Source organism: Pinus tabuliformis, chromosome 9, assembly GCF_031772625.1.
Source record: "Pinus tabuliformis cultivar Carrire ecotype Pingquan chromosome 9, CPIR1, whole genome shotgun sequence".
In the NCBI taxonomy this organism is placed as follows: domain Eukaryota; kingdom Viridiplantae; phylum Streptophyta; class Pinopsida; order Pinales; family Pinaceae; genus Pinus; species Pinus tabuliformis.
Window position 1 is genome coordinate 1,813,750,544 of NC_142307.1, and position 72,089 is coordinate 1,813,822,632.

General features: G+C 36.3%; 1 protein-coding gene and 1 pseudogene across 1 annotated transcript; both read right to left on the bottom strand.

The window, feature by feature from the left end:
- Nucleotides 1-7,988: 7,988 nt before the first annotated feature.
- LOC149156023 (protein DMR6-LIKE OXYGENASE 2-like) lies at nt 7,989-26,494 on the bottom strand. Its single transcript, XM_089444608.1, has 5 exons — nt 26,484-26,494; nt 26,190-26,384; nt 8,735-8,989; nt 8,305-8,626; nt 7,989-8,207 (listed from the first exon to the last, which is right to left on the bottom strand). Exons 1-5 carry the CDS (start codon nt 26,492-26,494, stop codon nt 7,989-7,991), a joined length of 1,002 nt encoding a protein of 333 aa, XP_089300734.1.
- Nucleotides 19,064-23,051, bottom strand: LOC149156024 (cytochrome P450 709B2-like; annotated as a pseudogene).
- Nucleotides 26,495-72,089: the final 45,595 nt, after the last annotated feature.

The window sequence follows — 72,089 nt, forward strand, 5'->3', positions numbered from 1 at the left end:
GGGAAGTGTCAAATTTGAGGAAAGTCTCTTGCATGCACCTCAATTTCCACATGCAGACACCTTTTATCTACCTCATGTCCGAGATGATGACTCAGTACACTTAGATGCAGATATAGAGCATGCAGATGTAGAGACAAAGTCTTCATATACAAATCCAATGCATGCATATGATGATCCACATCCAAGCCCAGATCGAGCTTCCAGTAGTAAATCAAATTCCCCTGTCATAAATCAAAGAACAAGGAGTTTATGTGAGATATATGCACAAGACCACCGAGCTGCTAGAAATGGTCTTGTGGGGGATAATTTTGATCTGCAGAGGACTAGCTCAGAGTTTATTGAGCCTCCTCTTGTCCTCACTGCCACTTAACCATCGCCATCATAACATTGTCATTTGGTTCAGTCTTCTGATCCACAGTCTTATGCTATGGCTGCTGGGCATCCATCTTGGGAGTCCACCATGGAGGAGGAGTATAACTCCCTCCTCGAGAACCAGAACTGGGATCTGGTCCCCCTTCCTTCAGGAAGGAAACTTGTCCGATGCAAATGGGTCTATAGGACCAAGAGTGTTGCAGATGGGAAAATCACCAGACGAAAAGCAAGGCTAGTAGCCAAAGGCTTCCAACAAGTGCATGGCATTGATTATGATGAGACCTTTGCTCAAGTAGCAAAGATGGATTCCATACGCCTTACATTTGCCATTGCGGCTTCCCAGGGGTGGGAAGTACATCAGATGGATGTGAGGAATGCATTTCTTCATGGAGACCTATCTGAGGAGATATACATGGACCAGCCACATGGTTTCATTCAGGATTCATATTTGGTTTGTAGACTGAAGAAATCTCTCTACGGCCTTAAGCAGGCCTCGAGAGCTTGGTATGAAAAGATGGATTCTTTTCTCTTATCAGAAAACTTTGAAAGATGTAAGTCTGATCTGAATGTTTACATGGTCAGGACAGATGATTCTCTTCTTATCTTAGTTTTGTATGTGGATGATCTCCTAATCACCGGTAGCTCAGCTTCAGCCATTGCTACAGTTAAGAGGGCCTTGCATGATAAGTTCTTGATGACGGACATGGGTCCATTACACTTCTTTCTTGGTCTTGAGATCAGCCAAGATGCCACACGCATCAAAATCTCTCAGGCTAAGTATGCACGGGATCTCCTCGAGAGATTTCACATGAATGATCACAAGCTAGCACTGACTTATTTTCTGTCTGGGGTCTGCTTTGAGGATGGAGGTGACACTCCATTAGTTGATAGCACTCTCTACTGACAGCTAGTGGGGAGCTTATTGTACCTCTCCCACCACTCCAGACCAAATCTCTCATATGCAGTAGGGTCACTTTCTAGATACATGCAGAAGCTGCATGAGCTACACTGGAATGCTACCAAGCCCATCGTCCGATATGTGCAGGGCACCATCACCTTTGGGATTCACTATGCAACAGGCACTGCGTTGAGTCTCCTTGGATTCACAGATTCTGATTGGGTGGGAGAAAACATTGATCGCAAATCCACCTCCGGATATTCACTCAGTCTAGGATCTGGCCCTATCTATTGGTCGAGCAAGAAGTAGGCTGCTATTGCTCTCTCTTCAACTAAGGCCGAGTACAGAGGAGTAGTCAACATCACCATTCAGGCTTTGTGGCTACAACACTTCCTCACTGAGTTGGGCATCTAGTTCCACCATCCCATTGTCATCTAGTGTGACAACCAAAGCACTCTCAAATTTTGTAGGGATCCAATACAGCGGCAGTGAATGAAGCACATAGAGATCCATATGCACTACATCTGAGACTTAGTACATGATCGGGTCATTGATTTGTAGTTCTTTCCTTCAGCAAAACAGACTGCAGACATCTTCACCAAGACATTCACTGAGCAAAAGCTTCGCTCTCTGCGTGATCGTCTTGGAGTGAAGGACACAGTTGCTTACAAACTGTCTTTTCTTCCTCTTTTCTTTTGATTACATTGTATCTTGAGGGGGAGTTTTTCCCACGAGGTTTTCCCTCTTTCCTTAATTTTAGTACAAGTTGCACTGTATTTCGGGTGACCTTTGGCCTTAGTTGCTAGGGCCCATTTTCTATTTTTCCCTATAGTGGTGTTCAGGGGGGGTGTTGGAACTACTACACACCTACATCCGGACTCCTAGTTAGAGCATGGGACTACATGCAAGATTCGTTTTGCATGATTTACTCCTTGATTTGCTCCTTTAACTTTGCAACTAGTTAGTTCTTCTACATGATTTAGTTCTGATTTGCTCCTTCTGTCACTTCGCAATTGGCTAGTTCTCTCCGGAACTTGTTGTAGGTGTTGAGTTTTCTCATTAATCACCACTATGGTGCATTACCTTGGGATTTTCACCCAGTAATGCTATATCATGAGCATTGTAACCTATTTTCTAATGAATCATTCTTTTGTTTTTTCGATTTTCTTTTAGTGTTTTTTCTCTGCAAAGCTGTGTGTTCAACCTTTACTAGCTAGATTCATCTGTACAGGTTTTCTAACACATTTACACATATGTTGGTTATCAAATTTCTAATTTCTTGGTAGTTTTCCTGAGAATTTAACTCTGAGCATTCTCATGATTTCATGGTGCAAAATAGTAGTAATAATAACTATTGTTTTTCTAGGCCTATTCTTAATTACAATCAACAAAGAAATTATAGTTCACAGAACAATTACAGCCCACACAGTAACTTAACGGGGACCTTAGTGTCCACATACAATTTCATTTCTGCAACCAGTAGCCTTAATGTCCACATAAAATTTCATTTCTGCAACCAATAGCCTTGTTTCCTCTGTGACTTTTCTCATAACGTATAATACTGGTAAGCCTATTACATAGAGTAAATTTTTTTTTCAAGGAACAAGAAATAAAATAGAATCCATATAATCGTGTATTAGATAATTATCTGCTACACCACCCTTCGAATGAGAAGTTGGCTATTACGTTCAACCTTCTCCCCTTGATCTCCTCAATTCTTTCAGAACAACTTCTAAGGTAGCAGTCTTGAATTCTCTGGAGGCCCCATTTCCAACCTAGAATTACTTTCCTTCCACCAGGGAAGGTTGTTCACTGAATTCTTTCTCACTAAATCAAGTTCAGCTCAAGGAATACCTTGTTGTTCACTGAATTCTTTCTCACTAAATCAAGTTCAGCTCAAGGAATACCTTCTAGCAACCTGTGCCTTTTTCACCCCACTTCTTTTTCCCCTAGAAAAAAAGAAAACAAAGAGAAGAGATAACTGCAAAGAAAAGAGATAACTGCTCCTAACTGATAACTCTCTAGTAAAAAAACAAATTCTCTAACCTTCAATAAAAACAATGTATTTTTTAGTAACTCAAATAACTTATTTACCATTACAACTAATATAAGTAACTAATTACTGGCAATTTAATTTGTCCACAACAGTGAAATAGTTTACAAATACTTTAACACCTAGAGATGTCACACTCTAAGGATCTAAAATATTTATACGTTTTAATTGAATTCTCTTTGTATCTGTCCGCAAAACTTAACATTTAAAAAAAAAAAAAATATTACTCTTTAGTCATTACAAGTCTTTCGGCATTACAAATCTTTCTAATCGTTTCATATATATATATATAACCAAAAGATTATAAGCGTGACCGCTCTCCAGGTTTGTGTGCTTTATGCCCATTGCTCATGAAAAAATGTAAATTAAAACAGGAATCATGAACGTGGCAACCAAGGTTGAACAATGTCTTCCAGAAATGCATGTTTTTTTATGTCAACTAATATTACCTCTTAAGATTCATATTTAAATAATATATTTATTAAAATATATCTATTAAATAATAATTATTTTTAAATTTTGTAATTAAGTGCATAAGTTTATTTTACAGTTTAGGCTAAAGACAATGTGTAAGTATGTTTGTCTTTTTTAAATAAAAATATAATATTCTCTAAATAGAATACAATGTCGACTATAATTAAAAAAGAAAATATTTTATTCATATTTAATTAACCATCCATATGAATATATGATTTCATATAAAGTAATTAGAAGTGAAAACATTATATGTGAGTAAGATGTTTAAACCTTATACTTTTAAAAAATATTTTAAGAGGTGATATCAACTTCATATATATCTATAAAAAAAAAAATTAATTAATATTGACCTGTACTTAAAAATATATTAATAACAAAAAAACCAGTTTATAAATGACTCAATGCACATGTTATGTAATCTCTATAACATTCAAAGATACAATTTCAGAAATAAAAAAAAATAAACATTTCTTTTTGCATTCTAAAATAAGTTTACACATGAAGAAATTTGATCTCTTTACGTTCATATTAGATCTTTAGTTAAGATCAATCTATGCTGGTAGTTTCTCAAATACAAGTTCACGTGAGGATTGTCAAGTTTGAGAGAAAATGTTTTCATAGGTTAGTTTTAAGTGCATATGAGTTTTTCTTATCAAATACTTCCATTACTCTTTTTTTTAATTGTAAATTTTAGTTGGATGGTTTAGAATAAACTAGTAAAATAAATAATAATAATAATAATATATTCTTTCCCTATATATTAAATGAATAAATAAAATTTCTCAAATAATTTATTTTGATTTTTAAATCTATATTTAATTTATATTTAAATTTTCATATTTCTAAGTATGATTATAAATTTATTGTCAAAAAATTTTGATAGAAAAAATGAAACATTTAAATAAAGTGAGTTTTTTTTCTTATTTAACCTAAATATGATTTATGATTTTTTTTTATTTATATAATTAGAAATAAATTTTAAATATAAATAAATATTAAAAACATTTACATCTTTTGTATTTAATTTGTATTAGACTTTAGAAATTAAGTTTTGATAATAATGTTAATGTTTATGATATTAATTTTAATATTAATATTAATGTTGATAGGGTAGTAATAGTATACATTATTAATAATGTTTTATGTTTTCAAATTAAATTTTATTGCAATTTTATTAATTATTAGTAATATTTAAATATTAATATTAATATTAATACTTATAAATAATACTAAAATTTGATTTATAGTAATATTAAAAACAATATTACTAATAAAACTATTTATATAATATTAATGAGGTTCATACCAATAATATTATTAATATCATTAATATTAATCACATTTAATTAATTATATTTATATTTTTAATAACAATATCATATTTAATATAAACATTAACATCGTTAATAACATTAATTTAATAATGGTCAATTATAGTTAACTATAATTTATCATTGTCATTCATTGTTACTAATGGCCTACCATGTTCACCTACTATCATTTTCATTAAGACTTTATCAACTAGGATCAATCCTCATAAACCATGGTTAACCATCATCAACTATAATTAACAGTGATTAATCCTCTTCATGCATTTTCAACCATAGTCAACATTAGTCAAATTTAATTAACCTTACTCAAACATATTTTGACCATACTCAACCATAGTAACTGTAGTTAATCATATTCAACCATATTCAACCACAATCAACCATATTCTAACTACTATCATCCTTAGTTACCAATAGTCAACAATCACACACTATAAACAACATGAGGAATCATTCTCATGGAGGATCAAACATGGTCAAACCATTTTCAATAATGGTCTCCATGGTCAACAAGGTTAATAATGGTCACCCATATTCTAACCACTATCATCCTTAGTTAGCAATAGTCAACAATTGTACACTATAGACAACCTAAGAAATCGTTCTCAAGGAGGATCAAACATGGTCAAACCATTTTCAATAATGGTCTCCATGGCCAACAAGGTTAATAATGGTCACCCATAGGAAACATGGTTGAACATGATCAACTATAGTCAACATGGGTAACATTGTTAAACATGTTTCACCATAGTCATCCATATTAAACACTAGCAACTTTGGTCAACCATGTATACCAATAGTCAACCATATATTCAGTGTATTCAACCATGTTTGAGCAACTCAACTATGGTCAAACAAACTCATCTCTAGTCATACAAGCTCAAACATTATAAACATAGTCAAACATTATAAAAAATTGTCACTCATTATCACCCACAATCAACCATACACAACCTCAGTTAGCCATTGTGAGCCATAGTTAACCATTGTCAACCTTAAAGTTAACCATGATAAACCATAGTCAACCTAAAACAACCCATGTTCTACCCACTGTTAGTGGCCAACCATTATCAACCATGGTTACAATGGTTAAAAATGGTCAACAAAGGTCTCTATGGTTGAATATGGTCAACCATATCCATAAATTGTCAACATCTCTAATTATTATCTATCATAGAAAAGTATAGTCAACCATGGCCAATTATGTCAAACCATATTAATTCATGGTAAACCTAGTATAATTTATCAAACCATGTTCACCCATGGTCAACATGGTCAAACCATGGTTATCATGCTCAACCATAGTGAGTCATGGCCAACCATCCTCAACCATGATCAAACATGGACAACCATGGTCAACTATGTTCAACAATTTTCAATCATAATGTATCATATTAAAGTATAGGTTGAAGTGGACTAGCATGGTCATCCATAGTCAACTATAGGTTTACCATAGTAAACCCTCCTCCAACATAATAAATGTTTGACCATAAGTTGAAAACATTTAGCTATAATAAGAGATAGTCAACCGTTGTATACTAATCTTTCCCATGCATATCTACTATCAACTAGCACAACCACATTAGTAAATTGTACTTGATATATGTTGATTGGTGGCATTTTCCATCTTTTATATGCTAATTGGCATACCAAAATAACATTAATCTAAATATATCAACTACATTTGGTAATGTGATTGTGCTAGTTATATTTATAATAGATTTTAAAATATTTTCTAAATTTATTTAAAAAAAAAAATCAAATGTCTAATTTAACTTATGTTCGTTAATTTATTGAAATTTTTAAAAGTCTAAAACCAAATTGAGCTTTAAGATGTTGACATGAGTTACTTGAAATTAAAAAAGCTATAAAAAAATTAGTTTGAAAAATATTACATGAGCCAAGGTTTATTCATGAATAGGAATATGTAGGAAACATGTTCTTGTGGCAGTTGGGAAATTTTAATTTCCAACCCACTGTGTTTTGGGAATTCCTGTTTGTGTTGAATATACGCAAACATAAATATTTATGTTATACATTTAAATTACGAACCTTAATCCTGCAGCAGCCTTCCTTTTCATTCCACATGCATGGAAGAAGAACAAACGCATAACCAGTGAATTTAACTATTTCACACCGGGGAAGGATACCAAAACACAACTATGTAATTTTCTATTGTCATTCTACGTAGCATAGAACAAAGAGACAAATACCCGTTGGCCAGTGATATATGTCAGTAGGGAAATCATTTGTGGTGAAGATAACATTCAAAGTAATATTTATGTTAGGCATTTAATATATGAAGCTAAATCTTCCAATGCCCTTACCCTTTTTATTTCATATCCATGGAATAAATACAAACTGATATAGCCAGTGAATTTAACCATTTCCCCACTACTTGGTCAAGTAGTAAGCATTTCGTAGTAGACTTATGAATGTTCAGGTATAGTGGACGAGTTCCAAGTACTTCGTAGTAGAGTCATGAATGTTCAGGTATAGTGTATAGATGTTATTGGATTTGAGAATTGTATAATTAATATATGGAATTGATTTTATAGGGTTGATTTGAGAAATTTTTATTTAAAACTTACGTCTATATATACATTCAAAATATATTTAAAATCACAATTTTTTTTTCAAAATTATATATCTAAAACTTACCAAACAAAAAAAACAAAACTATATTATTTTACAACAGATACTTAAATCTCACCAATTCATTCATATATATATCAGTTGTACACTAACAGCAAAGCGGGGCTATATATATATATATTTCCATCTAAATATAACTTCAAATTATGAAAGCATACATATCAAACGTTTATTGCTTTACAGAAGGCTGCTTAACTAATGTCTAGCACGTACATGGAGGTGGGTATTCTTCGTAAGTGAATTTCCGGTAACGAGCAGGACTATCGGGGTTGATCAATGAAGAGAAGGGTTCTATCACTGCATCATTAGAAGGGGAGTAGAACATTGGAATAGACATACGTGATACAGAGGAATTCACTAGAGCGCGGTGGATTGTGCTTTTGTATAATCCATTGCTCAAAACCAGAAAAAAAGAGAGGAACTGTATCATCACACAATTAAACAGCTTGCTATCTGAATATATACTGTGATTGTTCTTTAGTGGCTACACTGATCATGGATTTCATCCAGTGCTTTACCTGTAATTGGTCTCCAATATTGATTACGAAGGAATCTGCAATGGGTTGAACAGCAATCCAATTTCCGTTGTTAAGCACTTGCAAGCCGGATTCTTGATCCTGGAGAAGAACCGTGAGAGCGGTGGCATCTGTGTGACTCGGTAAGCCATAGGTGAGCTCTGGGTTCGGGCAGCGAGGGTAGTATTTTATTGCCATATGTTGGCCGTGTTTTCCAAGAGCTATATTCAGAAAGTCGGGCTCCAGTCCCAGGCTCTCTGATATGACATCTAGCAAACGTAAAGTCATTGCCCTAACCTCCATGCAGTATTTGCTAGCAACTTCTCTGCATTCACGCCAAACACAGGACTACTATTCTTAACTATATACCAGATGCAACGAATGGAATGTAAATTTTCAAGGATTACGAAAATGGAAGCTTTCTTATATCCACCTGTAAGCGGAAGGTTTTGTAGGCCAATAGTCAATATAATCTTCCAAAGGATAACAATGGTGTCTCAGGTAGTTCCTCCAATTAAAAACCGTCTCTTTCCTAATGTGAAAGCTACTCGACAAGCGTACAACGCGTGAAGGGTCTTCGGAATACAAATCTGCTCTATATTCCGGAGGCATTGTGAAGAATTCTTGGGCAACTTCCAGCATTCTCTGGATCACCCTCTCGTGCACTCCATGATTTACGATCTGAAAACACATTGGAAAGTAATGCCAGCGGTATCAAACCTATGCAAACATTGGACTAACTTAGGTTTTCAGTTGTCAATTTGATTTCTCAAAATTATCAGAGTATGCTCCCTCTGGAAAAACCTAACATGACCTGAATTGGTTTTGCCATGACCTCAATTATAAGTTATCGAAGGAGGCTTTAGAGTGAAACAATTAATCTCTGATGTAATTTTTTCCCATATGCAGGAGGAACCGAACTTGATCTAATACTCTGGTACTAGATATGTTTAGAGCACAGATTTTTACATTGATGGATAAGTAAATGACACCGCGACAAATTTATATGGAGTTGCTTGGACACACATTTTGATGCAGGAGAATCCAGCTAGGGCATCATGACCGGGTGTTGATCTCCGCCAAGGTAGAAAGTTGTATTAGCAAATTGGTTTATTTATGTTTAGTTTGTCAAAGTAGGATGTAGGACTTTGTTTTCTTTTTAATCTCATTATTAGTTAAGAATAGTTTGGACTGTTAAGGTCATTAACTTGTCTATCCTTAATCAACAGTAGATTAGTCCCTTGGACACAAATTTTGATGCAGAAGAATCCAGCTAGGGCACCATGACCAGGTGTTGGTCTCTGCCAAGGTGGAAAGTTGTATTAGCAAATTGGTTTCTTTATGTTCAATTTGTCAAGGTAGGATGTAGGACTTTGTTTTCATTTTAATCTCAGTATTAGTTAAGAACAGTTTGGACTGTTAAGGTCATCATCTTTAATCAACAATAGATTAATAACTGCTCTGTCATTGTAAAGGAAAAAGACAAATATGTCTATTGTAAAATCTTGCAGTACAAGCAGAACCGAATACATGCATAGTTATGTAACTAATTAGAATTACAACTAAAAAAAAGTAACTACACAGTTCAGGTAACTGTGAACAGAGGATATAAATGTAAATGAGAAAATCATTAAAAAGTTTCAGCATTTAGCATACAAGCATTCATAATAAAGGAACAGAAAATTTTATTCCAATCCATCTGTATAATCCTAACATTTTCTTTATTGCTTCCTAATTCACCAAACAACCCGAGTGTTTGACACAGTACGTGTAGACTAGCTTGTTTATTTTCATTTCCTAAAGAAACAGAGTTCAGACACCGAAGATTGTAACAAATTTCCAGAATGAGGGTTTGTAACCCATGAAGAGAAATCAACATTGAATGTACAAGAACAAACACAAGCAATTTGGGCAAATTACACATATATGCATAGTCATAGAAGTTGCATATCATTTTCTCAATTTCGAATCCATCCACCTGAACAAATACGAGAGTGACTACAATACTTTCGGGCCATTGAATAAATTACAAATATAACCATGAGATAACAAGCACAGTTCGAGGGCGTTCAAGCCAGAACGAGAGGAACAACAGTCAACAATTACCATTAAGACAGAGGTAATTCATAACCAACGTTTTCCCTGAAATTTCTTTTCAATTATAACATGAAAATGTCTGAATATACATAGCAGAGCTCGAATATAACCTACAAACAGTCACAAAATTGACGGCCAACAAACCCTAGATGAGGGTTTTGGGAAACGGCTCCTATTTTGCACAAATTCACAGACAAAAAGCACAGAGGCTAAGAGAGTCTACATTAAAAACAAACCAGGACGCTGGATTATGACCGAAAGACATCAACGACAAGCATTGAGGAAACCAGACCCTCTAACTTATAGGCCCTAACTCTAAAACCAAAAAAAAATTGGTGACGGTGATAGAGCCTACCAAGCACGAGCCGAAGTGACTACTCCAAGCACGCCCAACTGCAAACCCATAACCTGCAAAAGAACCAAGACTAGACTGTGAGTAAACTGTCGACAACAGGAGAAAAAAGAAGTGCATGAATGTATATAAGGAACGGATACATTTCCTTACCTTAAGGGTTCACAACGTGAATAGAGTACAGGCCATTGAGCCACGAATTCTAGATATCGACTGAGACAAGGGAGCAATGACATTAGAAGCAGAACAATAGAGAGAGCAAAGTGAATCATGGACAGATGAGTTTACCTGTAGTGAAGCCGAAGACAGGAGAGCGTTGTTGTTTTGCAACCTGGATGCATGCCAAAACCACTGAGATTTACCAGCAAGACGACCTGATACCAGAACAGAGATTGTGGAGCAAAGACAAGTTTAATAGTTGTAGAAGAATCACAAGCAAATACTTACACAGGTGATAGAACCCTCATTATTTGCATAACAAGCCAAGCCCATAAGGTGAATGCAAGAGTTAAACGTTCAGACAAAGTAACCCTAACCGGAGCGCCCAACAACTACAGCGTAGCTGCATGCATAGGTAGCATAAACCTTGCCAGAGAAAACCCTCGACAACAAGAAGCAAAGAGCGGAAATAACTGAGCGATAGTGGTTGGGAAGGTTTTGGCATGAACGAGGAGTGGGAAACACAACCCAAGGCACAGTACAGCATAACAACTATTCTCGTAATCGCCACCACATCAGGTTCAAGAAATATCCGAGGTCAAGTCATTAACTATAACCTAATCCATAGTTTAATCATTATTTACATCATTTAATTAGTTATTAACCTAAACAGTGTTGGGTTGGTCCCACCATAGTGGTATCAGAGCAAGGTATTGGAATTGGCTGAAGAAATGGAGGTTGGAAGGAGAGGTCGTGGAAGGGGTGTTCGGAGGATAGCAGAGGAAGGACTGAGAGAGGAGATCAAGATTCTTTTTGCTTGTTTGGAGGTAGTTGAAGCTGGGAGAAGAAGGAATCCAGAGATAGGCGATGATAGCAAAGAGGAAGCTGAAGCGACAATAGATGGATCAGATGGAGAGGGCCTGAAAATGAGACTGTTGAGATCGGTCTTAATGGTAAACAATAAACCCAAACCAAAACTCCCAAATTATGACGGCAGCTTATCCGCAGATATTCTATTGGACTGGATAGCGAGCTAGATAAGTATTTTGAATGTGACGAGGTCAGTGAAGACCGCAGAGTTAAGTTCATTGCGACAAAGTTTAAGGGACACGTAGCCTTATGGTGTGATATTTTCCAAACAGAGAGAAGGAGATTGAACAAACTGCCGATCAAACACTGGTCAAGGATGGTGGCCAGGTTGAAAGGCAGATTTTTGCCTAAAGATTATTAGATTGCACTACACAGGCAAGTGCAGAATCTGAAACAGAAAGGAATGACAGTAAGGGAGTACACTGAAGAGTTTTATTGAGTGAACTTAAGGGCCGGTTATACAAAGGATACCCTAGAGAAGACAGCCAGGTATGTAAATGGTTTAAGGCTAGAAATTTTAGATGAAATTAGTATTCTTTCTCCAAAGAACATTGAAGAAGCATATCAGAGTGCTATGAAAGCTGAAGAGAAAATTACTAGAAAGAAAAATGCCAGGAGAGGATGAGGAACAGGCAGAGGAAGAGGCCAGTCCTATGGCAGAGGGCGAACTGCTAGCAGTAATGAGGAAGGTAGCAGTTCTAAAGCTTCCAGATCGGTAGAAAAAGGTGACAATACGAGAGGTGGTAGGCCATATCACCGAGGTAGGGGAAATGGCTGAGGAAGAGGAGCGGGTTACCAATGTTACAGGTGTCATAAGTGGGGACACATATCATTTGAGTGTCCTAAAGCAGACCTAGATGGACAGAGGGGAGCGTATGTTACACAACTAGAAGTAGAGGCACCCGCCCAAGAAGCAGAAAATGCTCCAGAAATAGGGGAAGCCCTGGTTTTGAACAAGGTGTTGTTAAACCCATCCAAAGAAACCACCGAAAAAACTCAGCAAAAAGCTTTGTTTCAGACGGTTTGTAAGTCACACGGTAAGCACTATAAGTTCATTGTTGATAGCGGTAGTATAGATAACTTGGTGGCCACAGAGATGGTGGAAAAGTTAGGATTAAAGCGGTTGAAACATGCCACCCCTTACAAATTTTCATGGCTGCAAAAAGGCCATCAGTTGTTGGTAGATGAGCAATGCAAAGTGGAGTTTCAAATAGGCAGATATAAGAATAAGGTCATTTGTGACATAATGTTAATGGATGTATGTCACATACTGCTAGGCAGGCCATGGCAGTATGACAGGAAAGTGGTACATAACGGGAAGACAAACTATTATAAGTTTGTCAAGGATGAGATCAAGCACACACTTGTGCCCATCAAGGGGGAAGAAACAATAGGGACAAGTGAGACAAGAGCATTGTTGGTAAGTGGAAAATAGTTTCTGAAACAAGTTGAGGATAGTGAGGTGAGCTATCTAGTTGTAGGAAGAGCAAAGACTGTACTGCTATATGCAGAGGTGTCAGATTTATCCACAGAAATTCAGCAGATGTTGCAGGAGTTTATCGATATAGTGGTGGATGACTTGCCAGATAAACTACTCCCCAAAAGAAGCATAAGTCACCATATTGACTTCATACCTGGAGCAAGTTTGCCGAATAAGGTAGCACATTGGATGAGCCCCAAAGACAATGAGGAGATTAGAAAGAAGGTGCAGGAACTGCTAGACAAAGGATTAATAAGGGAGAGTTTGAGCCCTTGCACAGTTCCAACAGTTCTCTCTCCCAATAAAGGAGGAGAATGGCAGATGTGCACAAACTCGAGGGCCATCAACAAAATCACCATCCGGTACAGGTTTCCACTACCACGGATGGAAGACATGATAGCTTGCTTAAGTGGGGCAGCATATCTTTCTAAGATAGATTTGAAGAGTGGGTATCACTAGATTCGAATTCGAGAGGGGGGTGAGTGGAAGATAGCCTTTAAGACTAATGAGGGACTATATGAATGGCTGGTTATGTTATTCAGACTCAGTAATGTACCTAGTCCATTTATGAGGTTAATGAATGAAATGTTGAAAGAATACATTGGAAAATTTGTGATAGTGTACCTAGACGACATATTAATTTTCAGCAAGACAAGGGAGGAGCACCTTCGACATGTTCGGAAAGCGTTGGAAAAATTGTTGCAGAATAAGCTGCTGATAAATCTGAAAAAGTGTACTTTTCTGCAAAAAGAGATGATTTATTTGGGCTTTGTAATAGCAGAAAACAAGCTGAAGATGGATCCAGAGAATATTTCAATGATAGTTAATTGGACATCCCTGAAAAGCTTATTTGAGGTACGTAGTTTTCATGGGTTGGCGAGTTTTTATCGGAAATTCATAAGAAATTTTAGTGAAATCTGTGCACCTATGTTGGACACTATTAAAAAGGCCAATCATAATTTTCGTTGGACTGATGTAGCAAAGAGGAGTTTTCAACTACTAAAGAACAAGATCACAGAGAGACCGATCCTGAGACTGCCAGATTTTAAAAATATATTTCAAGTTTGCTGTGATGCTAGCGTTACGACTATTGGAGCTATACTCAACCAGGAGGATAAACCCGTTTTATTTTTCAGTGAGAAGTTAAATGAAAGCAAGCAGAAATATTCGTCTTATGACAAGGAGTTCTATGCTGTCATCCAAGCACTGAAGCATTGGAGACACTACTTGCTGGGAAATGAATTTGTGTTGTTTTCGGATAATTTTGCACTGTAGTATGTGATGCAACAGCACAAGATGAATCACAAATATATCAAGTGGGTGAAATATTTGCATATTTTTACCTTTGTGTTGAAACACATCAGCGGGCAGGCCAACAAGGTGGCGAATGCGTTGAGTAGGAGGGCCTTACTTTTGCAGGAGAGTATTGTACAAGTGTTGCGTTTCGAGCACTTGAAAGATTTATATCAGTCTCACATAGATTTTAATGAGGCCTACGAGGCATGTCGAAATCCCCTGGTGAGAGATAATAATCCATGGTTGGACTACAACTTGCAAGACTGTTGTTTCGAGGAGGAAAGCTATGCATTCCTGACTGCTCGATGAGAGAGAATATTATTCGGAAGAAGCACAGTGGAGGTCTAGCTGAACATTTCGACATAGACAAGACACTCGAGCAGCTTAGCCATTTTTATTTTTGGCCAAGAATGCGAGGGATGTATAGCGATTCGTGATCAGATGTAAAGTGTGCCAGTTAGCGAAGGGTCACAGTCAAAACACGGGATTGTATACACCATTTCCCGTTCCAAGCAGACCATGGGACTCAGTCAGCTTGGACTTCATCTTGGTTCTACCAAGGACACAACGGGGTTATGACTCGGTAATGGTAGTAGTTGACAAGTTCTCAAAGATGGTGCATTTCATCCCTTGCAGAAAAACCAGCGATGCCACTCACGTGGCCCACTTGTTCTTTACAGAGATTGTCAGGCTACATGGTTTGCCTAAGTCTATTCTTTCTGACAAGGACGTGAAGTTCACAGGGAACTTTTGGCACACCCTGTGGAAGAAGATGGGCACACAGTTGAGTTACAGTTCTTCTTATCACCCGCAAACCGACAGACAAATAGTGGTGGTAAACAGAAGTTTGGGAAACCTACTACGAAGCTTGATTGGTGAGAATTCGAGGATGTAGGATTGAGTGCTTGCCCAGGTAGAGTTCACTTATAATGACTCGCCCAATCGTAACACGAGTTGCAGTCCTTTTCAAATCTTGTATGGCATGCATCCTCGTGGAGTGCATGAGTTGCGAGATCTCGGACAGCAAGAAATGTGAAGCGCAGATACGGAAGATTTCGCGAATGTGATGAGATATTTGCATGAGCAGGTGAAAATTAAATTGCAGTACAACAGCCAAAAGTGTAAACAACAAGCAGATTTGAAAAGAAGGGAAGTGCAACTCAACGTGGGAGATGAAGTCCTCACACATTTGCATAAGGAACGCTTCCCTAGCGGTGCATACAACAAGATAAAGTACAAGAAGATAGGTATCTGCAAAGTCCTCCGGAAATTCTCAGCGAATGCGTATGAGATACAGCTACCACCAGGGTTAGGCATTTCATGCATATTTAATGTGGCAGATCTGTTTCCTTACACTGCTGACCTAGAAGAAGAAGACAGAACCACACGGCCTACACAGAATACCCAGGATGGAGGAGAAACTTGGATGAGACAAATGCCTTATGTTCAGCCTCCTGAGATCAAGAGAATCCTCGACACTAAGGTGGCCAAACGAACTCGACAGATGGAGTATCTGTAATACCCGGTCAAGTGGAAGAACCATCATATTGAAGACATTTCGTGGCTTGATTCCAAGTAAATTGAGCAAGTGGGTTCTTCAGTCGAGAAGCTCATGGACCAGAGTCATGATTTGTTTTCACCTGTGGAGCTTGATGCAGGAGCATCCAGCTAGCGCACCATGACCGAGTGTCGGTCTCCGCCAAGGTGGAAAGTTGTATTAGAAAATTGGTTTCTTTATGCTCAGTTTGTCAAAGTAGGATGTAGGTCTTTGTTTTCCTTTTAGTCTCAGTATTAGTTAAGAACAGTTTGGACAGTTAAGGTCATTAACTTGTTTGTCTTTAACCAACAATAGATTAATAACTGCTCTATCATTTTAAAGGAAAAAGACAAATATTTCTATTGTAAAATCTTGCAATACAAGCAGAACTGAATAAATGCATAGTTATGAAACTAATTAGAATTACAACTGAAAAAAGGTAACTACACAGTTCAGGTAACTATGAACAGAGGATATAAATGTAAATGAGAAAATCATTAAAAAGGTTCAAATTTTAGCATACAAGCATTCATAATAAAGGGGCAGACAATTTTATTCGAATCCATCTATATAATCCTAACATTTTCTTTATTGCTTCCTAATTCACTGAACAGCCAGAGTGTTTGACACAGTACATGCAGACTAGCTTGTTTATTTTCCTTTCCTAAAGAAACAGAGTTCAAACAGCCGAGACTATAGCGAATTTCTAGAACGAGGGTTCGTAACCCATGAAGCGAAATCAACATTGAATGCACAGGAACAAACACAAGCAATTCGGGAAAATTACACATATAGCATAGTCATACAAGTTGCATATCATTTTCTCAATTTTGAATCCGTCCACCTGAACAAATACGAGAGTGACTACAGTACTTTCGGGCCATTGAAGAAATTATGAATATAACCATGAGATAACAAGCACATTTCGAGGGCTTTCAAGCCAGAACAATAGGAACAACAGTCAATAATTACCATTAAGACAGAGGTAATTCAAAACCAATGTTTTCCTTGAAATTTCCTTTCAATTATAACATGAAAATGTCTGAATATACATAGCAGAGCTCGAATATAACCTACGAAGAGTCACAAAACCGACGGCCAACAAACCTTAGACAAGGGTTTTGGGAAATGGCTCCTATTTTGCACAGATTTAGAGATTACAAACATAGAGCCTAAGAGAGCCTGCATTAAAAACAAACCAGGACACTAGATTACAACCAAAAGACATCAACAACAAGCATTGAGGAAGCTAGACCCTATAACTTACAAGCCCTAACACTAAAACCAAAAAAGAATTGGTGATGGTGACAGAGCCTACCAAGCAAAAGCCAAAGTGACTACCCCAGGCACGCCCAACTACAAACCCATAACCTGCAAAAGAGCGAAGACCAGACTGTGAGTAAACTGTCGATAACGGGAGAAAAAAGAAGTGCAGGAATGTATATAAGGAAGGGATACATTTCCTTACTTGAAGGGTTCACAGTGTGAATAGAGTACAGGCCATTGAGCCACGAATTCCAGATATCGACTGAGACAAGGGAGCACCGACATTAGAAGTAGAACAATAGAAAGAGCAAAGTGAATCATGGACGGACGAGGTTACCTGTAGTGAAGCCGAAGAAAAGAGAGCGTTGTTGTTTTGCAACCTGGATGCATGCCAAAACCACTGAGATTTACCAGAAAGACAACCTCATACCGGAACAGAGACTGTGGAGCAAAGACAAGTTTAACAGCTGCAGAAGAATCACAAGCAAACACTTACACAAGTGACATAACCCTCATTGTTTACATAACGAGACAAGACCATAAGGTGAATGAAAGAGTTAAATGTTCAGGCAAAGTAACCCTGACCAGCGTGCCCAATAGTTGCAGTGTAGCGACATGCACAGGTAGCATAAACCTTACCAGAGCAAACCCTTGACAACAAGGAGCAAAGAGTAGAAATAACCGAGCAATAGTAGGAGGGAAGGTTTTGACGTGAACAAGGAGCGGGAAAGACAACCCAAGGCACAATACAACATAACAACTATGCTCATAATTGCCACGACATCGGATTCCAGAAATATCCGAGGTCAAGCCATTAACTATAACCTAATGCACAGTTTAATCATTATTTACATCATTTAATTAGTGATTAACCTAAATAGTGTTGGGCTAGTCCCATCACATTTCTGTATCATATTACATTGATGGATAAGTGGGCGAGGCCATCACAAACTTATATGAAGTCCTATGGATATACATATTTATATTATATTTTATATTTTATATTCATATTAAGTAAATATTTTAAGAGAGATTTGATATTCATATTAACTAAACATTTTAAGAGATATTTGCTCTAAGAAAAATTTGATTCGCTTGTATGCTTCGCTCAAAATTAAGATGGCCAAATACTACTTCCTAATAGTACTATTTACATTAAATACAAATTAATTATATTAATTTTTAAAATACTATTATTATTAATATTATTATTATTTATTACAACATGTTTTTCTATAAGAAGTTATGAATCATATTTTTATATAATGAAATATTTCAGTTTAAACTTTTATATATCTATATCTATATATATATATATATATATATATATATATATATATATATATATATATATATCTTTATTCCAGTTTACTAAGTTTCGATTAGTTCAATATGAAAACATTTTTTTGATCTCAAAACTCAAGGAAAAGTTTGCACTTCAAATGATATGATTCTTCTTGGCACTTTTTAGGTCAAGAGTTAAGATGGATATATGTTGGTTTTGAGCAATATACTAATAAAATATTTTAGCTATATTTTCTTTTTCTATTTTCACTCATTTTATATAATAGCAATTGCACCACATGTTGCAATGGGAACCCCGTAAGACAAGAGCCTTGGAAAGAGAGAAGATGGAAGTTAAAATTCTATTCATTTTTTCCAAATTCAAATTTTGCATAACATAGTTATATCATGGATTATAATTTCAGAATGGATTTATATTTAGTCTTAGTGAAATATGTGATGCAGTCTGAAGACAAAAGTGATACCTGGAGTTTAGTTTATTTAGGAATCTCAAAAATAATATGGAAATATATTGAATGGAATACATACTAACTTCATCTTGCTAAGCATTTATGCATCTGGTATATCTGTGCCACAAAAACTGATCACCTCTTTCCTTAACATTTCTTGCCATTCTGGGTTTATTGAGAGTAAGAATATTTTCTAGGTTAATAGAATGGAAGTAGTTTCATCCCCTGCAAAGAAAAATGTCTTTAATTCATCCATGATTCCATCAATATTCATGACCAGAACTTTTTGAGGCCCTCCCAATTATTTCTGGTTGGCCGTCATCATAATTCCAAACAAGTCACTTCCATAGCCAATGTGACCTCTTGTTGTTCTGGGCTCCAAACTACTTTGAATTATATAATTCCGGATTTGTTTAACTCTTCTATCAATCTTACATACATACATGTTCTTTCTTGTAGGAATGTATCTGTCAAAAAGTTAGGAAATATAAGTCGTCGGTCTTTAATTATAACTACTCTAAAGCATTATGTTACTATAGAATGTTTATGGACTATGTATAGCACTCAATAGAACATTATGGATGGATCTATGGATTATGGCACTACCCTCTAAAACCGCAGGTCTTAATGGGCATTTTGGAAAAAGCATAAACAAAATTACAAGTACTAATGAATTTGTAGTGACATTGAAAACTCTATCATTGAAAGAGAACTATAGCGTAATTACTCTCTTCATAGCATGAAGACGGATTGTTCAGCTTTAGCAGTCATTTCTTGCAATTCTATCTGCATTTCAAATACTTATTTACCTTCATTGTATGTACTACCGAACACAGTATGAGATATGGTATCCCTTGTTAATTCTCTAAACTCTTTGTGAACATCAATCTCTTTGCCATTAGAGTCCGACTAAGCCATCATTTCTTTCCAATTCTTGAGCATGAATGAAGTGCAAGAAACCATTTTCTTCACCATTGGCTATCATTGGAAACATGAGCACATAGCTTAAGTCAATTGTATACTTTATAAAGAATCCAAATATCAAGGCCTCCCTAAGAAATCGACAAGCCAATACACATCCAAATCTCAAGGACTCTCTTTAATAAATCATCTAGCTGATATGCAGCATTATTTAACATTGGTATATAAATTCAAAGACGAAAACATTAGTTGATACCAATGTTACACCATGTTTTTGGGACGCGGGGGCAAGGGAGTGGGGATATGCTGGAACGACCTATGCAAAATCTCCCCACCAATTTTTAGGAATTGTCGAGGGACATTGCGGTCATAAAAAATTATAAATACAAAAATATTAATATATGATATATCATTGAAATTTTAATATTTATAATGTAATTGTATTTATCATTATATAATATATAACACTTACATCATGAAGGATAAATGATAAATTGATGAATCATATAACTGAAGTCTGAAACAAATTTAAAATGAAAACCATGATATCATATAATCATACATCATACATGTAGGTTTATAATTGTACGATGTAACTACTAACAATGTACAATGAAAATAAATGTTTAAACCATATTGAAGTTCCAACTATGAATACTGAATATGGAAATAAAAGTCAAGTGTCATAGATCAAAAGTCAATTTTTTATAGAGTTTAAACCCTTCCCGATTCATAAAAATTAGAATTTTTTTATTCCATTAAAAAATTTGCGACTTTTGTCCGGGGAAACCAACCCTCATGACCCCTTTCGCCTAGGAAACAACCCCATTTGGAGGATTTGACCCCAAAAATGAAGGAAACATCCCCTTACAAATTTTTGCACATACCCTACTTTTGGGAGCATGGGAAAATGACCCCCAGTTGTCCCCGAGTCCCTGGAGCATGAGGGAGCTAGGAAACTCGACGCTTAGGTGGGGGGACGCGACCCCATGGAACACTATTTGATACACATCCTTGCCAAATGGCATGGGTAGGAAAATTCACAGCATATAAAATATGATTTAATATGCTAGAGGAAAACACTATTGAAAATAATATATCACATGGTCACAAATAAAATTTTGCCGTGATTAACAAATCAATTTTTTTTTAGTGTTGATGAATTTAATAATTTATTTTAATTTCTTAATCATACTTATCAACTATCATTATTAGACACTCACGATTCTCAGTATGATGAGGTTTGGGAGTTCTGCACCAACTTCATATGTTCAAATTATAAGCATCAATTAACTTGATTCATATATTTACCTCCTTATTAAAGACCCACCATTACATTGTAACTTGACATGGGAGGTATGCACCAGTCTGATAAGGTCAAATTATAAGCACAAATTGATAGTAAGTTCATGCATATATTTAAGGGAATGCTTTTGTTGGTCCATAGAATGCCTATATTCAATAGTCCTAGACATGTAAGGTAGCAATCCTTTCTTAAAATGTCAAAATCTTCAATTTCTTACAAAATTGTTATAGTTGTAATAGATTATCAAGTTTACTATAGTGTGATTGTAGACATTCCAGGAATCCATACCTTAAGTTTATCAATACCGAAGACAGGGCTCATGATCCTTCTATGCTTTACCCATATCAATCCATCTAAAAGAGGAAATCCACGCCCTAACAAAGGAAACACAAATGTCTTGGGGGTCACCCTTCCATAGTGACTGAGTTTATTCGATAAAAATTCCTTGATTTTCTCTTGCTCTAAAATATACAACCATGGATGGGTTCTATACCAACAGAAAAATGTCTCTCCTCAGCAGAACCAATTACCAAATACAAATCAAACATTGATTTCAACTTTGACACCATTGAAATGTATAGCCTTGAATGGAGTCCATACCAATATAAAAATGTCTCTCCTGAGCAGAAACAATTACCAAATACCATTCAAATATTGTTTTCAACCATGACACCATTTAAAAATCCAAACAACTAGCATAAAACATATGTTGTAAATTCATCATTTTATCATTTTGATGCCTACAATATCAATATATGAAAGTAAAACAATCCTTTAAGTAAAAGAGAATGAATGAAAGAGAACCATATATGTGGCACCACTTATGGTAATGTGGTGTGACCCTAGGAACAATGTCATGAGAAACATTTTGCATTGGCTGTGCATGAGCCTCCTTTAGAAGTTGTGTGCATTCTGGCATGCTCCGAGAGAGTATCTCACAAGTTTATTATAGTGTGATTGTAGACATTCTAGGAATCCATACCTTAAGTTTATCAATACCGAAGACAAGGCTCATGATCCTCCTCTTCTTTACCCATATCAATCCATCTAAAAGAGGCAGTCCATGCCGTAACAAAGCCAACACAAATGGCTTGGGGGTCACCGTTCCATACAAATAGAAAAATTTCTCTCCTGACTAGAAACAATTACAAAATACTAATCAGACATTGATTTCAAATTTGACACCATTGAATTGTATACCCTTGAATGGAGTCCATACCAATAGAAAAATGTCTCTTCTAAGCAAAAAAAATTATGAAATACCAATCAAACATTGATTTCAACCTTCACACCATCTAAAAATCCAAACAACCAGTAGAAAACATGTGTTGTAAATTCACCGTTTAAGCAGTTTGATGCCTACAAGATCAACATATGAAAGTAAAACAAGACTTGAAGTAAAAGGGAATGAATGAAAGAGAACCATATATCTAGCACCACTAACGGTAATGTTGTGTGACCCTAGGAACAATGTTAGGAGAAATATTCTGCATTGGTTATGCATGAGCCTCCTTTAGAAGTTGTGTGTATTATGGCACGCTCCCAGAGAGTATCTGGTAAAGTCAACCTCTTATCGTTTGGGCTATATAGACCTTCTGGAATGCATAAGGCCTCCATGTCAAGTCTTGGAAGATTTTGAAAACTATGCTCCCAAACAAAATAACTAAAATGGAAACCAGTGCTTCAACACTCTTTCTGATTAGCTCATCCATATTCAAAACCTCACACAATGCTATAGCACTATAACAGGGCTATATCAAGTTAATTGCCCCATAGTTCTCTACATCAATGAAATTTTCACAAAAATGAGCCAAGACACAAAATCTATAGACGCAATTGGGACCTGAAAATGCAATGAAACTACACTCAACTCTAAAGTGCCATGATCAAAACCCACAATCTGTCTTTAATCAAACCATAAATGGTATCTTCAATAAGTACTTACTGATTTCTCTCATAATTATCATTTTGTGACTTTCTTCTTGCTTTTGATTTTTATTTAAAAATTTATTATTGGGTTTAACTGTGGTCAACACATTGTAATTACGTTCTAATTGCAAAATGCACCAAGAAAAGATTAGACATCCACAATTTTCATGTCAAGGAAGAATGTTGGTGCACATCATCGAATGATAGGTGTAATTGGGCTTATTCAGATCATGAAGAGAAATTTCATGTTTTTAAACTTGATGTTCTTTAAAATTGACCGATGGAGAACTCCCTTAATTACAATAGGATTCTTGTCATTGGCAATGAGGAACTCATGGATGTGCGTATTAGAGATTCACATGTTAAAGCCTCCAACATTCCTTCCCAATTTTCAACAAAGACTGAAGCATTGACCGATGAAGATGAATGGTCTAAACAGAACCCATTAGGTAGTTTATCAAGGCAACATAATGTTGTTGGGACCTGTAAAAAAAATTCAGCACCATAAAAGATTTCTAATAATCATGCAACTCAAATTCTTGTTCATGGTAGAAATGTTCAACACCTTCTAAGTGCAGGAAATGGAACAGATCGAGTAGAGCAAAATAATGATTTGAGGGGACCTTTTGGGCTCATTCCAAAGGAAATTTACATAAGTACAATGATTCTGTAGTTTGTTTTCCTTCAAACAATTTCAATATACTTGAGAAGATCCAGTGAGAATGAGTCAATAAATAATGAAATGGAAAATGACACAGTGCCCAAAAATTCTTTTCCGCAACAGACTAAAGGATACACACCACATGTAGATTTAGAAGTTTCCAAGTTTGACAACAACAAAATTGCTAGTTATTGCAATTGTCTAAACAATTTTTTATTTTGTTACATAAATGTGATAACAATGGTATAATAATTCCCAACAGTTCCAAACCCAATCCATAGATTTGAGTCAAATACTAAATTTTATTTTTAACAGAATGAATTATTCTTTTAGAGGGTTCTAGTAATCCCTGAAACCCTTGTCAAGATCATGGCACTTATGATTTTTTTCGATTTTTTGAAGCAGATCGTTCAACCTTCACAAGATTCAACTTTCATCAATTCGTACGTTGATCTATTGCAGGGGAAACAGAGGGTCTTCGCTTCTTACATGTACTTCAAAGAGTTACACTTATGATTTTCGATCTCAAAGACATTCGACCGACCACTAACACATGCAATCTTCCCTGAATCTGTTTAACTTCTTTCAGTTGCCTTGAGGGAAGTGAAAATCTCTTCATGTAGTTCAGAAAGCCCTAGCTTCATTTTTTGTTGGTCTTATGATACTTCATTTGCATTAGCATGCATTGGTATGATCATTTTCTTAATCCCTTGATCCTTTCATGAATTTCTTTGAAACCAATAATTATTCCTATTAAGTGCCAATGACAAAACAATAGCTAGAATCACAATAGGTTTTCAGAGCAAGTACCTCCGACAAATACTGAAGAGGAACTGTTGGAGTTGTAAGTTCCAAAATGATCCAGATTACAATAAGATGGCTTTCTTCCATAAGCAACAAAAACAGGGAAGACAGGTCATTGAACAAACGCCTGAAACAATTTGGTCTTCATCCCTTACATGCTTGGGCTGGTGTTTTTCTGTGAAGATCCATGGTGACTATGCACTCTGGTGCAGCGACTTAGAAAGGACGGTGACCACCGTTTACTAAACCCTCAAACTGTTTAACCATTTAACAAACTCTCAAACTGTTTAACCATTTAAAAAACCACTCAACTTATGATCAAACGACCAATATTAATCCCATTGTCTAACACCAAAATCAATGGCCCATAAAATTAGATAGTGGCACACCACGGGAGTTCATTTAAGAGGGAATACCTTATGGCGTAAATATATATATATAGTTCACATTAAATTTATTTTTTCTTATGATTCGACACATTTAAAATGCCAATAAATGACGTGTGATATATATCCATAGGATATTCTCTCTTTCATGTATATAAACATTGAATTTTTTTTTGTTATAAATATTTTTTTAAAATGTTATATCAAATCCATATTAAGAATGTAATAAATCAATGGAAAGTGAAAATACAAAAAAGATTAATTAAATTATTTTAATTAAGCTTTTTGGTCTAGTTTTCTTCATAAAGTTATTGAGAACAGAAAATTACAATGTTTTTCGTTATATAAAATTGACATAAAATTCTATTATTTAATATGGACATTGGAATATTTTAATTGTGGCTAATAAAGTATTTTTTTTGTGATTGATATTTTTTATTTTAGATATTATATGTTAATATACAACAAATTCCACATCATATAATATGAATAATATTATTTTTACATGTCATCATCAACTACATATTACATAAAAAGTAAGTTAATTTTTTTTTACTTTCAATTATTTTATCTTTATATTAAGATGGACTAAAATTAAATTAAAATTTTATTTATTATTATTATTTTAATTTAAAAAATATTATTTTTAAATACAAGATTATCTTCTTTTTACAGTAAGCTGTAAAATATCTCTCCACAAAATAATACTTTAGTAAATTTATAAATAAAATAATGGAAAAAAAAAATCCTATAACTAAAAGTTTTAAAATGTTTCAATTGGGTTAGGCATCCTCACAAGTAATATTGGTTACCTGTGAGGTATCTTGGGTTAAGTATATGCGTATTTTTATTAAAAGTGAATACATTTTTCCATATATGATCATTTATGTATAAAATTTATAAAAATTCACAAATCAATTTTATTTAATTTTTATTAATATATAATAAATTGAAAATTCAAATAAATTTATATCATTTTTAACTTTATATATTATTAAAATAAAATTATTAAATTTATCTTAATTAATTATCCAAGATAATAATAGAAATCGAAAGGCAAAGTACCTAGAAATCCGTACTGTTGACAAGCATCCTTGATATTGCGAATCACCCTCTGCCTAGCAGAGACACCGAAATTGTCAAGATCCACCACGGGAATAAAGTCCGGAAAAGCCACCTCGTTTAGCCTCGGAATCTCACTGGGAGGTCTGATGTAACAGTCCGGGATTCCATTGATCTTTGCTGCATATGTTCTCCTCTGTTGTCTGCACTGTTCTAATTGCTTCGCCAACTGTTTCTTCTAATGCCGCAGAAGTCTCCGGATCACGATCTCTACTTCCGAAGGCATAGTATTGGCACCTTACAGCATAGGCATATTTCAGTACCGTTGAAAACTAAGAGAAACCCCTGAAAATCCGAACTAATCGAAATTTGCGCGAAGAAATTTAATCTGCTAGGAGAGAATATGGCCTGAAAAACAAGGACGGAGAGAAAAATGCATAACCTGAATCGGTTGATATTATTGCTCGGGCCTGGGCAGATAAATATACTGGCTACATTTCAATTGTGTCCAAGGCCTGTCGCTTTCTCAATAGAAAATACAGAGTTGTTTAATACAGCGGAAGATTTTTATTAATTCAGCCTTAAGTTTGTACATTTGTACTCAGTCCAAATATATCGCAATATATAGATTCATGGACATAATAACTTGAAGGATATAGATTCTGACTCAGCTATAATTTATTTACATTCAAAAACAATAACTTCTGAAATTATATCCAGTAATTCACATAAATCTAGAATATTTACTGGCAATTAAAAAGACAACTCAACGAACTTATCATATTTCCATTTTTACATTATTCTATTCTAATATTTTCAAATGGGATTATATCCTACGTGGTGAAAAATCTCTGGCCACCTCTATAAAAAATGCTTTCTGGCGAAAGAGCTACGCATCTGCTCTGAGGTCATGTATTACGTAACATAGTGAGATGGCCGCAGATGTCTTCCTTTGCTAAAATCATTTTTCATTGGCCCTATCTTTTAAATTGAAAGTCCTTGTTCATATTAACACCACTCAGTGAAGTATTTAGTCAGTGACAGCCACCGGCAAATGGAATCAATCTAACGTGTTTTTATTTAAAGCTTCTTTTATAATCATGAAGTAATTCGAGCCAAGCATCATGCATAATGTATATACATTAGAATACGTAATTGAAATTTATTAATATAATTGCGGAAGAATATTATATTATGCATCCTAAAGGAGCTTAGTTGACACGAATCCAATAAGAATCCAATAATTAATTTATATATATATATATATATCTATGTCATTTTGTTCGAGATTGTTATTGATTTTCCTATTTTAAAATTATTGGGGTGATTTGGCTGACTTTGAAGATATCATAAAATAATATAAATTATTTAAATAATTATGATATTATTTATTAATATAATATTTTTTAATAAGAAGTGAAAAAATGTAATGTTTAAATTTTTTTTATTCCCTATATATACCAAAATATTTATTTGAAACTTATTAATATACGTGGAATACTATTATATTATGATATTATCTATTAATGTAACACTAAGTAAATATTTTATTAACTTTTACTGCATAGACTTAGTGAATTATGAATTAAGTGAAAATTTTAGTGGAAAAACTTTAATGTTAGAAAGTTTTATTTTGATTTATTTTAAAGAGTTATGACAAGGTTGCATCCATATTATAGTAAGTGAACTCTACTAAATAAAGGTAGTCTTACCATTTAATCGGTTGGTGCACCACATACAGCTTTAGCATGTCTTCAAGTACCTAGTTCACTCATTCAAACTGTCCATCCATTTGAGGGTTATAAACAGTACTGAGTTCTATATGTGTACCTAATTCAGTAAACAGAACTTTCCAAACGGAAAATGTGAATTTCACATCCCTGTCAGATACCGCTTTAGGCACACTATGCAATCTAAAAATTTATCTTTGAAAATATCAACAATCCAAATTCTTTTATAAGTAGATTGCACTGGTATGAAATGTACAAGCTTACTTAATTTATCTACTACAACCATTATACAATCATTTTCCTTCTAGATATAAGTAAACTAGTAATAAAATCAAGTGTAGTAATCTTCCGTTTCCATTTAGAAATGGGTGATGGGTGCACCAATCATGTTGGATTCTGTTAAGTTATGGTATGTTCTATGCTTATAACAGTTTACTTCTTTTTCTTATTATATTCCACAGATTAGCAATCACATGTACATAAAGTAAAGTGCAGATAGAACATTAAACGATCGACAGAAAACAAGCCAAGACAAGAGACACAAGATGTGGTGGCTAGCCAGGGACAAACCCCACAATGTGTGGGGAAACCCTTTGATCAAATCTTCTTTCATCTACGATAATTCAGAAGAGAGAATAGTACAATAAATCGGATTCATATCAGCAGTAGCAAACCCTAGATCAGCAGCATCAGCATTAGCAGCTTCATTATCAACCTAGGGCAGACGATATGTCACAAAACCGACCGTCGAATTGACTTCATTCCACCACCAAAAGTTTCGGCTTCCAGAGGAGGTTTAGATGAACCTACAGCGCAGTTCTGATGAGGAGATATTCTAGGCCACGCAGGTCAATCTTTACTTCTGTAGTTGCAGCTTCAGTTTCAGCAGTTTCCGGCTTCAAAATAGGGTAGTCGATATCGTGCAAACCGTTCATCGGATTGACTTCATTCCACCACCAAACGTTTTGGCTTCTAGAGGAGGTTCAGATGAACCTACAGCGTAGTTCAGATGAGGATATATTCTAGGCCACGCAGGTCAATCTTTACTTCTGCAGTTGCAGCTTCAGTTTCAGCAGTTTCCGGAATCAAACTAGGGCAGTCAATATCTTGCAAACCGTTCGTCGGATTGACTTCATTCCACCACCAGAAGTTGCGGCTTTCAGAGGAGGTTCAGATGAACCTACAACGTAGTTCCAAAGAGGAGATATTCTAGGCCACGCAGGTCAATCTTTACTTCTACAGTTGCAGCTTCAATTTCAGCAGTTTCTGGCTTCAAACTAGGGTAGTCGATATCTTGCAAACCGTTCGTCGGATTGACTTCATTCCACCACCAAAAGTTTCTGCTTCTAGAGGAGGTTCAGATGAACCTACAGCGTAGTTCATATGAGGAGATCTTCTAGGCCACGTAGATCAATCTTTACTTCTGCAGTTACAGCTTCAAATTCAGTAGCTTCCGGCTTCACATGTGTGAGAGAGAGACCCATTTTAGCGCAGTAGAGAAGAGACTCATTTTTGCACAGTAGAGAGAGAGAGAGATGTGATGAGATGAGTGAGTGAAAATGAGGAAAAGTCCTCTTATATTTATACACAACATTGGTTGGTGAATAGATGCGACTGTTGGGCTTCTGAGCCTACATGAGTTGTAGGTCGGCTTGATAATAATTCCATAATCAAAATAAATTCATATCTCCATGAATACTTATCGGAATCGGATGATCTTTATATCGATCCTACAACTCTCGATGAGAGGAATCTAATAAAAATATTATCAGCCATGAATAAGATGACCGACATGAAGTTTTGCCATGGTTGCCAATTTTAACACTCCCTCTTAACCGGGGAGAACTTCATCTGCAGTCTGTCTATCGGTTTTTACTATTCATCCATCAAATCCACTGCCCTGTACAGCTTGACCCGTGCCCTGCTCTACTCTATTCTACTTGTTTTGATTGTCTTGTTCTGCCCTGTACTGATTAGTACTGTTTTTCTCTGTTTTGCTCTGCTCTCGCATTGTTCTGCTATGCTCTGCTTTTGTCTGGATTATGAAGAAGAAGAAATGATCAAGGATGTGTCATACTGACTCAAAGTCAGTCTCATAGTATGTACCACTGGTCCCAGACCAGTCTCAACAAACCCAAAGTCAGTGTCATAGTGAGTACAACTACACTGGTCCTAGACCAGTATCATCCTCCACTGACTCAAAGTCAGTCTCAGAGTGCATACCACTGGTCCTAGACCAGTCTCAGCCGACCCGAAGTCAGCTTCATAGTAAGTATCACTCCTACCACTGGTCTCAGACCAATATCGCAGTCTCAAAGAGTGTACCACTGGTCCCAGACCAGTCTCAACCGACTCGAAGTCAGCGTCATGGTATGTACCACTCTCACTGGTCCCAGACCAGTACTGCACTGACACGAAGTCAGTCGTGGAGTATGTACCACTGGTCCCAGACCAGTCTCAACTGACCCGAAGTCAGTGTCATAGTATGGTACAACTCCTACCATTGGTCCCAAACCAATGTCGCAGTCTCAGAGAGTGTACCACTGGTCCTAGACCAGTCTCAACTGACCCGAAGTCAGTGTCATAGTATGTACCACTCTCACTGGTCCCAGACCAGTACTGCACTGACACGAAGTCAGTCTCGGAGTATGTACCACTGGTCCCAGACCAGTCTCAACCAACCCGAAGTCAGCGTCATAGTATGGTACAACTCCTACCACTGGTCCCAGACCAGTATCATTGATCCGAGATCAATGGAGTTCATCCTAGCGTAGGGAGTATGGTAGATACAACGATGCGTCCATCGGTACTACTATGGTCCCTAACTCCATTTCCCTGCTCATTGATCAGATGAGAGGTACTTCCCATGAGTCCCAAACTGCATGGGTAGGAAGCCTCAACAAGAGAACTAATTAATCCTGTCCTCATAGGAGAACACATCAATCCTGCTATAATTGCCATGGAGAACACATCAATCCAGGCCTCACAGGAGAACTAATCATCTTGCTACACAGCAGAGCAAATCATCCTGTTCCACAAGAGAGCAAATCATCTTGTCCCAGTGCTCACCACCAGGGGGTGGTGAGTCACCCTGTGGTCGTATGTTGTTCCAGTAAGAACCGCAAGCCCTCAGAGCTCCCAGAGCTCAATGTATGCAACATGCAGGACCCTTGTACAAGGGTTTCTTGTTGACTCCAAGTCGTTTGGGAAAATCACAGATTAGATCTTTCCTCGGGGCTTTGACAAGGTGTATCAACCTGTACATCATCTTAATGCGATGGAGCCTCCTTGCTCATCAACTTACCATATCCCAGATGATGTCTATCTACTGGAGCAATTGACAAATACGGGATTCCTCAATAATCGAATCCCACCTCTGGTTGTTATAGAGAATCACAGTGGTATCCAATGTAAATCCAAATAGCTCACTGAAGAGCTTTCACAACCAGACTGCCTCACACGAGGTCATGCTAGCAACAATATATCCTGCTTCAATGGTGCTCAAAGCCACCGACTTCTACTTCCTGCTCATCTAGGATATCGAAGCAGATCCCAAGGTGAAACAACACCCAGAAGTGCTCTTATGGTCCACCACACTGCCTGCCCAATCAACATCAGTATATCCAAGTAGTCTCACATCTCCGGCAGTGTATCTTGATCCATGAGAGATTGTGTCCTAAAGACATCTCAGAAGATTCCTGGCATCAATGCAGTGAGGCTCAACCAAATATGAGCTCACAGTGCTAACTACAAAACATATGTTCGGATGGAGGTTCACCAAGAACATCAATGCAAATGAGTTTTTGAAACTAAGAGGCATTTCCCAACTCTGGTCCGACATCACTACCATATAACTTCTAAAAGTTAAGATCCTCAAGGTAGTCACGAGCTTGCAGTCCATCATACCAAATCTTTCCAATATCTTTACCACATATTTTCCTTGAGATAGGAAAATTTCCCTTGGCTTCTGCCATACTTCAAGTCCTTGGTCCTTCATTTCAAATTCAAAAGCCATCTCCCTCTTACATTTGTGAATGAGAGGGTCTACACCTATTAGAAAGAGTTCATCCACATACAACACAGTATGAAAGGCTTGTCATCTTCAACCTTAAAGTAAAGGTTAGGATCAGCTTCACTCCTATTGAATCCCAGCTTCATCAAGTAGCTATCGATCCTCTCATACCATGCTCAGGGTGCTTGCTTTAGCCCATAGAGAGCCTTCTTCAACCTACATACATGAAATTTTCAATCATAAATCTCAAATCTTTCAGGTTGCTCCACATAGACCTCTTCTTTGATAGAACCATGAAAGAACGTGGTCTTGACATCCATTTGATGTAGGTTCCATTCTTGTGAAGCCACAAGGGCTATGATCAAGTGGATGGTCGTATATCTGGCAACAGGTGCAAATATCATAGTCTATACCTTCCTTCTTGGATAAACCACGAGCAACAAAATGAACCTTATACTTTCCCATACTTCCATTTGCTGCATGCTTTATCTTGTAAATCCATTTTGATGTAACAATTATCTTGTCTAGGGTTTGGGAACTACTTCCCGACATCATTCTCCATAATAGACTCATATTCTATGGTCATAGCATCCTTCCATAGTTAATGCTTGACGACATCTCAGAATGATGAAGGCTCATTTTGTATGATTGTGCTCATGATGGTCAGGTATCCCTGATACCTATTAAGTTTCTTACTTTGACAGAAGGTTCCTCAGGGTGCAGCACGTCCTTCAGCATCATCAAGTATCCCCCTAAGCCATGAAGGCCTCTTCCTAGAAGAGGAAGGCTCATGTGGATGAGAATCAATCAGATCCATGGGTTCTTCTATATCAGGCATTGATTCATCATCATTTTCTTTCAGTTCCTTGGTGTCAGCTTCTTGAGAGCTTCTCAAAGTCGGAAGATTGTTCACCTTGCGGTGAACTTTTCTTCAGGAGTCTTGGAACCCAATGCTTAATGAGCGCATCGATTTTGTACATATACGGCCGTGATTGTAGTTTCAGACCATAGAAACTTCGGAAGTCTTTGATCATGTAGCATGGCCCAGATAGCTTCCATCATCTTATAGTTCTTCCTTCCTACCACACCATTCTACTCAGGAGAATGTGGTATAGTAGTCTCCCTCTTAATGCCAACCTCAGGTATGCCTGAGTGAACGAATTGTAATATATCGGAGGTCTTGCTTTGGCTTGAGGGGAATGGTCCCCTTTTGAGCTTTCCTTCAGCACATCCTGGACATACACCTTCTTTCTCTATTGAGAATTTGGGCATCCCTGTCACCATTTGTCTTACACCGAGTATAGCTTTATAATGAAGGGGGGCAAACCTCTAATGACAAAGTTCGAACTAAAGAGATGTGTCATAAGACATGACACCTAGAAGACTTCCATCGACCTGATATAATGAATCAACACTAAACCCAAGAGTAAAGGCATCTTTAACATTATTTTTCCATATACGTACCTTGCCATCACTGAAGGTTACCTTGTAGCCTTTGTCTTCTGTTGCTGAGATGGACACTAGGTTCTTTTCGAGGTCGGGTGCATTTAATACATCCTAGAATTTCTAGCCTTCTTGAATGCTTGTCCTCTTCCTTGATTCCCAACTCTTCTCTTACCTTTGTTGTTGACTTTGTCATTCCTTTGATTTCCATCAGAGGGATTTCTAGTTGCATCACTGCATACTGTACCATGCTGCACTAATCATGATTATCATCATGCTGCCCATGTCCATGATTTCATCCATCATAATGCTGCTCAAACTAGTGTGCATCATCATCATGTTGTCCTATATGTCCATGATATTGTGTTTCCCTTTATGTCCATGATCTCATTCAGCATGATGCTCATGATCTCATACATAGTGACTTGCTTTATCACAAACGTAACATCATCATTTTCTTCTAGCCTTAGGTCCAGCCGTTCCTTTTGATTTAGTCCCGGAATTATTTCTTTTATTACCATGAGAAGAAAAGGCGACAGGAGGACCTTTAGGCATGGGAATTTCTTGCACTTCTTCCCTTGTTTCTTCTTGAATGCGTCTAGCCATTAATTCCTTGAAACCAGGAATTACATTATAGTTCAGAAGAGTAGTGCTGAACACGTACCATTCAGATGGTAATCGTCCAAGAGTCGTGAGTGCCATTTCCCAGTTCATCGTAGATTTCCTTGGAGGTTTCCAGTTTAGAGATGTAGGTCACCAAGTGCTTGTTGATAGAGTCCTAGATGATCTTCTATTGTTTTGACTTCTCCATTTTTCCATTTGTTCCAGGCAGCAGCGGATGCATTTGATGGAGGCTCAATAATATGGCCTCTTACATGGTCCAGCACTCCTGGATCTTCTAGGGTTAGATCGATAGACATCTTCCATACATGATAATCATCTTTCTCACGAAGCTTGTCTTTGGCAGGAAAGAGTGTTGAGGACCCCATAGTTCTTTTAGGATATCCTTGCCAATCTTCTCTTCGGTGATTTCTCTTGCTCTTGCTCGGGCTTTGTCTTCACCTCAACTCCGATTCCATGTTAAGTTATGGTATGTTCTATCTCATAACAGTTTACTTCTTTTTCTTATTATATTCCACAGATTAGCAATCACATGTACATAAAGTAAAGTGCAGATAGAACATTAAACGATCGATAGAAAACAAGCCAAGACAAGAGACACAAGATGTGGTGGCTAGCCAGGGACAAACACCACAATGTGTGGGGAAACCCTTTGATCAAATACTCTTTTATCTTTAATAATTCAGCAGAGAGAAATAGTACAATAAATCTGATTCATATCAGTAGTATCAAATCCTAGATCAGCAGCATTAGCATTAGCAGCTTCATTATCAAACTAGGCCAGACGATATCTCACAAACCGACCGTCGGATTGACTTCATTCCACCACCAAAAGTTTCGGATTCCAGAGGAGGTTCAAATGAACCTATAATGAAGTTTAGATGAGGGGATCTTCTAGGCCACGTACGCCAATCTTTACTTCTATAGTTGCAACTTCAGTTTCAGCAGTTTCTAGCTTCAAACTAGGGCAGTCGATATCTTGCAAACCATTCGTCGGATTGACTTCATTCCACCACCAAAAGTTTTGGCTTCCAGAGGAGGTTCTGATGAACCTAGAATGCAATTCAGATGAGGAGATCTTCTAGGCCACGCAGGTCAATATTTACTTCTACAGTTGCAGCTTCAGTTTCAGCGGTTTCCGGCTTCAAACTAGGGCAGTCGATATCTTGCAAACCGTTTGTCGGATTGACTTCATTCCACCACCAAAAGCTGTAGATTTCAGAGGAGGTTTAGATGAACCTACAAAGCAATTCCAAAGAGGAGGTATTCTAGGCCACACAGGTCAATCTTTACTTCTGTAGTTGCAGCTTCAATTTCAGCAGTTTCCGGCTTCAAATTAGGGCAGTCAATATCTTGCAAACCATTCATCGGATTGACTTCATTCCACCACCAAAAGTTTTGGCTTATAGAGGAGGTTTAGGTGAACCTACAGTGTAGTTCAGATGAGTAGATCTTCCAGTCCATGTAGGTCAATCTGTACATTCTAATGCACAACATTTACCTATTAGTATTTGAAGCACTTTGCAAGATACTCTGCTACATCCTTTCTCGTACCATGCCATAAATAATACTTTATTAGGGTATTTATTAGGTTTTGATAGCTATGATAAGAAATATAAGGACATTTATCACATCAATCTAGGATTAACTATTTTAATCCTTGTTGGTTACGAACATATAATCTACCCCTATAAATAGATGTATTATCTTCATCAATATCATATCCCAAATAATTTTTTTATTATTGTTTTGTAATTTTTCTTGCTACCACAAAAATTGGCCCTCTCGATCCCTCAGAGCAACATCTTTAATTTTTTCTATAAAATTATTTTTGACTTTACTTAATGAGATTTCATATAAAAAAATCGATTATCTGCTTAAGGCATTTTATTTTTAGTTCTCTCTACAGATTAGATGTTTAATATCAAAATAGAATTCACTTAGAAAGGTAGACCATCATGCTTCTTGTGAATTTAATGGGGATTGTTTAAAATAATTTATTAGAATATTGTGATCACTCATCAATATGAACTTCTTTCCAAGATGATAGCGTTGCCATACCATTAAGGCATGAACCACTGTTGTCAACTCCAAATCATAGGATGAATATTTTTATTTGTGCTATTTCAATTTCTGAGACTCATATGCTACAACTCTTTGTTCTTGCATTAACATTCCTCCAACCCCTTCTTTACAAGTGCTTATGAAAAACACAAATTATTTCTCTGGGTCTACAATCCTTATAATGGGAGCTATGGTAAGTAAATGTTTTAGGTGATCAAAACTACTTTAACGTTCAACTATCCATTGAAAAAAATTCCCCTTCTTTTGTAAAGAGGTAATGGGGTAAGCGACTCTTGAAAATCCTTTAATGAAACAACAATATTACCAACTTAACCCCAAAAAATATCTAATGTTTGTTACATTATTAGGAACACGTAATTCTATTATGGTCTTAATCTTCTTGGGAAACGCAACAATCCCATCATCCATGATTAAATGGCCTAAATATTGAATCTGATCCTTGTAAAATTCACATTTGCTATACTCAGCGTATAGTTGATGCTCAGGTAAGGCTTGCAATACAATTTGCAAATGTTTCTTATTCTCTTGCATACTTCTAGAATGAATAAGGATATCACCGATAAATATTAATACAATTTTATCAACATATTAATGAGAGATGCTTTTCATAAGGCACGTGAATGTTGTTGGCACATTAGTAAACTCAAAAGGTAAAATGACAAACTTGTAGTGCCCGTAGCGAGTTCTAAAATAATTTTATCATACACCTTCTTCCTTAATTCGAATAAGATGATATCAAGAGTGAAAATCAAATTTTGAGAATAGTATAGCCCTGTTTACTTGATCAAACAGGTCGTCTATCCTGGGTATTGGGTATTTAGTCTTAACAATTAATATGTTTAATTCTCTATAATCAATGTAAAGTCACAAGGTACCATCTTTCTTCCTAACAAAGAGTACAAGAGCTCATTAAGGTGACACACTTGGGCAAATATACTTCTTATCCACCAGCTTCTATAGCTAATTTTGTTGCTCAGTCAATTCTAGTACTCTACTGTGGTAGGGTGCTTCGAAGGCCAGAGTGACTCCCTTCCTAACTCCAAGGCTGTAATTGTTTTCAATTTCAGGGGTATTTTGATTCCCTTTGTTTCTTATCTACTCCCTTCCTCATTAGGGAAAGTAATAGTTGTTGTTTTACAATTTACAAGTGACCAATGTTTCTCAAGCCAATCCATGCCCATTAAGATATCATAGGCCCTAAAGGTAATATATTTAAACTTTTTGTTATTGGTTGATATGCAATCACAAAAGGACAATATTCAGCCTTGGATATCACTCTTCTTTTGGCCCCTGTGGTTAATTGCACCATCTAGGGACTTAAATTTTACTGCTTGTAAATGACACAATTCTACTATTTTAAGGCTTGTATAACTCAAACTAGCTCCCCTTCCTGAAGCCACTGAAGCAGTTGAGTCGATTCATTGTTTGATAGAAGTTGGACCAGCTCTTTGATATTCGCAACGACCCACACACCGATCTGTAATAATGCCCACTTCAGCATGAAGGGGGCTCGGAACCAAGGCCAATTAAAAAAAATATGACATGGTTAAATATTTTACCTTCAAGCTAAACCATTATAAGTTGATATTATGCTTAATGATCCTCTAATGCAAAATTAACATTAGGAAAAATCCTTGGTATTTCCCCCACTGTACATGCCTCCTCAATATCTGTTTCCTGTTATGTCCTCTTTCGGTAAGGGGAATTTATAACAGAGTTGGGTTCCCCACATCCTTAACACTACAATGGGGTGCCTTGAAAACTAGTCAACTCAGGTTTATTTGATTATTCTACTATTTTAATTTCATTTTGTAGCTTAGGATTTTGCCATGTCTTTCCTAAACTTTTTATTCTCCTAATTTTTACATGATTTTTTGGAACTTACAAGCTTTCCATCATTAACACACTGATAGTGTTTTTGTCCCTTACTATATGACCACTTTCTAGTACTGTCCCATTATTACTTCATCTATTTATAACAAATTTGTGCTTTATGTACTACCTCCTCCATTGTCTTACCATTTTCAAAATCTAATAGCTCCTCCATACATGTAGGTAGGTTGTTTATAACTATCTACAATTTAATCTCTTATTCACGTATGCGAGGGACATATCTTAACAAACAGGTGAAATTGGCCTCATACCCATCCATTGTTAATTTTCCCAATCGTAGATCATGACATTCCCTTGCCTTGTCATCATAGAAACATTCAGTCAAATATTTTCTTTTGAAGTGTTGTTGAAATATCTCCTAGGTAATTCCTTGTTCAGCCACTGCTTGGACTTCTTTAAGCCCCTCCCACCGTAATTTTTCATCTCCTTCCCATTGATAGATTTCCAAACAAGATTTCAAGTTATTATTACATTCATAAATTTGGAAATACTTAATAATTCTAACTAGCCAAGCTTCAACAACCCCTTCTAATTCACCATCGAAGGTTATGAGTTAGATTTTCTTAAACTCCCCTTAAAATTCCAATATATGTCATTTTATTCCCCTTTGCAATTTGTATCAAGAAGTCTTTCATGAATCTTCATTCTTAGATTATGATCCCGCTCCACCCACTGATTCCTGGGTGTTACTTCCCTTAGGAGGGTTGGATTTCCTTCTTAGGTGGGATTCTTCCCAATTATCATTATCAACAATTGGGGCTGAATTCCTCTAATTTTTTCAGTATTTTAAGATTTTAATAATTCTTTCTTGATCTCTCATCAATTCTTCATTGTTAGCTCTCAATATTTACATTTTTTCTTTTAACTGTTGCATAGTTTCCATCAACATGGCCGTGGTAATTCGAGATTCCTCCCCCAGTTGGGCCCACATCTCTGGGTTTGGTCCTTGTAATGGTATTAAAATTGGTCCAATAAGGATTCCAGTAGATGCTCTAGTCATTCTACCACTATCACTCATCATTTCTCTCTTTGAAGCAGAAAACAAAATTTTGTTATCATCATGGTTACCCAAATTAGGCCACAATGCAGTTACCATGGCCCTGATACCATCTATAACATACCCCAATACCCAAAACAACAAAAACATTTATTTTTTATCTTCTACGTGTAATCCTGACTTATACTAATTACACTATGTCAGAGAATTTTCTATGTTATTTATTTGACTTACTCAACAAATTAAATTCTTTTAATTGTTAAATTATTTTAATGTGAAACAATTGTCAATAGGTTATGAATTTACACTTTAGGATTAAAAATTGACATAACACACTCTGTATTTATATAGAGGGTATTTATTAGAGTGACAAATTATTTGAACTATGGTTTCATATGATATGTTATTTTTATGCTTCCAAACTTATTAACAATCTTCAACCATTGTGTATTTGGAGTATTAATGAGTGAATTCTCAAGAGAATTCATAATCCTCTGCCAACTTCAAATGTGAAAATCACATTGGAAAGAGGATTAATATCTTTCATTAAGGTTTGTTAGGGTTAAATTGATGGTGGAGAGGAGAAATAACAGTTACAGGTTAACCTCCTACCCTTTCCTAGTGCTCGAGTACCTCAATCCTCCCTTTAACACTACCAAATTTTTCTCTACAACTAGGAATTTTTTATAGTCTAGCTGAAAGAGAAACACTTCTTACCATTTTGGTTCTAGTTAGAAGGAATAATTGGTTATATTCTTTTTTTTAAGAAAGAATGTTTAAAGTAATCATTCTAGTCACTTCTTGTTTAATTTTTTGCTTACTGTTTGCAAGGCTTTCCTAGAATTACCTAGGGTTTACTCTGGTCTTACAAAGGCCTTTGAGAGCTCAGCGAGATGCAAGGTCTATAATGATTGGTTCATCTTGAAGGGCATCTTCTTGGTAAAATTCCTTTGACCTACATCAACAAGAAATTTGCTCTCATTTATCTCTTAACGCTAAAGACTTAACCTAATCTTTGAGGGTTTGGCAGGTTGGTGCAAGAAATGGCGGTTAGAGGCTTTACTATCTAAATATCCTCCTAATTCTATCTTTTCATGGTGTATCAATTCTAGTAACGCCATTATTTTAACATTATTCTAAGTTTTCAGTTGCATTGTTAACCTTTCAGGTATTAGCTTGATGTTGATTTGTGTTGTGTGTTTTTTCCAATCACAAGTTCAATGTTACATTCTTCTTTAACTATATACTTCCTTATTTTCATTCTAAGTATCAAAGATCTTTACCCATCAAGGGCTTATGATGCCATCCTTTTCATTATTTGTTTTTTGCTTGCATGAAGTAGGCTAGATATTCTTGTAGTTAAAATATGGCTCCATAGGCTTAGTTTAGTAGGCACAATATTGGTTTTCCATTCAAGGAATCAACTCTATTTTCTAGTTTTAATTATCTATAATGTCACAACGTCGTGGTCGTTTTATAAACGCTCATCAATTTCTTAAGGTTTCTTATCACAGAAAATATACTAAGCTAAACCCTCACAATTAAATTTGTTAAACGCTTGTCCATAGTTGTATCACACTGAATCTGAACACTTTAGTGCATTTTTTTTATTTTTTCAAATACTAGGTTCCCATTGAATCATTTTCCAAAATGGTGTACAAGTTTTTATAGTATATAAAATCATTATTATTTATGATTATGTTATATTCTGAATCAATAGTGAAATATTCAAGTACATTTATTCATCAAGGGAAAATTTTAAGGACGGAAAATTATCTTTATGTTAAAAAACATTGATGAATCTTAGTATTCCCTGCTATGTAAAATCATAAAAAAAAAATGATATATATGTAAAATTGTTGAAATTTAAAATGATTTTATATATAGTCCCTATATAAATTTGGCGATTCTTAAGGTAAAATAATTTTATATTGTAAAATTTGGGCAAATCATGTTTAGAAAAAATGGAAATTAGCGAATCATTTTTTTTTTAAATCATGGAAAATTAGCCCACCTACGAATATTAGCCCCTAAAATTTTACATGTTTATTTCTTCCCAGAGTTTGCTCATTTGTTATTGCAATTGGAACTTTCGAAGGGTTTTCCTCTTGTATGAGGTTCCTTGTATTATTCAAGGTTTCTTTTTAAAAGATGATATTATAAGATGTTGAATTATACCTATGATTGTGTAATGAGCCTCCTGAGACTACCACAAGAATTTAGCCCCTAGGGTCCATAAATTGCAAATTGCCTTCATTTATTGTTTAGTTTCAGTGAGTATCATTAGTCTAGTTAACAAATCATTGCCTACATGGTGATTAACCTAGCAACTACACTCATAATATTAACTACTGAGAAATCTTAAGTTAATGAAATAGTATCATAAGTATCATACTACATTCTCTTTGGATCAGCCCTCTAGTTTAAGCCACAAATTGGAGAAGGAATTGGATTATGGTATATGTCGCACAACTTCTTCAAGGTCTACATGCAACATTATCTTGCATCAATTTCCACTAGCCTGGTCATGAATCCTACTTTGGGCATAGAAAATGGGATTAATGAGTATAATGGTTATGCAACATGCAACAATAGCTAAACTAAATATTTTGGTTAACAATTCTGAGGCATGCATGCCATAGAAAATCATCCCATCATAGTTAAAACATCTTATCATAACTAATTTAGATGCATAAGTTTTTACCCATTATCACCTAACATTAAGGCATGATATGTTCCTCTAGTAAATTCAATGGTGACCATGTTTAAATTCAACAACTATCTCAAATATTCATAAATGAACATACCATAAACTAGTTAGTGCAAGTAAATCTATTACAAATGACCATCCCATGCAAATTCTATGACCAATAAGGTAGCTCTGTGGCCAAATTAATACTAACCACCTAGAATGTCTCTACCACAATCTCTACTTTTTGAGACAATAATGTAACATACATAAATATGAAACCATTTACATGATTACAGGTAACCCACCGACATAAACTATGAAATACGAATAAAGGGTTACTACCTCATAGTTATTCATTATCCAGATAGCACATAAATTAAAGTAACACATATCCATTATCGCATCCAATTCACTTAATATACTCCTCTACTAATTTTGACTTGGGCTTCATTAGTAAGCCATAATTTCCACTTGCAAACATAAAAATTATCTCATGAAAACCATTAACACAGATAATCTATATTGTCACATAGAACTTGTTATGCTCTTAACCTGCAAGACGATACCAGAATATAGAATATGCGAAGAAATATACCTAGAACATAGAATAGTGAGAAACAACAACAAGTATTTTATTATTCAGAAAGAAATGTTCACTTGCCTCTTCGAGGGGGCAACCTCTAATAGAGCAGAGCCTGATTACAAAATAAGACACGATGCTCCTCACAAGGAGTCTCTATCCTTTATATATGACACATACATGCAATACCATGGATCAATACCATGGTTCTTATTAATACCATCTATCTAATACCACGACCCATTTGCAACTAACTGTGGTCCCATCATTAATTGCGGGTTAACCACAAACAATTATTTATATGGGCTTTATTGACTCCTTACTTCACTATAACTATGACTCGATCCAACTACATAAATAAGGGGGTTACGGTGGGACCCTAACATGCCCTCCCCCTTAATAATAGCCTTGTCCTCAAGGCTAAAGCTGCAGAAACTGTTGAAGAATAGTGGCTGGTTCCCAGGTTGCATCTTCCGGAGAGGTGTCTTTCCACTTGACGAGGACTTCCCTGATCATGCGGCCATGCAGGTGCCATTCTCGTGTGTCTAGGACCTGCTCAGGTTGGAGCCAGATTGACCCTTCTTCATCCAATTCAGGTAGACTATTTTGAATTCTGCAATTGTTCCCAGTCACTTTCTTGAGGCATGAGACATGGAAAACTGGATGGATTTTTAAAGTGGGTGGAAAAGCTAGCTTGTAGGCCACTTCTCCAATGCGCTAAAGTACTTGATATGGTCCGTAGAATATTGGAGATAGTTTATGACAACCCTTGTCTTTGAGTGAAGTTTGCTTATATGGTTGTAGCCTCAAAAAAACCTGATCCCCTTCTTGAATTGGTGCTCTGAGCGATGTTGATCTACCTGTTGCTTCATGCAGTTTTGAGCTTGATGAAGATTCTCTCTAAGATGGGCGAGCATTGTTGTGCGGTTTTGTAGGAGTTGATCCACTACTTGTACCTTTGAGCATCCCTTGATATAAGAAGTAGGGGAGGAGGGAGCTGACCATAAACTGCTTCATAGGGAGTCACTTTGGTGGTGGCATGATAGTTGGTGCTATACCACCATTCAGCTAGAGGCAACCACTATACCCATAGATGTTGCTTTTCTGAAGTGAAACACCTAAGGTAGGTTTCCAGACATTTGTTGACGACTTCAATTTGACCATCCATTTGTGGATGATAGGAATTACTGAGTTTGAGTTGGGTGCCTTGTAGCCTGAAGAGTTCCTGTAAAAAATTACTGGTGAAGATCGGGTCATGATTAGACACAATAGAAGTGGGCATGCCATGCAATTTGAAGATCTGATCCATGAAAGATTGAGCGACCAAAGTCGGTGTAAACGGGTGTGGTAGGGTGCAAAAATGTGCATACTTAGAAAGTCGGTCCACAACCACCATGATGACTGAATTGTGTCCTAACTTTGGAAGACCTGTAATGAAATCCATAGAAACCTCTATCCATATAGATGCCGGGATGGGCAATGGTTGTAATGTGCCTGGTGCTTTGACTCTCTCCCCTTTGTGGCGTTGACAGAAATCACATTCCGCTACAAAAGTAAGGATTTCATTTTTCATGCCTGTCTAAAAAAATGATCTTCTAGTGCGAGCATATGTCTTCTGAAAGACTAAATGTCCTGCAATGGAGGATGAGTGCAATTCTACCAAAATGTGGCTTTTGAGGGTGGATGTTGGTGATATTACAACACTATCCTTGTAGCGAAGAATCTCATCCTGCCACGAGTAGCCCTTGGTGGAATTTGGATCCGCCTGCAATTCAGTAATGAGTTGGGAAAGCCAGGGATGTGAAAACCATTCCCTGCGAGCCTCTTCAATCCATTCTGGAATGGGAAGGGAAATTGCGAGCAGGGTACTTTCCTCCTCAAATTGGCGAGATAATGCATCTGCTACACTATTTTCACGCCCTTTCTTGTAAATGATCTGATAATCATATCCCAACATTTTGGTGAGCCATTTATTTTGTTGTGGGGAGGATAGGCATTGCTCCAAAAAATATTTAAGACTGTGATGGTCTGTGTGGATCTGGAAACGTCACCCCAGTAAGTAAGGTCGCCAGGTATCTACTGCATGTAAGATGGTCATCATTTCCTTCTCATAGGTAGATTGTCCTAGATTCCTCCCACTTTGTTGTTTGCTTGTGAAGGCCAAGGGTCAACCTTCTTGCATTAAGACCACCCCAATACCTGTACCCGAAGCATCACATTCAATGACAAAAGATTTGGTGAAATCAGGTGGTGCTAAGACTGGAGTGGAACACATGGCAATTTTGAGAGTTGTAAATTCCTGTTGTGAATCATCATTCCAGAAGAATGAATTTTTCTTAAGGAGTTGAGTGAGGGGCTTCACAATGCGACCATAATTGTGAACAAATTTGTGATAATAGCCTGTGAGACACAAAAATCCTCTCAGGCTCTTCAAGGTCTTAGGTTGAGGCCAATCCTGCATTTCCTGGATCTTTTTTGGGTCCACCTTAACATCTTCACGCCCAAAATGTGGCCCAAATACTCAACTTCTTCCATGCCAAAAGAACATTTGGTCATCTTAATAGATAATTTATGCTTGCGAAGCAGTTGCAAGAGCAAATCTACATGCTGAAGATGTGCAGCCCAAGTGCAACTATAGATGAGGATGTCATCGAAGAAGACAAGGACCAATTTCCTAAGATACGGTTTGAGAAGGTGGTTCATAAGGCTCTGAAAAGTAGATGGGGCATTACAAAGACCGAATGGCATGACCGGGAACTCATAATGACCTTCATGAGTTCTGAAAGCAGTCTTTGGAATGTTGACTTCCTTCATGCGAATTTGGTGGTAGCCTGAGCGAAGATCCAACTTAGTGAAGAATTGAGCCCCATTGAGTTCATCCAGCAAATCATCAACTACCGGGATGGGAAATTTATCTTTGACTGTCAACTTATTGACGGCCCTGAAGTCTAGACACATTCGCCATTCCCCATCTTTCTTGAGCACCATGACCACTGGTGATGAATAAGGACTAATGTTGGGACGAATGACACCTGATTCCAAAAGTTCGTTGATTATTTTTTCTATTTCATTCTTTTGGGTGAACGAATATCTGTATGGGCGCACATTTGGTGGTTGGGCCCCTAGAACCAAGGTGATGCTATGATCATGTTCCCCTCACGAGGGTGGAAGCTCATGACACTTTTCAAAGACTGGAAGATGGTTATTTAAGATCTGTTGCATCTCAGGATGAATCGGCAAAGAATTGGGTTCGACGGCTTGGATGGCATTAAATTGAGCTATAACTCCATGATGGCCCTTTTTAGCAATTTTTCCATCCTATGTGAGCTGATGATAGAGGGAGCTCCTGCTTGGAGTCCACGAAGGGTATGTGTGGAGTTGCTCTACTTAAAGCTCATATATAACTCCTGGAAATCGATTGTGATTGTCCCAAGAGTGCGAAGCCATTCATCACTAAGGACAATGTCGCACCCTCCCATGTGTATGGAAAACATGTTGGTTTTCAACTGATAATACCCCATTTGAAGTTTGACATTTTCACAGCAACCTTCACATTTCATTGTTCCCCCATCCCCAATTTGGACTTGGAAGTTATAAATTGCTCAAACAAAACAATGCACTGCTTCCGCGACTTTTTGATGGATCAAATTATGTGTACTTCCACTATCAATTAAGACTACTACTGGGCGATGTTTAATAAAACTTCTGATTTTGAGAGTTTAAGGTGAAGAAACCTCTGCCAAAGCATGCAGTGAAATAACTGGTTCGTCATGGACATTGTCCTTCTGGTTGTCCTCTTCTACCTCCTCTGGTTCCTCAAGTGGTGGGGCTTCCTCTGATGAGCTGTAATCAGTGGCATCAATTTGAAAAAATTTAGGGTCCTTGAATTTATGACCTAGGGAGTATTTTTCATCACAGTAGTAACATAATCCCTGCTTTCCTCTTTCGGCCATTTCTGAAGGTGACATCTTTTGAACCTAAGTGTTTGAGTCGTGTTGTGAGCCTGTGGGGCGCGACCCTTGGCAGTGAAATTTGGGCGAATGGACTAGGTTGCTAACACACGTTCCATGTTACGAGCTACCTTGCAAGCCTCCGACCATGTGGGAGGGCGGTGTAGTCAGACGTGGGTTTGTATGACCTCTTTAAGACCGCTGATAAAACATTCCATGTAGAACACATCTGGGAGATCCCTAGTGCGGAAAGATAAGGCTTCAAAGGCTGTAACATATTCATCCACTGTGCGAGTCTGTCAGAGCTTAGTGAGACGACCCAAAAAAGAAGATTCCTGGTCAAAGCGCTCTGTAAGAGCTTTTTTGAAGGTGGCCCAAGTCATAAAACTTCCATTGCAACGTTGATGCCATTCCCACCATTGCCATCATTCATTTTCCAAGTACATGCTCCCCACCATAAGCTGAGTCTCATTATCTAAGATGTTATTCAGATTGAAATACTACTCCATTTGTGCTACCCATGTGGACGGGTGGGAACCATCAAATTTATGCATATCCAGCTTGGGAGGTCGTGGACGGGATTGTTGGCGGGTGCCCCAGAGGTGAAGAGAGTGGCTAGACTCACCCTCACTATGTCCATTGCCAATATACGCCTCCTCGCGGGCTTCCTCCTTGCACTTAGAGTGTGCACCAGATAGTTTGTCAAGCTGAGCTTGGATGGCTTGCAAGGATTGTTCAAGTTTTTCGATCTTCTCATTGGCCATAGCTTGAGCTCTAGTTTCTATCATGCACCGATCCGATGTACTTGGAATTTGGGACCGCCTGAATCTTTTTCGCTAACAATTGAATGGTACCACCTTGATCAGCTCGTCATCCTGATTCTTATGGGCTAGATCACCAATAAGTCCTCAAAATGTCAATGCTACCAAAAGTCCTGCGGAAATCAGGCCCCGATATAGGAACCCCACACAACTACTCAGATCTGTTGGATCTGAGAGGTCTAAATGGCTAATCGGGTGGCTCTGATCGGTGGAATAGATTGCTGCTATAGATCTGATGGATCTAATATATTGGAATGGCTGGTCTACTAACTCTGAACTGCGGGACTGATGTTTGCTACTGCTGCAAACCCCCTTGTGAGATCTGATCTGGTAGAGATTATGTGTGATCCCAATTTAGAAAAGGGAAGTATGGTCTTGAGGAGTGTCAGGTGCTACAAATCGCAACATACATAAGGGTCCGATAGTAGTACTTGGCCCAATGTTTCAGGGCTCTAACTAAAGAGGATCAACCATACCATTAGCCGTACAACCCGACTACCCTATCATACGGGTGAGTAATCTCTCTGAGTGTTGTTCTCGGTGTAATGTAGCAGCAAGACGGCTGGCGGTTTATCTATGGCGAGGTTTCAAAGGAGCTAGGGGGGCTTACGATATACCGAGAGGGTACTTGGAAGACAGTCTGTGCGTGGTTCTGTCTAATGTGCTACTACTCGAAGGGGTACCCACAGGGGTTGCGAGGGAATCCAACAAGCGTGACCACCTCTTGTATTTCCTACGTGCATGCCTCCCAAAATCCGCAAGTTTATGCGCTTAACGACAGATCCCGTGGTTTAAAGACGTTGGAATGCGTCTCTAGCAAAAAAAAAAATTGCTAAGAAATCGAGATCCCACCGGCCCTGGAAAGAGCTATGATATCACTTGTTTTGCTCTTAACCTGCAAGACGATACCAAAATACAGAATATGTGAAGAAATATACCCAGAACATAGAATAGTGAGAAACAACAGCAAGTATTTTATTATTCAGAAAGAAATGTTCACTTGCCTCTTCGAGGGGCCAACCTCCAATAGAGCAGAGCTCGATTACAAAATAAGAGATGCTGCTCCTCGCAGGGAGTCTCTATCCTTTATATATGACTCATACATGCAATACCATGGATCAATACCATGGTTCTTATTAATACCATCTATCTACTACCATGGCCCATTTGCAACTAACTGTGGTCCCATCATTAATTGTGGTTAACCACTTACAATTATTAATATGGGCTTTATTGACTCCTTACTTAAGTATAACTATGACTCGATCCAACTACATAAATAAGGGGGTTAGGGTGGGACCCTAACATAACTCCTCTAATCCTTCTCATAGTGAGGAAAACTCATGCGACTTCCTCAATAAACTAGCTGAACTGGTAACATAAAGTGTGGGAAACAAACATACATAGCATTCCATGCATATGAACCAAGTAAAACATCACTTGGAGAGTGAGCACCAACACCGAACCATGAATCCTTTGATTCCACTCGAGCCAAGGTTCTTGCCGTGGATCAGCTGCCTCTAATTGATCTATGCAATGGGTATTTAATACCCTCTTTCATCATATAGTTTCCATTAGCGACTTCTCTCTTTTATGGATTTTTCATTTTCCTAGGTCTTTTCCTTTACAAACTATTTACAAAGGAAAAACCGATTTACAAAGGGAAAAGCCCGCAAACATACCTTTTGCCTTTGTACAACCTCTACACACTTTCGAAGGTTAATTTTATCGCAATCAGGCATCGCTCCTCCATGGGTCCTTAACACATATATGCCTCATCACCCCTGCGACTCCAATATCCAACTATCAGAATCGTTAACACCACTTTTTACATTAAATGACTCACGCATGCACTTTATGGAATACAAAGGAAACACATTGAAACTCCACTCCAAACCATATAAGGTTGGACTTCAAATTTTTATAAGCTACGTTCACAAATATCAACGGGTCCGCTCCCTCCAAGCCTTCCAATGCGCAACTCCAATCTCCACCTTCTCTGATCGTCGATATCCGATTAGTGATCACTCTAAGCTCTGATCTCCACTTACCGCTATTGGAGTATCACTATGTCGCATATCACACTTCTGCTAGCTTTACTTGTACTTGAATGCACTGATCCCATATGTCTTACAAACCCGATAAGATTATCGGTTACGTTTGATAAGGTTTTGGGTTCGGCTACCAAATCGCATATCGCTCTTCCCTTTGGCCAAGGTTCATTTGTCCCTTTAGATGATTGTGATGCAACATTCTGGATCTGATTTGATCCCGGCCGTTGATCTCCCAGATCTAATGGTTCCTATGCATCATTTCTTCATTTCTCTTGGACTTCCTTTTTACTTAGATTTTACGCTAATTCTTCAGCGTTTCCTCTGTGGTTTTGGGTTTCTTCAATGGTTCTCGTCCTCTGCTATTTTTCTGCGCACTCTTCCTCTTGGCTTAACTTCACATGCTCCTTTGATCACTGTCCTCTTGGATCCTTCGAATGGATTCAATGATCCATTATGATTCTCTGTATCATTTTCTCCCTCTGCGTGTTCTGGAGAACTCTGCCTGCAACCCCTGTTACAGAACCTACGAATTCACATACAATTCAACACTCGAAACACGCATACCAACTCGGATTTGAGTTGATTGTATTAATAAACATCAACGATAACTATAGAATGAGACCTTTGTCTCTCACAAGACTAATATTTGATATCTGTGGCCTCTTCCTAGCTCTACTCGTAGGCTTACATTTATACCAGAAAGGTTCGTTGTACTAATGTTGGTTCGACTCCTAAATCTACTGAACTGACTCCTAAATCCTCTATCCTCTACATCACTTCTAATCTCCATTTAATTCCTAAGAGCTCTCCTTATTTCCTCGAATCATGGAACTACTTAAAGAGTCCTAACTCACTTTAGACTCTTTTGTCATTATTTCCCACTCATGTTCTCATTTATTCGAGAGCATTTACAAGCATCTCACATTATATAATTAAATCACTTAAGAGACTAAATATTACATTAACTTGAGACTTAGGAAACTAAATTCCATAAAACACGTTACCCACATATGTATACTTAATTATAATGGTTTCCTCTTGGGTTCAATGCTCCGGCATCAAACTCCCAAAGTATAAAATATTCATGATCTCCTGATCATGTGTCTTCTGATCTTTGTCTTCCTAGAGCCCATACTTTGTTTTGTAATTGTCCAAATCCTTTGTACCTTTGCTACTACTATATGTTTGTTGTCTTTTGCTCCATCTTCTTCTTCTTGTCAATCAGGTTCAAACTCTAATTGATCATGCTTCCTGCTACTACCATTTTCCTCCATTTGGACTGCTTCATCATCAGCTGCCACATTTCTTCAATCTCTTTTTCTAGTTCATCCTTAGTCTAGTCCATATTCTACCACTTACTTCTTCCTCTTTCTCTTTGCTTCAGGTTACTACTGTTGTCCACTAATTCTTCAAACTGTTGCTGGTTACTTTCACTTACTGCCTCCCTTTCATCCTTGCCCTCTTTCATGATTATTTATGTCTGCACTGAATCATGACTTTCCAACATTCTCTCCAGCAATTGAGCATCTCTGTTCCATGGATTGAATTCTTCCACATAATATTCTTCTTTCATTTTTTTTTGGCTACTCATTTGTGCTAAATTTCCACTAGCATCTGCAACTAAATATACACTCACAAAACACTTGTTAAAATAAAAAACATAAGACTTTTGTACCTTGTCTTCCTTTGGCAACAATTCAATTTGCTACTCTGTTTCTTTCTCCTCAATCAACACATCAGTATGTTGTTTTGAATTCTCAACAAAATTCATGAGACTATAAACTAGTCTCTCTTCCACATAATCTTCTCTAATGATGCCTTCCTGCTCTTGTCCACCATAGTGAACTCCTTCATTTGCAGTGTCAATCTGCTGAACTTTCATATCCATATCCTTTTTCTTATGATTTCCATTCATGACAATGTTTTTGTTTTCATTTTTCAACAATCTCTCTTGAACATCTATTATCTATTTTTCCAAATCCCTTCTTTGAAAATCTAATTTTCTATATAACTCAATAACTTCAATTGGAGTAGAATTTGGAAATTTCACACAGTTTTCCACACCTTCCATTTTTATTGATAAATCATCCGATGTCCTCTCCCCTTTGCTAAGTCTTTTGCATAGACTTCTTCTTCCTTAACATCTTTCAGTAGATGTCCTTATCTTTTTCTGACTGTCTCAATAGCTTCCATGGCTATTTCCACTATGCCTATCATCATGGTGAATTGATGATCCTTTACTATGTTTTTAGCTAACATAGTATCTTTTTCTTTAGTACATTTTTACTTGTTGTCCCTCTGTAACTCTTCTCCCAAAGTTATCCTTGTCTCACCACCTGCATTAACATTCTCATGTATTTGGTTTTCATCAATAACATTAATCAAACTAATTTGATTACCTTTCTGAGACAATATTCCTTCATCCTTCATTAGAATAAGATCTTGATTCTTCATCTCTATGACAACTTCTTTAGACTCATCCATAGACTTTTCCTTCTGTATGCAGTCAAATTCTTCTTCTTCTAAGAAGTTTTTGTTGTCACCTTTTATTTCCAGATATTCATCTACTCTGAAGATATCTTCAAAAGGCTACTTTTCTCCTGCAATACCTGTTATCATACACAAACTATTAGTTTTAAAAACATAAGACCCTGTGGTCTCACTTGATGCTTCAGCCATCATATCTCCTTGTTGTTCCAAGTTCTCTTTTTAACTTAGAAATTCTTTGATGGTCTCCTCTTCAATCTCCTCAAGCCCTTCACTTGGTTTCTTGATATCTTTCCCCAACTGTATATGAGACCTATCTATCGCATCTCCTTCCAAAATAGAATTTAGATTATGCTTTTCTTCTTTCTCCTTTATGAAAATATTAGCAAATTACCATTCTTTACGTGCTTCACCTGCAAACATACACAAATTTTTAGCTTTAAAACCATGTGACCCTTCAGCCTCACTTAAAGTTTCAGTCTTCAAGTCCTCATCTTCACTTTCTCCTCTAATTTCTCCATGTTCTAGTTCACAAATGGACTCTTCCATTTCTAACTCAACTTCCTTGATTTTTTCCCTTAGACACTTTACTTCCTGAGACTACCCCAAGAATTTAGCCCCTAGGGTCCATAAATTGCAAATTTCCTTCATTTATTATTTAGTTTCAGTGGGTATCATTAGTCTAGTTAACAAATCATTGCATGCACGGTGATTAACCCATCGACTACACTCACAATATTAGCTACTGGGAAATGTTAAGTTAATGAAACAGTATCATAAGTATCATCCTACATACTCTTTGGATCATCCCTCTAGTTTAAACCACAACTTGGAGAAGGAATTGGATTATGGTATATGTCGCACAACTTCTTCAAGGTCTACATGCAACATTATCTGGCATATATTTCCGCTAGCCTTGTCATGAATCCTACCTCAGGCATGGAAAATGGGATTAATTAGTATAATGATTATGCAACATGCAAGAGCAGCTAAACCAAATATTTTGGTTAACAATTTTGAGGCATGCATGGCATAGAAAATCATCCCATCATAGTTAAAACATCTTATCATAACTGATTCAGATGCATAATTTTTTACCCGTTATCAGCTAACATTAAGGCATGTTATGTTTCTCCAGTAAATTCAATGGTGACCATGTTTAAATTCAACAACTATCTGAAATATTCATAAATGAACATACCATAAACTAGTTAGTGCAAGTAGATCTATTACAAATGACGATCCCATGCAAAGTGTATGACCAATAAGATAGCTCTGTGGCCAAAGTGATACTAACAACCTAGTATATCTCTACCACAATCTCTAATTTTAGAGGCAATAATGTAATATACATGAATATGAAACCATTTACACGATTACAAGTAACCCACCAACATAACTTATGCAATACGAATAAAGGGTTAATGCCTTAAAGTTATTCATTATCCATATAAAAAATAAATTAAAATAACACATATCTATTATCACATCCAATTCACATAATATACACCTCTACTAATTTTAACTTGGGCTTCATTAGTAAGCCATAATTTCCCCTTGCAAACATAAAAATTATCTCATGAAAACCATGAACACAGATAATCTATACTGTCACATATAATTCCTTTAATCCTTCTCATAGTGAGGAAAATTCATGCGACTTCCTCAATAAAGATAAATTGGTAACATAAAGGGTGAGAAACAAAAATACATAACATTCCATGCATATGAACCAACTAAAACATCACTTGGAGAGTGGGGCACCATCACCTAACCGTGAATCCTTTAATTCCCCCCGAGCCAAGGTTCTTGCCATGGATTAGCTGCCTCTAATTGATCTATGCAATGGGTATTTAGTACCCTCTTTCATGATATAGTTTCCATTAGCAACGTCTCCATTTTATGGATTTTCCATTTTCCTAGGACTTTTCCAGAAAAGCTCGTCTTTATCTCCCGTGAGGCGTTTCCTCATAAAAGCTTTCCTTTATCTCCCGCAAAGATTTTATGTTTTTTTTCCTTGATGGATATTTATCTCCAATCCATCTAAGTTTATCTAGAATCACATCTAGAAGCTTTATCATGAAAGATTTATCCTATCCCATTCCTCAATGGGATTTGGAAAGAATCTCATCTCCAGTTGGCTTGCTTTTGCAAGTGATCAATTTATTAATAATGTATTTTCTTTTCATTTTACATACCACACCTAGATTTCCTCAGTTTAGGTTTACAATACTTTAGCACATAAGGGAGGGGTGTTACATACTCCCCCCCTTAAACTTTACACCATCCTCAGTGTATTACTGCATCCTCATTCACATTTAGCTGTCTTTGAATCCATGGCTTCTATGTTCTTTCCATCTGATGCAAATCTACCGATATATATATCGGTTAGAAGGAGTTCTCCCAAAACATCTTACATTGCTACCTTCTAGTTAGCATATTTGCCACATCAATATGCATAAACATCATAACAGTTTAGCTCACATATAACCATCATAACCATATATTTTGACTACAAGTAAACCATTGTTACTTATCCTTGAACCAATTCTCAATTTCGTTCTTCTGTGAAACCTCCAGATCAGTTGCCCTGCCAGATACCCACCCATTGTCTTCATGCATACCTGCACAAAAGTTGTATTACATACATAGATATGCATATCATGTTTTAATCATGTAATACATATAGTCATACTGGTACCATATGTACTGCTTGTACATAGTACAATCTGTACCACTGCCCATCATACCATGCTCATAGCATCACCTGCATGACATACACTTTATCCACATGCTTCCTACCATGTTAGTATTATGCCAAACATTCCTTTATCTATTTCTGGTATGTAGAACAATTGTATTTAGTTTATAAGGAATTTTCATGAACCTAGTTCATTTCTACAACCAATGAATTTTTTTATATCATATTGTTGAAGTGCCATTACTTAGCAATAATTTTCCCATGTCATGTGGTTGCACCATAATAATATCATAATAGTCATCCTTCCCACTATCACTCAATCATACCCATAAATCTTAGTTTTTGGATTTATTTTGCCACATCTACCAGGTTTTAAAAATGAAATAAATCATAAAGAACACTATGATACTCAATCTATCATAGATATTTGAAGTCTCATGCCCATCAGAACAAATTTGGTTAGTTCTTAATAATCATTCCATACTTAAATAATCATGTCATAGTATTTCCTTCTTCCAACACCTTGTTGGTTCATGTAGGTCTAAACATTATGGTTAATCAGTATGCACCTGCATACAACTCCCATGCAAGAGTTATAAGTGAAAACTTATACTACTCTCCACTTCACATCCTTAAGACCAAGGAATTGTTTATCCTCTCTTATCTTACTTAATGCATGTGTTATGTTAGCATTATATTTTTAAATCATTATGAGTGGTAATTCGGTAAAATATTTTTGTTTTGCCCATTTTCTCATTACTATCTCGGAGGCATTTTTCTAGGTATAATTAAGACTTTCTTCTATATTTTGATTATGTTAGGTTGACCATGTCATCTATCAGCCACTTATTTCTTATTGAACTAACTGGTTTTGATAACAATAAAGTTTTTCTAGGGAGTCTCTCTTCCCCATACTATAACTATCCAACAACTGGTATGTTTATCATTGGTGTAATGATTAGTTTTCCATTTTTCTCATATATTCATTTAATCATTGTTAAGACATATCATATTTTAGTCTTGGATTTCTTATCCAAATCCAATTACACTGTAGTTTCCAGGGTAACTTCTTCTTTAATTTTTATCATAGTTTAATTGTGAGAATTTGTGATTCATTCACATATTAAGGCACATCTATGCAACTCATTGCATCCCACAATGGGTCCTACATGCAAGTTACACTTGCCAATGTACAATTAAAGTAATCATATTCTTCTACTATATGCATTACTTTTTAACTAGATTAATATTGTCTTACTCTGATGACCATGCCTTCCAATTATTTAACCTGATATACATATTTGCAAGCATCCTCTTTCAATCATGTCATTTTTTCCATATAATAGTTTTTATCCATAGTTTAAGTTTTATAAATTTTATAAACATGTTATTTTATCACTTTAGCACTTATTTATGCAACATACTGGAGTAATCCCTAGTAGACATATACCAAATGTGCTCCCTCTGAGAGCATCATCTTATCATCAATATAAAATCATAACCAATTCTGCAGATTGGTCTATATGATGGAAGGGTTAGGTTAAAAAATAACTATGTTTATCATGATTTCATCACATATCATCGTCATTATCAATATCAAGGCAAGAATATTATTCAGCTAATCTTGAACAATTTCTACTAGCCTTGTGCAACATAGCATATCATCAATTCTTCATGTCACATGTATATATTATAACGAAATCTAACATCATCATTTTAAGCCACTGGTTCATTATGACATATAGCATCAATTTAGTTATAATATTTTTCACATGAGAGTAGGGATTAATATCTTTCAGTTTTCTTATCCTACCTCACTTTAATTCTATTGTTTTAAACCTCAAAAACATACTCATAAGTTGATCATGCATACTTTTTCTTCTTATAATGAGTCATACATATAAGCACGTAGAGGCTAAGCTAAGCAACTTGAGAATACTAATTCTCTTATGGGAGCATATTTCTATTATGTTTTGGGCAAGGAACATAATATCTTAGATCATTGATAGCCGTGCTTATTGCAATTTGCGATGACCTCTTGTTTTTCCTGCTTAACTAAATTTTCATATTTAAAAAATATTCGTGTCCTTCAGTATTAGCCTTTTCTAATAGACATATGATTTCAGTATTACTGAGATTTGTCGCTGTGAAACAACCAGGGTGTTTGAGAGGTCAAACATAAATTTTGATTTCATAAATTTTTCTCAACAAGTAACAACATGTCGTCTTGCCGTATATGAGAAAGTTTTAGAGCAGGGCGTTCTTGTATTTCTAAATATATTGGTATTGCTGAATGTTGCATGCAACAAATAATATGCTTTGGTTATTAACTACATGGGATTTCTGTGGTGGTTCCCACTAGTTACAATCACCTAAATCATCAACCATTTCCCTCTCATTGTGGCCTAAGTGGAATAATAATGTTTATAATGCAAAAATTAATTCACACCCATCATCACACAAGCAAACAAATCAAGATAGAAGGTATGGAAAATCCCATGAAAGGGGTTGCATGTACTACACTTCCAATGCTCTCATGCCATTTGGTCTTAACCTGTTTTCTTAACAATTATGCATAATAATTCCAAACCGCATCATTTTTAACTTATAATATGCAGTATTAATTTTAACATTTCTTTTTTTAAAGGTAAAGAATCACTTCTTTGTTTCAGAAAAGTAAAGCAACGGTCAACGTTTATGTGGTTACTTTTCTGCTTTAGGAAAGAGCATCCCTTTTCACCATTCAGCAAGAAATTCATGTAAGTAAATCCAACGCAACAAGCACCAAGGCACGGGACAGATGGGCAGAGTGTGTGCATAATGTGTCAACATTACAACAGCAACCATAGCAATCCCCACAATTTAGCTGTATTTTTTTTTTTAATTTGCCTGTACCATAATATCACATATTATTCAAAAGTCACAGATGAATTTATTCACTGAAACTTCCAAAGTTTATAAATTAAACATAGAAAACTTCTTCCGGGAAACACAAAGTCCCTTTTTCGTTCGAGATGTGCAATCTCATGCAGCTATATCTGAATTAAAACAACAATGTTCCCTCTTAATACCATCAACAAAAAAGAGGGAATATATATTAATCTGTGTTAGATTTTAATAAAACATCAAGAATGAAACAAATAACCCCACACACACACTATGTATTGTCATGACCATTATCAAAACCAATTCTAGGACATTGATATCAACCCATCAATTCCCTTATCATAGACATTCGTTTGCTGCAACTAATTGGTACAATCGTGGGGTACCAATGGTGGATTAATTCTATGAATTATGAGCACTGTCTCATATTTATCTTGCGTCAAAAACAGCTATTCAATGCATAATACAGTTAGCAGAAATGAATATATATTTATCAATCTGATTTTACTTCTAATAAAATTATCCAAATAAAAGAAATGAATACTCATGCCATCTTCGACTCACCGATACTGATAGCATGATTTGATTTCTTTTATATTCATGGTAGAGGATAAGAAACCTCTTGCTTATAGCCACTTAACTCCTACAACAATATTAATTCCTACAACAATCAGGCTTAATACTCACAACTAGAGAACAAGACAATTCGTTTAGGATCCACTGGTTTATTTATCGATGCGTAGCCTCTACGCATTGGAGGATAAGGCTCACTGTAGAAGGTGAGGATAAACATTATCCCAAAATCTTCAACTCACAATAAACAATAGGCACGTACAAAGTAAACCACAATGTTGTGGCTTTTCTTCTTTTTCCCGCATCTAAAAGGAAAAACAGGGAACACGCTTTCCTTTTTTTTTTAATTTGGTGCACATTGTTTCTTTACCCACAAAGCATGGGTCAAGAAGCACCCAAGTCGACGTGCATACCATTCCATCGAACTGAAAAACAAGCTTCTACTACAAGCGATGAGGAAACGATAGTGTATGAGGATTAAAGCATTACACAAGCACAAAAATAATGCATCCAGCGTCAGCCTACAAAAGAGGAGTGATAATATGCTAAATTGCACGACTAATCTCCCTGTAATAATTTACGTAGCCAAAATTTTCTCTAAACAAAATTAGAAGTTGTCATCGTCTACATAACCTTGCCACTGTCAAATTTAGAAAAACAACATAAAATCCAACGTCTAGTGTTCTTTCTATTTGTGGCAAGGGTTTTTTTAATGGTCTTTCTTTTTGTGGCCAACTTACATACCTCCAAATTGTGACAAGGCACCTGAAAGGCAACATTACAAAAAGAGGAAATAACAACAACTGAGATTTTTTGTTGTTGTTTACATCCATAAAACACTATCTACAGTCAACATCATTGATGTACATCCTAATTGAGAAACCTTTTAATCATATTCAGAAAAGAAACTACTTTCCCCAACGACACATGAGGAATAAAGTAGCATAATCAATGCATCAAGTGCCCCATCACTTGCTCGAAGCTTGATAAATGATGCTTGAAAAAAAACGACTTTATGTTTATCTAATTATATAGTTGTAATTTCATAAAAGTCATTCCAAAGGCCTCAGGAACATCCTATGTTAGCGGCCTCATCATCATTTGGCTTCGTACGAACGCTGGTTCTCCACTGATGAAGACTCCCCATATCCAATGCACATCCTCCAAGGTAATATCAAGACACGCCTGTCTGGATCCAAATACCATAAGGCTTCCCACAACCAACGTGAGTTTCTCCACATCTAGAAAACCTAGGACATTCTAATAGACTGTGAGGATGCTACATATCCTCATTCCCTAGCTCTAATTTTGTTGAAAATCTAGTCAGTCACAGCACATTCCTATCGCCCTTCGATGATTACTCAAATGGGCCCTCGAAGCAGTCGAACATTCTACTCCTTGCTACTGGAGGACTCTTACTCCTCCGGCAAAAGCTACTTTCAATTGCCCTCCCTTAAATTAGCTTCACATAGTGGCCAGCAAGGGTGAGATGGCGTCGAATTTTACCCTTCTGAGCCTAATTTCGATATTACGCACCATAACTTCAAGTTTGTCAATGGCTTGGAGTATGTATAGCGTATTTATTTATATTTTGGATAATTTGTAGCTCTTGGATTTAATGGTACCGAATTTGTTTTATTAAAACATGTATATTATAACAGGACTACTACAATTAAACACCTCATTCATCATAATTAGTCCTAATAAATGAAATCAATTAAGACTCTTAGTTCATAAGGACTAAATAATAAAATTTTGACCCATACGACTTTTCAAGAAGTTATGTCTGTTGATGGATTCCTGTAGTTATTAGATGTACACTCTATAATATTACTTAGCATTTTAACTGCAACTTTTGCTTCATATACTTTATGGTTTTCACTCTAACTCCGAGTGCTCTAAAGTGCATATTAATTTGACGATTTCGATGTGTTGACCGGATATGCCAATGGCAACAAATTAAAAAGTCACTAGAGATTAGAGTTTAATCCACAATATTCATCAGCAATAATAGTGTCAATAATATTCCATAAATCTCAGACTCAATTACATAGCTAGGAAGATCAACACAACAACACTCTCGAATTACATCAACAATGGCATTAGCATGAACTCAAGTGACCTCACTCCATACAAGCATGCATGCATAGGAGCAATTAAATCACATATTGGAACCAAACGCATCTCAGTTTTGGTCAATCTCCATTACACACGTGTTGTCTATTCCCCATGCCCTTGTGACAAGAAATCAATCCATAATGCACTCTTCATGGAATATTAAGAACATACCACAGATAACCATCATACACATTCATATTTAATTCACATTATTTTTTTCATTTATTTATTTATTTTTATTTTTATTTTACACCATACAATCTGTCAAGAAATCATGTCTGGATACACAATTTAGATGGGTAAAGTCAACATCTCCCATTATACATAAAATTTTAATTGCTTGATTTAATTAAATTTTCATACATATTTTAAGACATTAATTCCAATTACGTCTTTATGGATCTTGGGGTTGTTTTCCTGGTAAGAATTCTATAATAAAAAACCCTTCAACAAAATGCTATGGAGATAGATAAGTCCATAGGCCTCTGTGTTTGAAATTTTTCTTTGATACCATTTGTTACGAACCACCTAAGCCTACCCCAACAATTTATCCCCTAGGGTCCATAAATTCCAAATTTCCTTCATTTATTATTTAGTTTCAATGGGTATCACAAGTCTAGTTAACCAATAATTTCATGCACGATGATTAACCCAACAACTACACTCATAATCTTAACTACTGAGCAATATTAAGTTAATGAACTGGTATCATAAGTATCATCTTACATACTCTTTGGATCAGCCCTCCAATTTAAACCACAACTTGGAGAAGGAATTGGATTATGGCATATGTCCCACAACTTATTCAAGGTCTACATGCAACATTATCTTAAATCTATTTTTGCTAGCCTGGTCATGAATCCTACCTCAGGCATGGACAATGGGATTAATGAGTGTAATGATTATGCAACATGCAAGAGCAGCTAAACCAAATATTTTGGATAAAATTCTTGAGGCATGCATGGCATAGAAAATCATCCCATCATAGTTAAAACATTTTATCATAACTGATTCGCATGCATAAGTATTTACCCATTTATCACCTAACATTAAGGCATGCTATGTTCCTCCAGTAAATTCAATGGTGACCATGTTTAAATTCAACAAATATCTCAAATATTCATAAATGAACATACCATAAATTGGCTAGTGTAAGTAGATCTATTACAAATGATGGTCCCATTCAAAGTCTATCAACAGTAAGATAGCTCCGTGGCCAAAGTGATACTAACCACCTAATATGCCTCTACCACAATCTCTACTTTTGGAGGCAATAACGTAACATACATAAAGATGAAACCATTTACATGATTACAGGTAACCCATCGACATAACTTATGCAATACGAATAAAGGACTAATGCCTCATAGTTATTCATTATCCAAATAGCACATAAGTTAAAGTAACACATATCCATTATCGCATCCAATTCACATAATATACTCCTCTACTAATTTTAACTTAGACTTCATTAGTAAGCCATAATTGCCACTTGCAAACATAAAAATTATCTCATGAAAACCATTAACATAGATAATCTATACAGTGACATACAATTCCTTTAATCCTTCTCATAGTGAGGAAAACTCGTGTGACTTCCTCAATAAACTAGATGAATTGATAACAGAAAGGGTGAGAAAAAAACATACAGAACATTCCACACATATGAGCCAACTAAAACATCACTTGGAGAGTAGAGTGAGACAAGGTTACCCCCGCTTATAACCACATTATGCATGTAAAATACATCCACACATTTGTCCCAGGTATTTAACTCTCAAAGGAGTCAAATCTTCTACCATAAATGGTTAAGGCCCTCTTTTAGTCTCATCCAGAATGATTCATAGACCTAACAAAGTCTAAACATTAACCCACCTTTTCCTTTCTATCGGAAATTAATCACCCCCCTTAAACCCTCATTAACCTTTATTTCTGACTTTTCATTCAAATCCTTCTTATCGAGACCTAAAACTCTTTAACAACCTTCGCTACCCTTAAGCCTGCATATATATAACCTTTCCTCCTTTAACCTCGGTTAATATATATTTATCGCATAAAAGCATATATCGGTACTTTTTTCCTTTACAAACTATTTACAAAGGAAAAACCCATTTACAAAGGGAAAACCCCGCAAACATACCTTTTTCCTTTGTACGACCTCTGCACACTTTCGGAGGTTAACTTTATCACAATCGGGCATCACTCCTCCATGGGTCTTTAACACATATATGCCTCATCACCCCTCCGACTCCAAAAAACAACTATCAGAATCGTTAACACCACTTTTTACATTAAATGACTCGGGCATGCACTTTATGGAATACAAAGGAAACACATTGAAACTCCACTCTGAACCATATAAGGTTGGACTTCAAATTTTTATAAGCTGCATTCACAACTATCATCGGGTCGCTCCTTCCAAGCCTTCCAATACGCAACTCCAATATCCATCTTCTCTGATCACCGATACCTGATTAGTGATCGCTCTGAACTCTGATCTCCACTTAACACTATTGGAGTATCGCTATGTCGCATATCACACTTCCTCCAGCTTGACTTGCACTCAAACGCACTGATCCCATATGTCTTACGGACCAGATAAGATTATCGATTATGTTTGATAAGGTTTCGGGTCCAGCTACCAAATCGCATATCGCTCTTCCCTTTGGCCAAGGTTCATTTGTCCCTTTGGATGATTGCGATGCAACATTCTGGATCCGATTTGATCCTCACCATTGATCTCCCAGATCTAATGGTTCATGTGCATCAATTCTTCATTTCTCTTGGACTTCCCTTTTACTTAGATTTTACGCTAATTCTTCATTGTTTCCTCTATGGTTTTGTGTTTCTTCAATGGATCCTGTCCTCTGCTATTTTGCTGCGCACCCTTCCTCCTGGCTTAACTTCGCATGCTCCTTCGATCACTCTACTCTTGGATCCTTCGAATGCATTCAATGATCCATTACGATTCTCTGTATCATTTTCTCCCTCTCTGTGTTCTGCAGAACTCTGCCTTCAACCCCTGTTACAGAACCTACGAATTCACATACAATTCAACACTCGAAACACGCATTCCAACTCCATTTGAGTTGATTGTATTAATAAAAATCAACAATAACTATCGAATGAGACCTTTGTCTCTCACAAGACTAATCTTTGATATTTGTGGCCTCTTCCTAGCTCTGCCCATAGGCTTACATTTATACCAGAGAGGTTCGTTGTACCAATGTTGGTTCGACTCCGAAATCTACTGAACTGACTCCTAAATCCTCTATCCTCTACATCCACTTCTAATCTCCATTTAATTCCTAAGAGATCTCCTTATTTCCTCGAATCATGGAACTAATTAAAGAGTCCTAACTGACTTTAGACTCTTTTGTCATTAGTGCCCACTCATGTTCTCATTTATTTGAGAGCATTTACAAGCATCTCACGTTATATAATTAAATCACTTAAAAGACTAAATGTTACATTAACTTGAGACTTAGGAAACTAAATTCCCTAAAACACGTTACCCACATATGTCTAATTAATTACAATGGTTTTCTCTTGGGTTCAATACTCCAGCATCAGACTCCCAAAGTAGAAAATATTCATGATCTCTTGATCATGTGTCTTTTGATCTTTGTCTTCCTTGATCCCATACTTTGTTTTGTAATTGTCTAAATGATTTTTACCTTTGCTACTATTGTATGTCTATTGTCTTCTAATCCATCTTCTTCGTCTTGTCAATTAGGTTCAAACTCTGATTGATCATGCTTCCTGCTACTACCAATTTCCTCCATTTGGACTGCTTCATCATCAGCTGCCACATTTCTTCAATCTCTTTTTCTAGTTCATCCTTATACTAGTCCATATTCTACCACTTACTTCTTCCTCTTTCTCTTTGCTTTAGGTTACTGTTGTTGTCCACTAATTCTTCAAACTGTTGCTAGTTACTTTCACTTACTTCTTCCCTGTCATCCTTGCCCTCTTTCATGATTATTTATGTCTGCACTGAATCATGACTTTCTAGCATTCTCTCCAGCAATTGAGCATCTCTGTTTCATGGATTGAATTCTTCCATAGAATCTTCTTCTTTCATCTTTATTTGGCTGCTCATCTGTGCCAAATTTCCTCTATGATCTGCAACTAAATATGCAATCACAAAACACTTGCTAAAATAAAAAACATAAGAATTATGTACCTCGTTTTCCTTTGGAAACAATTCAATTTGCTACTCTGTCTCTTTCTCCTCGATTAGCACATCAATATGTTGTTTTCAATTCTCAACAAAATTCATGAGACTATAAACTAGTCTCTCTTCCACATCATCTTCTCTAATGATGTCCTACTACTCTTGTCCACCATAGGGAACTCCTTCTTTTACAGTGTCAATCCACAGAACTTTCACATCCATCTCCTTTTTCTTATGATTGCCATTCATGACAATGTTTTTGTTTTCCTTTTTCAACAATCTCTCTTGAGCATCTATTCTCTGTTTTTCCAAATCCCTTCTTTGAAAATATAATTTTCTATATAACTCAATAACTACAATTGGAGTAGAATTTGGAAATTTCACACAATTTTCCATACCTTCCTTTTTTATTGATAAATCATTAGATGTACTTTTCCCCTTTGCTAAGTCTTTTGCATATAATTCTTCTTCCTTAACATCTTTCAGTAGATGTCCTTATCTTTTTCTGACTATCTCAACAGCTTCCATGGCTATTTCCACTATGCCTATCATCATGGTGAATTGATGATCCTTTACTATGTTTTCAGCTAACATAGTATCTTTTTCTTCAGTACATTTTTACTTGCTGTCCCTCTGTAACTCTTCTCCCAGAGTTATCCTTGTCTCACCATCTGCATTAACATTCTCCTATAATTGGTTTTCATAAATAACATTAATCAAACTAATTTGATTACCTTTCTGAGACAATATTCCTTCATTCTTTATTAGAATAAGATTCTGATTCTTCATCTCTATGACAACTTCTTTAGACTCATCCATAGACTTTTCCTTCTGTATGCAGTCAAATTCTTCTTCTTCTGAGAAGTTTTCTTTGTCACCTTTTATTTCCAGATCTTCATCTACTCTAAAGATATCTTCAAAAGGTTGCTTTTCTCCTGCAATACCTGTTATCATACACAAACTATTAGTTTTAAAAACATAAGACCCTGTGGTCTCACTTGATGCTTCAGCCATCATATCTCCTTGTTGTTCCAAGTTCTCTTGTTGACTTAGAAATTTTTTGATGGTCTCCTCTTCAATCTCCTGACGCCCTTCACTTGGTTGCTTGATATCTTTCCCCAGCTGTTTATGAGAACTATCTATCGCATCTCCTTCTAGAATAAAATTCAGATTCTGCTTGGCTTCTTTCTCCTTCATGACAATATTAGAAAATTACCTTTCTTTACATGTTTCACCTACAAACATGCACAAATTTTCATATTTAAAACCATGTGACCCTTCAGCCTCGCTTAAAGTTTCAGTCTTCAAGTCTTCATCTTCACTTTCTGCTAGAATTTCTCCCTATTCTGGTTCACAAATGGACTCTTCCATTTCTAACTCAACTTCCTTGAGTTTTTCCCTTAGACACTTTACTTCCTGAGACTACCCCGAGAATTTAGCCCCTGGGGTCCATAAATTTCAAATTTCCTTCATTTATTATTTAGTTTCAGTGGGTATCATTAGTCTAGTTAACAAATCATTGCATGCACGGTGATTAACCCATAAACTACACTCATAATATTAACTATTGAGAAATGTTAATTTAATGAAACAATATCATAAGTATCACCTTACATACTCTTTGGATCATCCCTCTAGTTTAAACCACAACTTGGGGAAGGAATTGGATTATGGTATACACTGCACAACTTCTTCAAGGTGTACATGCAACATTATCTGGCATATATTTCCGCTTGCCTGGTCATGAATCCTACCTCAGGCATGGAAAATGGGATTAATGAGTATAATGATTATGCAACATGCAAGAGCAGCTAAACCAAATATTTTGGTTAACAATTTTGAGGCATGCATGGCATATAAAATCATCCCATCATAGTTAAAACATCTTATCATAACTGATTCAGATGCATAATTTTTTACCCATTATCACCTCACATTAAGGCATGCTATGTTCCTCCAGTAAATTCAATGGTGACCATGTTTAAATTCAACAACTATCTCAAATATTCATAAATGAACATACCATAAACTAGTTAGTGCAAGTAGATCTATTAGAAATGACGGTCCCATGCAAAGTGTATGACCAATAAGGTAGCTCTATGGCCAAAGTGATACTAACAACCTAGGATATCTCTACCACAATCTCTACTTTTAGAGGAAATAATGTAATATACATAAATATGAAACCATTTACATGATTACAGGTAACCCACCAACATAGCTTATGCAATACGAATAAAGGGTTAATTCCTTATAGTTATTCATTATCCATATAAAACATAAATTAAAGTAACACATATCCATTATCACATCCAATTCACATAATATACACCTCTACTAATTTTCACTTGGGATTCATTAGTAAGCCATAGTTTCCCCTTGCAAACATAAAAATTATCTCATGAAAACCATGAACACAGATAATCTATACTGTCACATATAATTCCTTTAATCCTTCTCATAGTGAGGAAAATTCATGTGACTTCCTCAATAAACTAGCTGAATTGGTAACATAAAGGGTGAGAAACAAACATACATAACATTCCATGCATATGAACCAACTAAAACATCACTTGGAGAGTGGAGCACCACCACCTAAGCGTGAATCCTTTAATTCCCCCCAAGCCAAGGCTCTTGCCATGGATCAGCTGCCTCTAATTGATCTATGCAATGGGTATTTACTACCCTCTTTCATGATATAGTTTCCATTAGCAACGTCTCCCTTTTATGGATTTTCCATTTTCCTAGGACTTTTCCAGAAAAACTCGTCTTTATCTCTCGTGAGGAATTTCCTCAGAAAAGCTTGCCTTTATCTCCCGCAAATATTTTATGTTTTTTTCCTTGATGCATATTTATCTCCAATCCATCTAAGCTTATCTAGAATCACATCTAGAAGCTTTATCATGAAAGATTTATCCTATCCCATTCCTCAATGGGATTTGGCAAGAATCTCATCTCTTGGTGGCTTGCTTTTGCAAGAGATAAATTTATTAATAATGTATTTCCTTTCCATTCTACATATCACACCTATATTTCCTTAGCTTAGGTTTACAATAGTTTAGCACATAAGGGAGGGATGTTACATAATCCCCCGCTTAAACTTTACATCGTCCTCAGTGTATTACTGCATCCTCGTTCACATTTAGTTGTCCTTGAATCCATAGCTTCTATGGTCTTGCCATCTAATGCAATCTACCAATATATATATCAAGTACAAGGATTTCTCCCAAAAAATCTTCCATTGCTACCTGTAACATTGGTTTCAATCAATTTTGTAAGAAATTTTAGATGCAGAAATGTAACAAAATTTTCCACAATTAACATCATAATTTAACACACACTACTACTAAATTATTTATGGTTTATAATTCCCATTAATCATTTTATTTTAAGAATGCATGTTCTCCCCTTGCATTCTTCCAAGACTTTGCGTTCTTGCCTAACACTTGCTTCCTAAGTTCTTGTGCATACAACAAGTCAGTTAGAATATTTGCCACATTAATATGCATAAACATCATAACAGGTTAGCTCACATATAACCATCATAACCATATATTTTGACTACAAATAAACCATTGTTACTTATTCTTGAACCACTTCTCAATTTCGTTCTTCTGTGAAACCTCCAGAATGGTTTCCCTGCTAGATACCCAACCATTGTCTTCATGCATACCTGCACAAAAGTTGTATTACACACATAGATATACATATCATGTTTTAATCATGTAATACATATAGTCATGTTGGTACCATGTGTACTACTTGTACATAGTACAATTTGTACCGCTTCCCATCATACCATGCTCATAGCATCACCTGCATGACATACACTTTATCCACATGTTCCGTACCATGTTAGTATCATGTGAAACATTCCTTTATCTATTTCTGGTATGTAGAGCAATTGTGCTTAGTTTATAGGGAATTTTCATGAACCTTTTTGATTTCTGCAACCAATGAAAGTTTTTATACCATATTGTTCAAGTGCCATTACTTAACAATAATTTTCCTTTGTCATGTGGTTGCAACATAATAGTATCATAACAGTCATCCTTCCCACTATCACTCAATCATACCCATAACTCTTAGTTTTTCGATTTATTCTGTCACATGTACTAGGTTTTAAAAATGAAATAGATCATAAAGAAGACTATGATACTCATTCTATCAAAGATACATGAAGTCTCATTCCCATCAGAGAAAATTTGGTTAGTTCTTAATAATCATTCCATACTTAAATAATCATGTCATAAAATTTCCTTCTTCCAACACCTTGTTGGTTCATGTAGGTCTAAACATTATGGTTAAATAGTATGCACCTGGATACAACTCCCATGCAGGAGTTATAAGTGAAAAGTTATACTATTCTCCACTTCACGTCCTTAAGACCAAGGAATTCGTTATCCTCTCTTATCTTACTTGATGCATGTTTTATTTTAAAATTATATTTTTAGATCATTATGAGGGGTAATTCAGAAAAATATTTTTGTTTTACCCATTTTCGGGTTACTATCTCAGAGGCATTTTTCGAAGTAGCATTAAGACTTTCTTATATATTTCCATTATGTTAGGTTGACCATGTCATCTATCAACCACTTATTTCTTACTGAACTAATTGGTTTTGATAAAAATAAAGTTTTTCTAGGGAGTCTCTCTTCCCCATACTATAACTATCCAACAACTGGTATGTTTATCATTGGTGTAATGATTAGTTTTCCATTTTTCTCCTATATTCATTTAATGTTGTTAAGACATCATAGTTTAGTCTTGGATTTCCTATCCAAATCCAATTACACCCCAGTTTCCAGGGTAACTTCTTCTTTAATTTTTATCATAGTTTAATTGTGAGAATTTGTGATTGCTCACATATTAAGGCACATCTATGCAACTCATTGCATCCCACAATGGGTCCTACATGCAAGTTACACTTTCCAATGTACAATTAAAGTAATCATATCTTCTACTATATGCTTTACTTGTTAACTAGATTAATATTGTCTTACTCTGATGACCATGTCTTCCAATTATTTAATTAACTTGATATACATATTTGCAAGAATCCTCTTTCAATCATGTCATTTTTTCCATATAATAGGTTTTATCCAGAGTTTAAGTTTTATAAATTTTATAACCATGTTATTTTATCACTTTAGCACTTATTTATGCAACATACTAGAGTAATCCATGGTAGACATATACTAGATGTGCTCCCTCCGTGAGCATCATCTTATCATCAATATAAAATCACAACCAATTCTGCAGATTGGTCTGTATGATGGAAGGATTAGGTTAAAAAATACCTATGCTTATCATGACTTCATCACATATCAACCTCATTATCAATATGAAGGCAAGAATATTATTCAGCTAATCTGGAACAATTTCTAATAGCCTTATGGAACATAGCATAGCATCAATTCTTCATTTCATATGCATATATTATAACGAAATCTAACAGCATCATTTTAAGCCACTGGTTCATTATGGCATATAACATCAATTTAGTTATAATATTTTTCACATGAGAGTAAGGATTAATATCTTTCAGTTTTCTTATCCTACCTAACTTTAATTCTATTGTTTTAAACCTCATAAACATATTCATAAGTTGATCATGCATACTTCCTCTTCTTATAATGAGTCATACATATAAGCATGCAGAGGCTAAGCTAAGCAACTCGAGAATACTAATTCTCTTATGGGAGCATATTTCTATTATGTTTTGGGCATGGAACATAATATCTTAGATCATGGATAGCCGTGCTTACTGCAATTTGTGATGACCTCTTATTTTTCCTGCTTAACTAAATTTTCATATTTAACCAATATTCCTTTCCTTGAGTATCTGCCCTTTCTAGTCGACATATGATTTCAATATTACTGAGATTTGTCATTGTGAAACAACCTGGGTATTTGAGAGGTCAAACAAAAATTTTGATTTCATATATTTTTCTCAACAAGTAATAACATGTCGTCTTGCCGTATATGATAAACTTTTAGAGCAGTGTGTTCTTGTATTTCTCAAGATCTTCGTATTGCTAAATGTTGCAAACAACAAATAATATTATTTGGTTATTAACTACATGGGATTTCTTTGGTGCTTCCCACTAGTTACAATAAAATAAATCAACCCTTTCCCTCTCATTGTGGCCTGAGTGGAATAATAATGTTTAGAATTCACAAATTAATTCACACCCAACATCACACAAGCAAACAAATAAAGGTACAAGGTATAGAAAATCCCATGAAAGGGGTTGCATGTACTACACTTCCAATGCCCTCATACCATTTGGTCTTAACTTGTTTTCTTAACAATTATGCATAATAATTAAAAACCACATCCATTTTAACTTATAATATGTAGTATTAATTTTAACATTTATTTTTTTAAAGGTATAGAATCACTTCTTTGTTTCAGAAAAGTAAAGCAAGGGTAAACGTTGATGTAGTTACTTTTCTGCTCCTTCCAGACATTCACACAAATACCATCAACAAAGGTATAAGGAAGGTAAGGGACTATTGGGATCACCCAAGGAACAATGAGGAATGGAGAATATGGAAGCTTCCATATTACAGAGAAAGGGGCAGGATGCAAATGCAAGCTATAGCCCTTAACGGTCTTTTGGAAAAGAGGAAAATCTTAACCTCAACCTTGGAAGATAAATTAAGATGGGGAAAGAATAAGACAAGTCTCTTCACCCTTAAGGAGACCAAAAGGATAGACAAAGGACTTCACTATCCAAACACTGATAAAAAGTGGAAAGAACTCTGGGATAATCTTCGTTGGATGAACTGGGATAATCTTCATTGGATGAAAGTCAAACTGTTCAAGTGGTTGGTTCTATAGGGCAAGATTCTGACATGGGATAAAATAAGGAAAAGAGGCTTTGTGGGCCCCTCAAGATGTCACCGATGTGGACAACAGGAAGAAACCACCAATCATCTCCTGAACAGATGCTCATTCGCCACAATAATTTGGCACTGGGTTGGTGATGTCTTTGAGTAGAAAGATAGAAATGTAAATGACATCATTTGTACATTAATAAATTGGAGGCATTTTTTTTCAGAGAATGAGATAATAACCTCCGCCTGGGCGCTGACCCTAGGGTTCTTAATCTGGAATGTTTGGAAGGAGCACAATAACAGTATTTTCAAGGATAAGGCGAGCCCAATGAGCAAAATTCTAAAGCTAATCCTTAAACAACTCAAAGAGTCTATGCATATCCTGGGAGGTGCTGAGACTGGAAAATTCATAGGACAGAGAGAGGCCAGAATCCTAGAAAAGTTAGATCTTAAGGTCCATCTCCCTCAGCGTTCTATGTAGATCAACAAGAATAGCTCTGCTAGAAAATCTTCCTAGCATCCCCCTTCTCATGATTTTTTAAATTTAACATTGATGGGGCCTCTAAAGGCAATCTGGTTGAAGGAGGTTATCGAGGGGTCTTGAGGGACGAGGAAAGAAACATTCTGGTCATCTTCCATGGTTATCTAGGAAAAGAAACCAATAATATGGCTGAGCTCATGGCAATGGAACTATGCTTGGAAATACTGCTCAAACACAACATTCACAATGTTATCATTGAGGCTGACTCGGAATTAGTCATAAATTCAATGAAGAGGGTTAATGCTGGCGCTGCACCTGAGAAAATATCAGGCCATTGATGGCTTCTGCAATTTTACCAAAGAATCCAATCACACCTAAGGGTGTTACAAACTCTTAGGCTGGTGCATGTCCGTAGGGAAGCCAACAAAGTTGCAGACTGGCTTTCCAATGAGGGGGTTCAAAACAGACATATCGACCTGTGCTACTGGTGGGAGGAGGTAATCGATGATAAAATGAAGAAGGAATGCTCATCGTAGGCCCTCAGTAATAGATAACAGTTTCACGAAAATTCAAGAGATGAAATATTATCTGATGCCAATGATGAATAAGTTCACTTCAAACAGTCTTTCAGAGGATCTGCATTGTTGGTTCTCTAAGGGTGCTTCTAGAAACAAAGGCAGAAAACGAGACAGTAGTTATTTTCTCATAGGAGAAGGGATTCCAGGTGACATTCCATGTAGGAGGCCATCCTTCTGGCCTATTTT

Bases quoted from the DNA above. Each gene is read 5' to 3' on its own strand.
- LOC149156023 (XM_089444608.1), bottom strand. The intron at 8,990-26,189 runs TCTAGGTACTTT...CTTTCCAATGTG, and splicing joins GCTTGTCAACAGTACGGATT to TTTTCAGATCGTAAATCATG. The intron at 8,208-8,304 runs GTAAAGCACTGG...GTGATGATACAG, and splicing joins ATATTGGAGACCAATTACAG to TTCCTCTCTTTTTTTCTGGT.